Below are 70,506 nucleotides of genomic sequence, written 5' to 3' on the forward strand. Positions count from 1 at the left end.
AATCCCATTTTAATAGATCCCAGGCAGCGAGGGGGGGGAGATGTTCACATTTTGTTACCACCAGTTCGGCGCCACCTGCTTCGCACACACATGCACCACCTCCACACATGCACCAGGCCTTCTGCGCATCACTTTGCTCACACGTGCAACGTCCACGCATGTTGCTGGCCTCAAAAATGTGCCTAAACAGGACAGCATAGAAACGGGGCTGGTGGGTGGGTGGGCTGGCAATTTCTGCTACTGATTCAGGTGAACCGGCTGAACTGGCTGAATACCACCTCTGGTCCCAGGGCCCTGTGAATCTCTGTTCGTTTATGCCATTCAGTTTCAGTAGCATAGTTTTTCAGCTCGCTAATTTATTTAATACAATACAATAGCAAAGTTGGAAGGGACCTTGGAGGTCTTCTAGTCAAACCCCCTGCCTAGGCAGGAACCTCTATATCATTTCAGACAAATGGCTATCCAACATCTTCTTAAAGACTTCCAGTGTTGGGGCTTTCATAACTTCTGGAGGCAATTTCTGTTCCACTGATTAATTGTTCTAACTGTCAGGAAATTTCTCCTCAGTTCCAAGTTGCTTCTCTCCTTGATTAATTTCCACCCATTGCTTCTTGTTCTACACTCAGGTGCTTGGAGAATAGCTTGACTCCCTCTTCTTTGTGGCAACCCGTGAGATATTGGAACGCTGCTATCATGTCTCCCCTAGTCCTTCTTTCTATTAAACTAGACATACCCAGTTCCTGCAATCGTTCTCCATATGTTTATTTATTTATTACTTTAAAATAGCAAGCTAGATAAATTAACCTTGCCCTTTCAGCGAGGTCATTTAGCATCACCAATGCATCTACTGTTTGGTGGCCAACAAGGAGCCACCGCCAGAAAGATGGGCGATAGAAGTAAAGAAGCTCAAACAACAGTCTTGGACACCTGACATGGACTCTTGGCTAGCCGAATAAATTATGCAATAATGGACATTTGCATAATTTATGCAGGTGGTGCAATTGAACACACTCCTTCATAGAAACCTTGGCTTGCATATCTCCTCGCCAATACTGCAGGAGGTTATTTTTGCTTCCTTCTTTCTCTCACCCTCCAGAGTCCCTCCACTATCTTTTTAGATCCCTTTAAGGTAGCATCTTTCCACCCGTCAGCAATGTTGGCAGCCCCAAGTCCTTCAAGACAAGTCCAAAAACATTTTACGAAAGGAGAGGGGTATACACTGCCCCCTTCCATCGCTCCCCTCCTTCCCATTTTAGTGGATAACATCAGATCAAGTCTGTTTCACATTATGGTTTCTCTGGTTTGACGGCTAGTCCTTCCAAGCTGGCTTCTTCAATTCTAAAGAGTGAGTCTCTGCCTTTGTAGGATTACTTCTCACTCCCCACTCTCTTAAAAATAAAATACCTTTTTTTAAAGAAACGAAGCTTTGGCTGCTGTTCAGTGGAGGAAGTTAGAAGAGCGAGGCACCCATGGTGGCATTTCAGATATAATTGCTCCTTTTCTCTCCACCCCCTTCCCATCTTTACGAAGGAGGCGCAGAGGCACCCAAGATGAATATTATATTTGAAACAAAAGAAGAAAGAAAGAAAGAGGGAAATAATAGATAAATGTCTTCACTCTCCCCCCTCTACTCTGTGCTTTAGTCTTTCTATCAAGAACCTGTTTTGTTTATGTCTTGGCAACTTCCATTCCAATACTGTGACTTGGGGAGGCTCGCAAGGATTAAAAACATTATTGCAAACAATTCCAACAAGAATAAAAACGGTCCGTTGGGAGGGAGGTGAGGGATAAATTAAAACAACAAATTAACCCAGTCAAGTCAATATATTCTACTCAATACACAATCAGGGGCAGTGGTAAAATCCTGGCCCGGAGTCCGAGAAATGAGTCAGGTGTTGAAGGACAGCAGGATTGGGGCTCCCTGGATGAGAGTGTTGCTCCAGAAGGCAGGCGCAGGCTCCTGGGTCCCACTGGACTGCATTCTTTCATAGATGGGAATAACAGCCTGCCGAGCATGTTGGTTCCTGTGTGCCTTGTTGTATGGAATTCTCTAGATATTGCCTAGTTTCTGTGCATAACAATGTGAGGCAGAAAGTAGTTTGTTGTGGATACATTACAGAGGGGAGGGGGGAGGGAAGCCACCACCAACAGTCTGGCCAGAGAACCTCATCTCATAATTATGCCTGGGTTGTGATAGTCCAGGAGTCAGCAACCTTAAAGATTCAAAGAGCCACAAGAGTCCTAAGCAGAAGCCCTCTGTTCAATTCTGGAGCCGACCAGAAGTCCAGTTCCCCCACCATAGAGTCTCCTAGTGCGGCATCCTTTTTCCTCTACCTGTCCTAACTGAAAGCCCTATCAATTGTGGAGCCAACTGGTGACAGGAAGCCGCAGCAGAGGGATGCAGCTCCAGAGCCGTGGGTTGCTGACCCTTGTGATAGTTGAAAACAGGGTGTGTACAACCTTGTCAACTTTAAGATTTGTGGACTACCACTCTCAGAATTCCCCAGACAACATGGTTGACTGGGGAATTCTGGGAGTGGAAGTCAACGAGTCTTAAAGATACCAAGGTTGCACACTCCTGGTCTAAAATATAAAGTACATCCCTTATGCTCAAAAGTCTGCCATTTTTCTTCAATACTCAACCCACCCCACCCCACACAACCCTGGCATTTTAGGGACTTGGTGCAAAAGAGTCCCTCAGGGAATAGGGCGGCATATAAATAAAATAAACCTTCAAACCTTCAAATCTGTCCTTGCTTCTGTAATCTTGCCCATTTATCCTTTCTGGTTTAGCCAACAAAAGTGTGTATTTTGTTTTAACCAACAAAAGTGTGTATAGTCAAGGCTATGGTTTTCCCAGTTGCAATGGATGGCTGTGAAAGCTGGACCATAAGAAAGGCTGAGTGCCAAAGAACTGAGGCTTTTGAACTATGATGCTGGAGAAGACTCCTGTGAGTCCCTTGGACTGCAAAACAATCAAACCGGTCAGTCCTAGAGGAGATCAACCCTGACTGCTCTTTAGAAGGCCAGATCCTGTAGATGAAACTCAAATACTTTGGCCACCAAATGAGAAGGAAGGACTCACTGGAGAAGAGCTTAATGCTGGGAAAGATTGAGGGCAAAAGAAGGAGGAGATGACAGAGAATGAGGTGGCTGGATGGAGTCACCAAAGCAGTAGGTGTGAGCTTAAATGGACACCAGAGTATGGTAAAGGACAGGAAGGCCTGGAGGAATGTTATCCATGGGGTCGTGATGGGTCGGACATGACTTTGCAACTAACAACAAGAATCTCTGGTTTACAATATACGCACTCCCACCACATCCCTTTACTTCCCCTGCTTTTCCTGGAACAAATTTTTCCATCTCCAATTAGATTCAAAAATAATATGCAGAGCAAATGTTCTTAAAACGCAATTGTTTTATTTTGCCAGGGGAAAGCTTGACCTTTGGCGCGAATCTTCTGCCACCCTCCCACCCTGCACAGCAGTCTCTTTGCTCCGTTGATTAAAACCTTGAAATTGCCTCAGCAGGAAGTTCTCTTTTGCCAGGCTATTTGAAAGAGGTGGCCACCGAGCAAGGACGTGCGGTGGAGACCTTCCCCGTGTCACCCTAGTCACCAGCCTAAGGTGTATGAGCTGAGCTTACTCTTTGGCACCTGTCTCATCTCGGATTGGAGGATGTCGAGATGTATTTAGAATTAAGATGCCCCAAAAGAGAATTTTTAATTTTGTGTGGTGGGTTGTTGAGGGAAGAGATAAATCAGCAGATGTGCAAATGTGCCATATATGGTCAAATCTGGAAAGGGAACCCATGCTCGGGGGCTGTCTGTCTGTCTGTGTCGTGTGTGTGTGTGTGTGTGTGTGTGTGTGTGTGTGTGTAAGAGATATTTTAGTTGTCTGTCTGAGCTGTAGCTATTATGCTGTAAAAGCAGATAGAGTTTTATATAACCATGATAGCATACCCACTGTATACTCTGGACAATACAGCTAGCTAGAGAGGCAGAATTATATAAAACGCTCTTTCCTACCTTGCATATTTTGAAGAATCTCGGTTTTTGCAGAAGGACCTGTTTCTAATCTGCTTCTCGAGATAACAGAGAAATGGGGTGACCTAATGTAATAAGCTATAGTAACCCTTGCCCTTGGTTTTCCGAAAACGTTTCCTGCAGCCTAAAAATTAATGAACTGGAACCGAGAGCAACCACAGACAGAGATATTTTATATATCAAGTCAGATTATTGAGCTCTCTCTCCCAAGGTTGTCGTAGGCCTTTGTTGTCTAGGACAAGTTTCTAATCGATAGCCACAGGGGTTGAACTAGCAACTTTTCTGCAGAACAGTGTTGCTATGTCTGAGCTGCAGTTTGTTCTCTGAAATTCTAATAAACACAGAAGGTATACAATCTGAGTCCAGTTACGTTAGACTACGCGGCTCTAATTGTGAGAATTGGAGGGTAGGAGTGGGGAACGAACCCCAAGAAATGTGAAATAGGGAGCGAAAGAAGGAATGACACACCCAGTGTGTCATCCACCGCTGTTGCTGTCCTTTGTGTATCTGGCCTGACGGCTAGAATTGTGACTTCCAGATCAAGTTAGAGTTGAAAAGAAAATAAGCCTAATTTCGAGCCTTACCCATTTATCTACAGATGCTGATATGATTCGGATAGATTGCTTGATAGGGATATGGATTTAAATAAAGAGCATGCTATCTAAACACTATTAAGTCTAATTCATTAATTAGCAACTAATTGTCTCAGCTCTTCCAATTTCTTCCCCGATACACACAGACGTGTGCGCTCACACACAGAAACTGGGAATTGTAATTTGATGTTGGGGATCCTTATTATAGATTCCTAGCACCTCCCCTTAAAGCAGGGCTCCCCAGGGAGGGGGGTGACTATTAAACCCATTTGTTGAAATACGTCTATGAGGTTAAATCTACAGCATGAGTGCATGTCTTCTTCTGCCAGACGACTTAAAACAAATGTCATTTGAACAGCCACGTGCAGTGTTTTTCTTCTTGTTGTTTGAGAAGTTTCCTGCTCCAGATTTTGCAGCTTGTGACCGTGGCCAACAATCCATTGTTGGATTTAGAAGAAAACAAGTGGAAAGAGGCACGCAAATATCCTGCAAAAATGATTTGAATTGTCCATTGTAAGTCCAGAAATCTGGGCCACCAGTGATTGATGATTGTATTCACAACAGGACATTTGCGCATTGGTTGCCTTCCTGCATTAGATTGGAAACTAGGAGGTAGGGAATTCTAGCTATGCTTTAGGCAGGCTGAGTGACTTTGGGCCAGTCATACTCTTTCAGCCCAACCTACCTCACAGGGTCAACGTTGTGAAGAAAATAAAGAGAGAAAGATATGAGCTATATTTGCTAAAGGCAAAGGTTCCCTTTGCACATATGTGCTAGTCGTTTCCGACTCTAGGGGTCAGTGCTCATGTCTGTTTCAAAGCCGAAGAGCCAGCACTGTCTGAAGACGTCTGCGTGGTCATGTGGCCGGCATGACTAAATGTCGAAGGCGCACAGAACACTGTTATCAAAGGTGATTTCTATTTTTCTACTTGCATTTTTACATGGTTTCAAACTGCTAGGTTGGCAGAAGCTGGGACAATAACAGGAGCTCATTCTGTTACGTGGCACTAGGGATTCAAACCGCCGAATTGCCGACCTTTCTGATTGATAAGCTCAGCATCTTAGCACTTAAATATAATAAAGACTGATTTTTTAAAAAAAAAAATCTAAAAACAATCCAAATCTAGTCAATTTTCTGGATGTGTACAATAAACAGAACTATAGATGAACAGATTGAGGTGGGATTGCACAACATGTTTTGACACAGAAAATAAGGATTAACATTACCAAGCTTAATATTTACTGCTAAGCCACTCAATCTTTGAATGCATTTTGCAGGATCTGCAAACTAGCTATTTTATCAAGTCCTATGTATCCTTTCTCCTTTGCTTTAGCAAACATAAGCAAGGCTTTGTCTTAATATAAATTCATCACTATATCTTATTTCCACTTGAAATAAGCGGACCATTTTTGTTGGAATCTGTGAATATGATTTTAAAAAAAAATAGCAGAGACTTGTAGCACCTTATAAATTAACACATTTATTATGACAAGTTTCATGAACCACCCAGCATGTCAACTGTTAGGGACACCATGCATGGAACTACTCATTTTTCTGTTACGATCCTGCTAAGGGAGTAGTCGGTGGGAAATATTTTAATATTTTCTTATAGTCCACAAAAAATATAATTTTTTTCTCCTTTCTTTGGGAGATTTAATATGCAACACTTCCTCTTCGTCATAGAAAAAAGTTTTAAGGACAAAAAATAGTTTCATTCTTTTTATAGTAATTGGCCTGATTATTATTTGCTTGATTTGTTGGCATTTTGATCATAGGATTACCAGATCTGGATGGAAATATCCAAGCAATCATTAAATGGTAGCAAAGACTTAAAATGAGTTTTGCATAGATTTTGAGACGGGGGAATAGCAACTCCACTCAACTCTATCAAGAAATAACAGAATAACAGAGTTGGAAGGGACCTTGGATGTCTTCTAGTCTAATCCCCTGGTCAAGAAGGAAACCCTATACCATTTCAGACAATTGGTTGTACAATTTCTTCTTTAAAATGTCCAGTGTTCTGGAAGCAAGTTGTTTCCCTGAATTAATTATTCTAACTATCAGGAAACTGTCAGGAAATTTATCCTTAGTTCTAGCTTGGTTCTCTCATTGATTAGTGTCTATCCATTGCTTTATTGTCCTCCTCCTTTCAGGTGCCTTGGAGAATAGGTTGACTCCCTCTTCTTTGCGGCAGCCCCTGAGATATGGGAACACAGCTATCATGTCTCCCCTAGTCCTCCTTCTCATTACACTAAACATGCCCAATTCCTATAACCTTTTTTCAGGTTTTATCTCTATTAATCATTTTGTTGCTCTTCTCTGCAACCTTTCTAGAGCCTCAACATCTTTTTTATATCATGGCAACCAAAACTAGTTCCAATATTCCAAGTGTGGCCCTTACCAAAGGATTACAAAGTGGTATTAACACTTCACATGATCTTGATTCTATCCCTCTATTAATGCAGCCTAGGATTGCATTGGCTTTTTTGGCAGCTGCAGCATACTGCCAACTCAAATGTAAGTGATTATCCATTAGGACTCCAAAATCTCTCTCGCAATTACTGCTTTTGAGCCAGACTGCACCTATTTTATACTTGTGCATTTGATTTTTCTTGCAGGGTCCAATCTGGCCCAATCATGCTGGAGCCGAGTTAGAAAGATTGGAAGACAGAACCTCTGGTTCCAGTGATCGACCCAGATTGGATTCTTCAACATTATCCTGGGACACACATATTCACTTTCATTCTTGATTTTCCTTGCCTAAATGTAAAATCTTATTTCCATTCCATTCCATTCCCTATTCTATTCTATTCCATTCCATTCCATTCCATTGCATTCTATTTTTATAGCTGCCCAACTCAACCAAGTGTCTCTGGGTGTCTTAACCATTCTAAAATTGATTCAATAGCAAGGTCATTATTTATTGCCAGCATCTCTCTGTTTGGGTCTGTTTTCATGTTGCCTATTGTGCAGTTTCAAAGACTGAACCAATACATGATAATTGTGTAGAGGAAAGGATGATTTCAGGGCTAGGCTCTCTGCCTAACGTGTATGCGGTTAAGGTGGTGATGCCACCGTCCAACAGCCTTCTCCAACCAGTTGCTGCTGGAAGTCCATGTTGGGCTTCCGTGTCTATAATTTCAATTATGGCCATTAGAGAAGCTGAGTTTCAACACACCTGCAGTATAAGAAACAGGATGGTGAATGAACGCTCTCCTACACAATTGTTTGTTTTTCTACTACTTTGAATGACAGGATGCCTAGACTGGATTAGCAGAATCAGTACCCTTCTGTGTGTCTGGATAAATCAATGGATGGATGGTAAGGCTTTAGAAGAAGCCCCCATCAACATCCTTATAAAACCTTCTCCACATGCTATCTGGATGCTTTCTAGTAGGTTTGCTAAAACAATTCCTAAATGCTCAACTCCAGACCCACCTTACAAAGACTTTACCTTCGGCCTCAAACTGTTTGCAGCCTCCTGCTACAGTCAGGTGGGCTGTGAGTCATACGTTCCAGCGTGGCTTTTTCAACAGCATAATGGCCCATCAGTGACCATTACAGGTGACTAAGACTCAGCAAGGTTATAGAATTGTTCAGATGGTTTTTATTGTGTGTTTTGAGTCACCTAGCTCACCAATGTCTCACTGGAGTAGCAAGAGATCTCCCAGGTCCACTAGACATGTAGGTCTATCCCAGCCCTTGCTGTCCTTTTAACACAAGCGAGCACAGACCAAAAATTTGGAGTTTCTGAATGACGTCAGTTCCAAAAGGACAGTGGAATTCCAACATATTTTTAGCACATCCGTTTATCCTGAGCTTCAAATATTCTGAGCCGGTGGAAGGAAGGCATATAGTGCGAATGGAAATCAGTTAAAGCCTTCACATGCTCCAAATGGCAAAATGATAGTACTAAAGTCTGCCAATATGTTCAGACATGTTCCTCTATCCAGATGTCTCTTTAATTTGAAATCTGATTCTCTTCCTTTTTCTTCTGTCCACCAAATACCTCTTTAATAGCTCTTTGCTCTCCAGACATCCTTTGGTGGTAGCTTAAGTTCATATTCTCATATTTTTCTTTCGAGATAAAGTTTTTATTGGAAGGGAAAGTAGATAATTTGTATATAAATATATAGCTATAGACACATATATAGTATAGTATAGCTTTTTTTATATTTTTACAACCTTGTAATCCCTTGCTTTGTGATGGGGTCAGAGCAACTGAGTGGAGCTGACCATTTGCTGGCCAATGCCCTTCCTGATGCCTATGCAGAGTTCACAGCAGATATTTTCTTTTTGTGCTTTATAGATAAGCATCTGTCACTGCCTAGGATTCAACTCTCAACTTTCCAAGTGGGAGTCTTCACCTTTAAGCCACTACACCTCTCATAGTGGATATAGGTAAAAGTAAAAGTTCCCCTCACACACAAGTGCTAGTCCTTCCCAACGCTAGGGAGCGGTGCTCATCTCCGTTTCAAAGCCGAAGAGCCAGCGCTGTCCAAAGATGTCTCTGTGGTCATGTGGCCAGCATGACTAAATGCTGAAGGCGCATGGAATGCTGTTACCTTCCCACCAAAGTGGCCCTATTTTTCTACTTGCATTTTTATATGCTTTCAAACTGCTTGGGTGGCAGAAGCTGGGACAAGTAACGGGAGCTCACTCTGTTATGCGGCGCTAGGGTTTCAAACCACCAAACTGCCAGCCTTTCTGAGCAACAAACTCAGCATCTTAGCTACTGAGCCACTGCGTCCCTCATAGTGGATGTAGCTATAACTATAATTATAGAGAGATATAGATACTTTAAAATATTGGAACAGGCATTCTTCCCCCAATGGGCTTTCACAGAAAAATATGATGAGTAGAACTTTACCTTAAAGAAATGTAGGATTCCATTTTTCTATATGAAGTTTTATATAAAGATCTATTCTATACAAATCTTTTTGTGTATAGTAACATATGATGAGGATATTAATCCATTCAATCAAATCCGACTCTTGGCGATTATATGGGCCAGATCTCTCCACATCTTCCGATCTTGCACTATTTCTTTGAATTTTGCCATGCTCTGGGTAGTAACATATACTGTATTTACAATCATATTATATCTAAATTTTGTATGTATAATGTATAATAATTTTTCTGTGTAAATCTCAAGGATTCTGAGTTGCAATTGATTCAATTGGTAGATTATTTATCAGCTGAAGCTTCACTTGATCACAACTTACTCTCAATTCATTTGTCAATGGCAGCAAATTTTAATTGATCAACCTATGATTTAAGGGCATCAGCTCTTTAGAGTTTCTTAGCTGTAGAAAGGAATGCAGCTGTGAGCTGTGAAAACGGTATTTTTTCTCTTAACAAGTTGTAACTTTTGCCTAAGCTGGCAATAACATTGGTTATTGTGGTGATACAGGTTGGTGGCAATCTGCCGATTGGTTTCAATTTCTTCAAATTGGATTTATTTGTCAAAGTCATAATTGACACCACAGACATGATTTTTATTGAGCAATAGTGCGAATTGCAGGCTCCGGATTTATATAGGTGTGAGGTGCCTACTATTTTTGTTTATGCAAAACGAGGAGAATTAAACAATGCATATAACTAGACTTGTCAAATACCAATAGACAATTAGCTTTGTCTTTTTATCATCCTGCCCTAACTTGGCATTGTGCAGTTTTTATTGGAGGGGGAAAAAAACCAATCAAAGCCATGAGAAGTATTTTCATTTGCACTATCTGTCCCTTAAAGGAGTAAATATTCTTTTTGGCTGAAGTGCAAATAATAAATGTTTTAATTAAATATCCAAATAACCACCCACTTAGCTACCCACATAGAGTACAGCCCGCCTTCCTGTCTGTATACTAATAACAATCTCTTGTTCCTTCTGTATCTAAACAGCATCCTCCATTCAGCACACCTGGGGAGAAGCATCCCAAGATTTTTAAAAGTACATCAACTTGGGGGTGGTTGGGGTGGAGGGACCTTAACTTATCTGGGCCTCTGTTTCCCCCGCCTACAATCCATCTGTGTAATCCAGCTGTTGAGGACTGGCTGGGAAACCAGAAGGGTTTAGAGGTGTCACATTGGGACATTACAGAATGGGGGTGGAGTGTTTAAATTGATTATTTTATTCAAAGAGGAGAATATATTGAAGTACGTTTTTCATTTGGATATCACTTCTGGTTTCTGTGCTTGTGAAGGGGGAAAATGAAACTTTGACTTTGGTTTTGTCAATTAGATTTGTCATGATAGAAATGGCTATATACATACATACACACACACACACACATACACACATATATAGCTGTAGTTATATACTAATGTGTAAAAGCAAAAAGTTGAGGCTGGAGTGTTTTTATCTTGTACTGTGCTAGCCAAAGGAAGTCGTAAATCAATGCTTTTCCCCCCCCTTAGTACTTAAATTTGTCTGGGATGTGGTGGCTCAGTGGCTAAGATGCTGATCTTGTCAATCAGAAAGGTCGGCAGCTTAGCAGTTCGAATCCCTAGTGGCGCATAACGGAGTGAGCTCCCGTTACTTGTCCCAGCTTCTGCCAACCTAGCAGTTCAAAAGCAAGTAGAAATGCAAGTAGAAAAACAGGGACGGTAACAGCGTTCCATACGCCTTTGGTGTTTAGTCATGGCGGCCACATGACCACGGAGAACATCTTATGACAGCACTATCTCTTTGGCTTTGAAATGGAGATGAGCACTGCTCTCTAGAGTTGGGAACAACTAGCAGATATGTGAGAGGGGAACCACCATTGCCTTGCATTTTCCCCACTCTTTTTTTTTCTTCTCCTAATTTACCATTTCTATTTCTCTTTGTATTTTATGTATAGATAAAACAATAAATAAAATAAATAAATAAAATAAAAAAGAATGGGATGGAATGTTCTTTTCTGCAACATTTTGTTGCTGATACATCTGTGTATGCTTACTCAGAAGTTAAATTTACCATGTTCGGTTAAAGGCAGGGAGGTTTGCAGCCCCCAGACTCTTGTTCCTCCTGTTTTCTTTCCTTCCTTCTGCACGTCTTTTCCGTGTGGGTTGCTACTTGTTCCTTACACCTGTCTTTGGCACTAGCTACCTTCCGGCACTCTGATCAATATCTCTTGCTGAATCTTTCGCCATAAGTCCCCTCCTCATCCCCCAAACCTCCCCAGCTTTTATACATCCTCCGGGCTCTGTTTGAATTCTCCCCCACTCACCCCATTGTATCTGCATCAGAGGATTCTCATATTTTTGTTGGCTGCTTTCGCCAAAGAGCATCTCTTTCCCCCCCTCCCTTTCCCTCTTAGCCATGAGTTTGAGGTAATTATATTTGGGGTCCTTCTCAAGGTTTGAGGAGCCCATGTCTGCGTGGGGAGTCTTCCTTTTCTCAATATCTGCATTCCTTCCCCAAACAGCTGCAATGCAGGAAGCGGTTTTGAGTGGTAGAGAGAGACGTGGGCTTGCAATGTCTCTCCCTCTCTCTCTGTTTCAATTTCCAACAAAAGCTATAAGTCATGTCATCTCAAGTGGTTTATGGGCTGCAGGCAGGAGGGTTGGACTATGGTGGGGTGAGAGGTGACAGGACTCTGGCTGGCTGGCTGGCTGCCTTCAGAAGGCCAGATTTCTCCTGTGCAGATCTGAGGCTTAATTTAAACCAAGATGTATCTCCGTAGCCATTTCTCACTAGTTAGCCTCTGTCATGCAACACCAGAATTATCATTGGCAATAATTAATCATAATAGGATGTCATAATGTGCTTTTGCAAGCCTCCCTCTCTCTCTTTCCTGAACAGCTTTGTTTGGTGCTGGTGTGGAGTTATGCTGGAAAGAGATTATAATAAAGTATCTTGCAGTTTTCAAGGTAGTCCCTCTCCTGCCCCCAGTGCTGTTCCTCATCCAGGAAATGAGTTGAGGAAGCTTAAAGGTTCAAAGTCTCCCAGTGCTAGACCTTTAATTGATCCACATTCACAATGCTTGGGCATATGTTATTAATTTTATTGACCAAGGGACAGCACAACGGTGACTCTGGTAATTAAGCTGCAAGCAGGAAGGTGGGAAATGATCAGGTTTTTTCTCCACTCACTGCAGCCTACCTTTGTCTACTACGCGGGAGGCATTTTGCAAACCACCCCCACTTACTCAATGGTGGATATTCCCTAGCATCTGAATGCTCAATCCATGTGCAGGGTGTGTTCCTTTCAGACCAAAAATAGAAATCTGAAATCTATACATTCTGGGGAATTGATAAGAGTTTTAATGTATGTTCAAGTGGATTTCCTTTAAAAATAAAAAATGAAACAAACACTGTGGACACCCAAGTGTTCATCACCTTAATATTCCCCCTTGTTCCTTCTATGCGCTTCCCACAACCCTTGTTATGCAGTTGTTTTAAAACAAGGAAAAGTGCACAGGTTCTTTTATATAATGCACCATCTCTGGCCTTTCTAGACATAGCCCTGTTTAAAGGTAACGGTTCCCCTTGCACATATGTGCTAGTCATTCCTGACTCTAGGGGGCAGTGCTCATCTCCGTTTCAAAGCCGAAGAGCCAACACTGTCCGAAGACGTCTCCGTGGTCATGTGGCCGGCATGACTAAATGCCAAAGGGCCACGGAACGCTGCTACCTTCCCACCAAAGGTGGTTCCCTATTTTTCTATTTGCATTTTTTATGTGTTTTCGAACTGCTAGGTTGGTAGAAGCAAGGACAAGTAACAGGAGCTCACCCCATTACACGGCACTAGGGATTTGAACCGTCAAACTGCTGACCTTTCTGATTGACAAGCTCACCATCTTAGCCACTGAGCCACCGCGTCCCTATGCAGCCCTGTTTAGTGGAAGACATAAGAAGGAAAGCATTAACTTACCTTACCAGTGTGTCCCGTCCTCCAATTTGCAGTTTGTTGGATATCAAATCAGATTCCACACTCACAGAAAATAAAAATACTTCTTATTGTTATAGGCCAACATTTCATAACCTTTCTGGCTTTGCAGGTGGGGTGTGAGGGATGGTTCTATGTGAGCAGAGTGCACATATATGTGCGCTTGCCCGCTACTTGTGCAAATAGAACAGTGCTTGTGCATGCTCGCCAATAGGTGTGGGGGAAATGTTCAGTTCTAAGGGTGAAAAATGATCATATGTCATTTTTATTCAGTGCCTTTCTGTAAGTTGAGGACTACCTGTGCCAGTGATGGGTTGCAGGCGGTACACCCCAGTATGGGCATACCAGCGCTGCCTGGAGCACCAGGAACCGTTCCGGTATGGTGCTCTGGAGGACCCACCTGCCCGCCGGAGCTCCTTACCTGTACTTTAAGACTTTTACGCTTCCGCGCATGGCACATACGGTGCCTGTGCATTGCACCGCCAAACAGTTGGAGCATCACAGAGGCTTGCGGAAGCATCACAGGCAAGTACAATGCATGCGTGCACGGTGTGATTGTGCGCGCGTGCTAGGCACGTCCATGTGGGTGACGCCGGGGCCGTTCCAACCGTACCGTTTGGAACAGAATCCGGAGCCCACCACTGACCTGTGCCATATGCTTCCTAAGAATCTATTGTAGGATAATTAAAAATATCACATAGCACATACCCTGTTATGTGTAATGCAGTGTTTTGTAATTGACGAGTTGAGATTTTTATTATTGATATGATTTTTGGTGCAGTATCTTTTCTGATTATGTCTCTCCCCATTGCTGCTGTAATTGAGTCCGTCCTACCTACCTACCTACCTACCTACCTACCTACCTACCTACCTACCTACCTAATTTATAGGCTGCCCATTTCAACTCTTGCTGATGGCTATCCTTTCTCTTCCCGCCTGAAGAGATGGTAGAACATAGAACATCGAATAACATAGTTGGAAGAAGCCTTCTAGTCCCCCTGCTCATGCAGGAGACCCTATACCAGTGTTGACACACCTTTTCAGCACTGAGTGCTGAAACAGGAATGCATGCACAGGGTGGGGAGAGCACCAGAAACCGGAAGAGCAGCTCTCTGGTGCACACATGCAGGAGCGCTGGAAACCGGAAGACCAGTTGAGTTTCCGGTTTCCGATGTTCACATGCACGTCCTCCAGCTTCTGGGGCACATGGCTCCTCAGATATTGGAACACTGCTATCATGTCACCCCTAGTCCTTCTTTTCATTAGAGTGGGCATATCTAATTCCTGTAACTGTTCTTTGTAGATTTTAGCCTCCAGCCCTCCAATCATTCTTGTTGCTGTTCTCCACACTCTTTCCAAGGTCTACCCAGAGGTCAGTAATAAGAGAGGATGGCGCTGAATACATTGTAGGAAGAAAGTAGAGCTTTTTCTGGAAAGTTTGACCTTTTGGCCTGAGATCAGCTGGCTAGGAATATCTTGAAGAACATTCTGAGTCCATCATTTATCTTTGGCAGAGGAAGAACGCTTTCCTTCTGGCTTCCATTGCTGCTTTCACCCTTTCCCTCTTCAAGGGAATCTTTTGGCATCTTTTGGTTGGCAGACTCCTTGCCTGTGAGATTAGAAATAACAGGATGGGTTTGGGTCGCTGGGGATTTCAAGGATTCTTTTAGGGAGTGTTAGAAGAAATGTCCTTCTGGTTCAGTTCCAAGTGGAGAAAAAGATACTGGAAACATGGAAGCTGCTTGGAAAGATAGTTTAATGGTGGATAGGACCACATGATTTGAGGTCCTGAACAGAAAAAGGGGATCACATGCTTCCAGATGTTGGGTGAAGAAGAAAAGAGAGCGAGATGCTGAAAGTTCCTGGCTTTATACTCTCTTTTTGGCCCCACCTCTCTGTTTCCTGTTCCTGTGTAAGAAATGTATTCTGATTGGTTGTCAGACTCCCATGGAGCTATGCAGGGGCTGTGTTTTGAGTCCAAGTTTGGTTGAGCATTGCTTCTTCCCAGATGCCTTGTGGTGAGTTTCTGTGGAAGGCTAATCCTATCTGTGTTATGTATAGTAGACTAACTCAGGGCCCCTAATTGTCCACTGAGAAAGGTGGGGACTATTAAGAGTGAGTCTGTTTCCTAGCTAAAAACATGTTTCTCCATTTCTTTTCCAGGGAAATATAATATTCTGCCTTTTCAATATTTCCCAGGATATCTAATTTTTTCTATGAGAGCAGTGGGATTTAACTTCCTACAGGAAAATGCTTTGTAGGTTTAAGAACCGCCCTTTTGGTGCTCACCATTGTCCACGTGAGCAAAGTATGAGGAGAATCCTTGCAGTTGCATCCTGCAGGCAAAAAACAGCAGCTGTGAGCAAGCTCTTTTAAAAATTCAGGCTTGACAAATTTATTTATCTCCATATGGCCTAGGTTTAACACATTTAAGCAGGTTGATTAAAAACCAACCCGCTGATTTCTCTGATATGCTACGTTTGACTGCCTTTTTTTCTTTTGGGCTTTAGATCAGGGGTCTCCAAACTTAGAAACTTTAACTTCCACAATTTCTTAAGTCTTAAAGACTTAAGTTTGGAAATCCATTTGGGGTGTTGCCTAAAACTGGTTGTGGGTTAGTTTATGGTGCAATTTATGGTGCAAATGTAGAAAATAACCTATTTAAGTGTGTAATACAAGCCCAACCAAATAGATTAATTTTGTGCATTTTGTATGATATTTTATGAGGATCAACGTGGTTATTTTTATCTCCATTCATGCTCCTATTTTTAAAATATTCTTAAAAGAAACACAGGGAAAGATTATTATATACGTTCTCATTTAAAAACATTTTGTTTAAAAAGAGGTATAGATTGTCTAGGCCTCATTTGCTGAACCGAAGTCTCATCCACTTATTTATTTATTAATGTAGTCAATTTATAAAACTGCCCAACCGAAACAAGTTGACTCTGGGGGTAAAAACATTCTATAAATGTCAGAAAAACATACAATTTTTTAAGAAAAGCATTTGAAAACCACTGCAAATGAATAGCATGACTTTTTAGCCACATATTTGAAAGTGCATTCTGGCATCAAAAACAGCCATTTCTCCTTAGCGTTGCGATATTGAACCTGCATTTTATTTGCTTCAACCTTCCTGTTTGGGACAATGTTAAACACTGATAAATTGTCAGTTATTTAATTTAGTATTAGTTTACCAACTGCTAAGGGGCACCAGTTGCGTTTCCCACTTTCTGAAAGCACTTTAGCCTGCTCATTGTTCATTTTTGAGGATCTCGAAGTGATGATTTGATGAAAGGCAGCACTGCAGGGACTGAAGGTCTTGTAGTGGCCCACCAGTGGTCAGCAGAGCTGGCAAGCAGATTCAGACAGTGAGGAGGTTGGGGAGGAACATGGGCCAGTCCTGGAGTCTGGGGAAGGCTCTGATGAGGGCCCTGTGTCAGAGGCCAAGAGTGGGCCAGAGCTGTATGCCAGCTATCAGCTGCCTTCAGGGGCAGACAAAGGCAGCCAAAATATGGAGCCAATTCCCAGTGTGCACATGTACAGAGTTGCCAAATGAAGGTAACAGCTAAAGAACAGGAGTAGTCTTGGGAGTAAGGCCACAGGTGGACCATGAATGGCCCCTCCCAGAGGAAATAAAAGATGAGTGAAAGGGAAGTGGAGCTTGCAGGAGACAAATTTGCTTAATTGGTTTGTGACTCTCTGAGGCTCCTTGCCAGGTTTTGCAGATATCGGCCTGGCAGCTCTCCAAGCCAGATAAGGTCTGTGACTGTAAATCCTCCCTTGAAAGACTTTGCTGGATGTGAATGAACAGAATTCACAGTAAATTAATAAGAGGGTTTTTTGTCAGAACAAAGAGTTCTTCATGATCTTGGGAAACCTCGGTCAGAACAGTTCTGAGCTGATTTACCTTAAAGGGGTCAATGAAAGGTATCTCAACAGTTTTTCAGTCTCTGTAACTGTGTGGAGGGCACTGGCTGGGGAATTCTGGGAGTTAACATCCATACATCTTAAAATTGCCAAGGTTGAGAAATTCTACTCTAGAAGAGGTCACCAAGGTGCCTTTTCAAGAGGCAACTGGACTTTCTTGTTTTATTATTTGAAGGTGTTTCACTTCTTATCCAAGAAGCTTCTTCAGCTCTGACTGGATGGTGGGGAATGGAAGGATTTATACTCCTTGCAGACAAGCTGGTCACTTGCATCCTTTTGATGACCAGCTGTCTGCAAGGAGTATAACTCCTTCCATTTCCCATCATCCAGTCAGAACTGAAGAAGCCTCTTGGATGAGAAGCGAAACGTCTTCAGAGAAAAACCAGAAAGTCCAGTTGCCTCTTGAAAAAAAAAAAGCATCTTTACGACAACCATGACCTGGATGACTAAGAATCTCCATAGACATTTCCTCTAGATGTTCCAGAAATGGAAAATGAAACAGGTCCTGTGATAGGGAAGCAAACTCTTTTCAGTTTCTTCACAAGAGTGTAATTCCACTTTCCCATTTCTTTGCATTCGATTCTCATCCTACTTTTCTTCTTCCTGTTCTGCATTAGTTACCAAGATCGCACCATTGCCTCAATACCATGTCATTGGTTTAATGTGATTATTTTGCCTATTGGTTTCTAAGTATGTGTTGTATTTGCCTGGCAAGGGTGAAACATTGGCAGCTAGATGCCTCTTTGCTTCAACTTGTCATTACAGTAAAATGGGGTAGTGGGGTGGGGAGAGTGATGATTATGAATGGGTCAGTTGGAGAAACGAAACGTTTACAGTTCCACTGACGTTTGGGAGAGGCTGGAAACTTTCAAGGATGTCTTAAAAGGTGTGAAGAAGAAGGCAGATGGTTCCTATAACAAGGAGAAGGTGTTTACATGATCTGTGTGGAAGCCTGGGGACTGGGCTGGGGAATTCATTGTTTAATATTGTGGACAGAGGGATGCCTGAGAATGTCAGTATTACCTCATCATGGCCGCGCAATGCATTCAATAAACAGAAAGCTCTTCAGAACCGAAATGATCCTGGACTTTTATTTGGTATATTCAAGCAGGTTGTTGACATTGCCAACAAGGATCTAAATCAGACGTGGGAAATAGTTTTGACGGGACTGACTTCTTTTAGAGTATTCTACTGTTTACCACATCTGGGAAAGCCAAGTCCTACATTTCCCAGCTTCCATATATTTTGCAGACATCCGGTAGAGACGATCATGATTGTAAATGAGGAACCAGGTCAGGCAGGATGAGAGGTAAGCTCGGTCTTGCTTTTCATCTTCGGCAATCAGATGGGATTGTGAGAGTCCAATGAAGCTGGAGGGCCAGGGAGGCGATGGGAAGGAACTATGCATAAGCCATTAAAGCAACAGGCTCAGCATTTGAACGGCAGCATCTTTTTTTAGCCTGTTATTTTGTCACTGCCATACTGATTTTCCTCAGCTAGAGGAGAATAGAAGACGGGGAATACCGACTAACGGCGGTTGCCTGTAGTCTGTGCTGTCTGCCTGCCATGTGCAGAATTAACGCTAATTGTAATAATCTCTCCAGATTCCAATTCATCCATTGCTGCTGCACCTCTTAAGGAGGGAATCAAGATGCCTTTTTCTCCTTGTTGGCTTTCCCTGGGCTCAAGTCCCATTTCCTACGGCTTCAGCTAGGACCCCGGGGATCCTGGCATTGAGCCATTCCACCTCTTAAGAAAACCAGACCATATTTATATAAAGAAAGCATAGGAAGGCTGGCTGGCAGATTATCTCTTTCCTCTTAACCCTTTCTTCTCTCTTCTGAGAATTTGGGGTTGCAAGGCCCAGGACACACACACACACACACACACACACACACACACACACACACACACACGGTTCCTGAATCTGAATGCTGACTGTAGAACCCTCAAGTTTTTTGGTTTTTTTAAAGCTCTAATCATTCAGTTCCTCGCCAGACAGAATGTATTTTTAACTCAATATACCCCACACGTTCTGTTCTCTCTCTGTGACATTTTCTGTTCCAAGTTCATAACTTTGAGGTTTTAATAATTATGTGCCATTCCTGTTGATGCTGACTCTTGAGTGACCATATCAATAAGCATCCTCCAGAATAACTTCTGTTGGCAGCTTCATTTCCCCACCGTGAACTAGCTGGAGGGAGTAAAAGTTTTCCATTCTGAATTTCTTCCTTCCCTGCTCTTATTCAGACAGGAAGGAGAGGCACAAAAAAAATGGGCAACCATAAATTATATAATTACCCCCTCCCTCACCCACCCCACCCCATTTAGTCAGCATTGCTACCAATCCCGTACCCTACTTCTACTAGACTCTTCTTATTGGCTAGAAAACAGCTTAGTCACTCCGGATGGAGAGAACTGGATAGGCCAGATAGCCAGTCACTCTTGGAGGAATAAGGTGGTGTGAGGTTTTGAGTCATGCAAAGAAGGGAAATTGGAAGGAGTCAATCACATTGGAAGGGCAAACTGCAGGAGCATCCACGCATGGAAATAAGGCAGGGTGGACTTTTATTATGCGTGGAGAGTTTGCAAAGGATGTCTCTGGGGCCGAAGAGCGCTAATCAAATCTGCAAGGATGTCTCGGAGGAAAACTCCATTCCGTATTATCAGTTGTAGCCACATGCTTGTGTGTGCTTGTGCGTTCTTTCAGTAACCTAATTGACTCAGATCTATTCCCATCTATGTTTGAAACCATTCACATCCAGGGAAGCATTTTCCCCTAGACAATCGTTCCAGACGAGTGGGTCTTAGCCCCCTCTAGACTATCCGAAGGAACGCTTGAGTAGCCTGATGGGAAATGCTGCTGAGAAGTGAGATGCAATGAGGGACTCAAATCTATTTCTATTATCTGCAGTTAGCACCCAAAGCTGGATCCTTAAATGAAAGAGATACAGCTCCCTTCTCTGCATCATCAGCAAATTGTATCTCATCCTCAAGGGGAAGACTTCACGCCTATCCTTCCTGGCAGAAACACGTTTTGGTATATAATCAGATTCCGTTTGGTCATTCCGGTAGCTTTTCTCAGCAGCATTCCTTGAATCCTTGAAAACCGGAGAGAGATAGCATTGTGAGCAGAGTGTTCTCAAGCTCTTAGACTGCCAACATTCACTAACTGATTGACAGTAGATAGACTCATAAGTGCTCCCTCCCTCTGGCTGCTTCTGACGGCCACTGTCAGAGATGGATGGTCTGTTTGTCTGACCAGATAGGGTTACTCATATGTTCCATAAGATGACCTTGGCCTGTCTTGCCTTTCAGGCCATGATGCAAAGTAGCCAGCGAAGCAACCAATAACTTTCGAGAATAGAAAGATGTCAGGGATCCAGACTTAAAGGTAGCTTAATTACCGGAACCAGCCAAAAATAACATAAAGAGCGAATGCAAAGAGATTTGGAGAATAGCCATCGTGAATGAGACAGCCAATCATCCGGTTTGGCAGAAAAATAATTGGAGAAGCCAATAGGCTTGCAGTAGAATTCTCATATGCAAATGGAGGGGATCAAGAGTTGGGAATAATTGAGGGAGGCGGGGCTTGCTGGCATAGGATGCGGCAACCTTTGGCGTTGAAGGTGGCTTTCCTGGGTTTTACAAGATCACGCTGGGAGGCAGAATAAAGCAAATAAAAATAAAATAAGGCTAATAAAGCAAATAGTAAATGAAAGCCATTTGTCATATAGCAATATCTTGCTGCTGCCCATCGCAGTAAATTTCAAAGTTCCTTGTCAGTTATTTCACCCAAAGGACCTGTGACGATTCTAATATTTTTTAAGTGCCAAACACTGGTGGACAAGGAGAAAATGCTGACTAATGAAAAATGTGGCTATCACCTGAAGAGCTTTATTTTATTTTGGTCAGCTTCAGCCTATATATTTGCTGTGATTCAGACAGTTAGGAGGTTGGGAAGGAACATGGCCCAGTCCTGGAGTTTGGGGAAGGCTCTGATGAGGGCTCTATGTCGGAGGCAGAGCCAAGGCCGTCTGACAGTTATCAGCTGTCTTCGGATTTGGACGTCAGTGGGGCAGAAGAACATATGGAGCTTGTTCCCAATGTGCACATGCACAGAGTTGCCAGATGAAGGGAACTGCTAAAGAACAGGGGTTGACTTGGGAGTAAGGCCACAGGTAGACGATGAATGGCCCCTCCCAGAGGAAATAAAAGAGGAGTGAAAGGGGAGTGGAGTTTGCAGGAGACAATTAGTTTCCTTAATTGGTTCATGACTCTCCGAGACTCGCTCTCCAAGTCAGATAAGGTCTGTGACTGTAAATCTTTCCTTGAAAGACTTTGCTGGATGTGAATGAGCAGAACCCACAGTAAATTAATAAAAGGGTTTTTTGTCGGGACAAGGAGTTTGCTTCATGCCCTTGGGACGCCTAGGTTGGAACAATATTCTTGATTGGAAAGTAAATACAGGTAGTCCTCAGCTTAAGACTAAACTGGCTAAGCGAGACATTTGCTAAGTGAGTTTTGTCCCCTTTTATTACCTTTTTTGCCATAGTTGTTTAATGAATCACTGCAGTTGTTTAGTAACATGGCTGTTAGGTTAATCTGGATTTCCCCATTGACTTTGCTTGTCAGAAGGTCACAAAAGGGGATCACGTGACCCTAAGACACTGCAACGGTCATACATATGAATCAGTTGTCAACCGTCTGAATTTTGATCACGTGACCATGAGGATGCTGCAATGGTTATAAGTGTGGAAAATGTCATAAGCCACTTTTTTCAGTACCGTTGTAACTTTGAATGGTCACTAAACAAGCTATGGAGGACCAAGGACTATCTGTAGATGCTGAATAATCCTTTTCACCCACTTTCTTCCTCCAGTATTAAAGAGTGACAGCTGCTCTGCCGGTTGCCACTCTATAAAATCCAGAGGGTTGTGTGAATTTCCATCTCTGGTGGCTATATCTGGAAACAAACCTTTCAAAGTGAATTTCTTCAACCCAGCAGCTTTATGATATTTTAGGATTAAACATTTTAGGATTCCTAGACAGAGTTCTTAATATTATAATCCCGACAGATGGGCACAAGGGAAGAAATGGGTCTTTAATCACATCGTTTTGGCACCATCTTGACCCCCCCCCCTCAACTTACCTGTTATACTGAAATTTATCTAATAAAATTATTCTCTAATCACCACTGTGCAGTAATATTTCTCTCATTTTAAACTTATTAAAATGTCAATCAGTGAACAGCTTTTGGTGATCTCTAAGTGAAGGGGAACCTCTGGCTTATGGCCTTCCTTTGCACACCTCTGCTCCCCAAACTGGTGGTGGATTTGTCATGTCTATGAATTCAATCCCAGGCTGGAAAAATGGAGGCAGCCAGGAGGATTCTTAAGTGGCTTTTCCCCAACCCTTTCCTAGAAGAGAAATGAAGCTTTGAAGGTTAGAAGATTAGGACAAGGGAAAGGAAGAAGCATGGATTCTGTGTTTTACTCATTTACAGAACGAAGGAAGGATGATTTTTAGGAGCTGAGATACAAATTTTGTGCTCCTTGCAACTCCCATCCCCTCTATGGACAGGTCTGCTAATTCTTCCTCTTAAGGCTTCAGAGGAGATTTAATTTTCTAGAACATAAATTACCTAGGGTTAGTGGTGTGTCTGTGTCTGTGTGTGTGTGTTTGTAGGAAATGAAGGATTTAATGCATAAGCTCAAATATCTAAAGTTTTGCACATGCTCAGTTACTGCCTTGTACTGATGATTGCTGTCGAAGATCAGGCAGTGTTGGGGAGTTAAGCATCACATCAGCTTAGAATTGTTGCGTTCCCACAAGTGCTCCAAGTTCGACCCTCCCAGAATTCCATTGACCTTTATCTGGTGCCAATTTAGCTTCAAACTTTTGTTGACCAGATTCATATGTATAAAAGGTAAAGGTTCCCCTCGCACATATGTGCTAGTCGTTCCCAACTATAGGGGGCAGTGCTCATCTCCATTTCAAAGCTGAAGAGCCAGCGCTGTCTGAAGATGTCTCTGTGGTCATGTGGCCGGTATGACTAAATGGCAAAGGTGCACAAGACGTTGTTACCTTCCCACCAAAGGGGGTCCCTATTTTTTTACTTGCATTTTTTACATGTTTTCGATCAGCTAGATTGGCAGAAACTAGGACAAGTAACAGGAGCTCATTCTGTTATGCAAACTGCTGAACTGTCAAGCTTCTGATCGACAACCTCAGCATCTTAGCACTGAGCCACCACATCCCTGTTTATGTATAGGCTTGAGTAAATCTTCTATGCTGTAACCTAATCAATGGTCATGATTCTTGCACATGGCAGTTATTGTATTTATTCTTCTGATGGCAAATGACTGTGGCTGCTCTGGAAACAGAAGGCAGGTCAAACTTTATGAGGACCTGGATGGGAGACCACTGGGAGATCCCAGGGATGCAGGCTAGACTGGGGAGTTCAGAAGCATTCTCTCAGAAAGCGATAGCCAACTTTTTCAGCGTCAACTTTCTCCAATTTGAGCTCAACATGACAGAGAATTTATTATTATGCTTAATATTATGCTACATGTTGTCATTAAAAGGAAGGCATAAATAAGCTGTGACTAATATGCACCCAAAACATCAAATAATAACAACCTCTTCTCCCTGCTTTTTGAATGTTTTAGTATGAGTGAATTTCTACCCTGTTTTGTAAATATGACTAGCTTGCCTCCAGAGCTTCTATCTTTCTCATTGCAAAGTTTGTCTGGAAAAATATTTTTATTGGATATATAGTACATTCCCATCTGCCTTTGTAGTTGGATGTGTTTTGATTTCCTGGCTGTTTTCCTAGGTTTCCCTCTGCCAATCATATTAATGCATCCAACTGGAGTCTGGATTGTCTTGGATTTATGCTATTAAAATGTGGCAGATTTCATGTTACAAGCTTTTGTTAAGAAGCATGAAAATGCTTGTTTTCAGAAATTAGGTCTTTCGGTTGGGTGCCTTAGCTATGTGGGGGCAAAAGCTAATTATAATAATATTTTCAGGTCACAAACACTTTAGTGTGATTTCACATGATGTGTGGGCACTATCATTTTCTTGAAAGAATTAAAAAAAAACTATGCCCCAAATTTCATGAGATTTATGCAACAGTGGAAAAATCTTAAAACAACCCATTATCTCACAATATTTATCCTTACATGGCATCATTACTTTTATTGTTTGGGGTGGGTGGGTGGGAGGGGATCATTCTTTTTGTATATGCAAAGAATCATAAAGTCACCCTGAAGATGTTGGTAAATTTAGAAAAATCAGCAGATTCCTGAAGCGGTGTTTATAGGTACAGTGAACATTTGAAATACATTAAAGAAAAGGGAAGAAGAAAATTGGAAATAATAGCCAAAAATTATTCACACATAAGGGCACTAAAATTTAATTCCTTTCAGGAAACATAGTGAAAACAACTGAAATCTGCCAATTGCTGTAAACATCGTTAAGCCAGAAAGAACAATATTCTAATTTGATCCAAAGTTTTAAACATTCTTCTTCTGTGTTTTCTGTCTAGAAAAAATGGGATTTTACTTGTTACTCCCAAGAAGTGGCATTTCATTCTCTCACATTTACACTACTGCTATATTTATTACTATAAATATTACTATTTTATTAAACAGGCAAGAGAGCAAGGATCAGTGTTGCTGATTATGATCTAATCTGTATCAATTTTGTTTTTTTGGATAGGCCAAAGACAGTGATGATGAGGAAGAGGTGGTACATGTGGATCGAGACCATTTCATGGATGAATTCTTTGAACAGGTAAGATAAAATATAGCTTTTAAGGTTTTTGCAAAAAAAAAAAAAGATAAGGAATTCAGATTGTAAGAACTGAGTCAAGATATTCACGTTTGACATTCTTATGTACTTTGTTTATATTTAACAATTTGTCAGAAATGCTCTTTTCTAACAATAATTAATATTTCAGGAAAAAAATCCATTTGTCTGTCTCTCTCTTTGTCTCTGTCTGTCTGTCTGTCTGTCTGTCTGTCTGTCTCTCTACCTACCTACCTACCTACCTACCTACCTACCTACCTACCTACCTACCTACCTATCTATCTATTTATCTTTTATAATTACTAATTCACTGCTCATTCAGTCTTATAAAAAAAAAAACCAATTCATTTTAGAGTCATAAATGTATTTTAGATTCATATCTTAAGAAAGCAATAGACAAAAGAAAACATTTGATCAGAATGGGATTTTAAGTTTTAGTAGATGAAATTTCCCTGTTCGGATACAGTTTATTTTCAAACATAGACGAAGGTAGGCTGTTCTGGAAGCCTCCCAAACGAAGGCTACTAGCTGGCCACTGTTACGGATAGCTTGGTTCCAGGCTACCAAGATTTTAGTTGAATGTTGCAGATCTCCTTTGATCTTCCCAGGCTGATAATTTATTATTTATTTGGTTGCATCAGAGACTGAAGTGGATATGACAAGTTCCACTTGTGGCTTCTGAAATGAAACCTGGGTTTGGTCATATATTATTCAACCTATCTGCATAAAGGTAGTCCTCAACTTCTGACCAGTCACTTAATGGCCAGTCAAAGTTACAACACACATCCACAGAGCTACTTATGATGTGTTTTGAAGTTACAATTTCTGTACCCAGTCACATGATCCTATTTGGGGCACTTGGCAACTGGCCCACCTTCAAAGAGATTTTAGCATCTCATGGTCATATAACCATAATTCGTAATGGTTTTTTTAATGGTTTCCAGTGTTTGTTTCCAGTTTTTTGCCCAGAAAGGGCAAAAAACGCCCTTTCGGGAAAATCCATTTGCTTAAGGACCATGGCATTTGCTTAACAACCACCAAAAAAAGTTCAAAAATGTCATGCCTCAATTTATGACCATAATACCGCCATAATTCCAGACTCACAAGGTAAAGAAACTGGCCTCATGGGAAGTGGAAGCCACAGCTGTCAGAATCCATTACTTTTGACTCCAGACACCAAATTTGGTATTTGTAGCTTGTGACAGCAAAGAAGTGAAATAAATATTATTCTGTTAACTGGGTGCTGGCAGTGCAATGCATTGCAGAGACCTGGCAGGTCCAAATCCATATTTGGTTCAGTTTCTAGAGAACATTCCAGAGAATGAAGCCTTCCTGATTCTAGAAGCAGAGGACTCTTCTTCTTAGGTTCACAAGTTAATCAGGATGCAGCTGGAAGAGTATTCCTTTTTTATACCAGGAATGGTTCAGTCTTCAGACTGGAAAACTAGGAAATACATTTTCCACCATGTTTGTTGGATGGAAGCAAGCTATCTCTTTAAATCCATATCAACAAATGCCCAGGTGGCATTTTTTAAAATTAAAAATAACTGCTGTGCTGATGAAGACTCAATTTTAAAGATGGGGAAATAAATGGGGGAATTATGGGTGAGAGAATCTGAATCCTGCCTGCATTTCTTTCATTTCTCTTACCTCCATTAAGCCAATCTGTCCTCAAATGGCAGGTATTTAATATGCAAGAACATCTTTTAATGTTACTAGGCAGTCTCCATAATGTACAGGTGCTGGGGTTGGAGAAATGCAGGGATAGGAATTGTGAAATTGATGATTGCATGTCTGGTCCTGTTCCCAAAGGACATCAGTGATTATGTTCTGGAGTCTTTCAGTCTGGAGAAATTTTGCTCTTTTAAATTACATCATAGGAGCAGTGGGTTGCTGACCTGGATTTAGGCAAACAGTCTCATACATTGCTCATGTTAGACTAAGGTGTCAAATGCTGATTGGATCCACTAAAGTATTATCAAATGCACCATGGAAGGAAGCCCCCGTTGGTGCTGATGTAATGATTCAGTTGAAAGGTATGGGTAAAACAATGCTGTGAGGTCTACGAGCAGAGGCTGAATATTTCAGGACTTTGGACAGGGCTTCCTAGAATCAGCTCACAAACATGGTTCAAGTCCCTTTGCATCACACTACCCTCTAGTGATGAGTTAAGTTACTGCTGCTCTCTAACAGCATAAACCAGTGATGGCGAACCTTTTAGACACCGAATGCCCAAACTGCGCACATGCCCAAACTGAAAGGTGTGTGCGTGCATGGGGACATTCATGGACATGTGCATGCATGGATATGCATGGACATGTGCATGTATGGACATGTGCGAGCATGCACATGCACAGACATACATGCACACATGCACAGACATGCATACAGACCCAAAGATCAGCTGGCCAGCAGAAGATGGGGCATCCCAACCCCGGCAGCTTGGCAAGAAGTAAGATATTTTTCTTCCGTGAGCTTTTGTTTTGTTGCTTGCAGGGAAACAGAAGCTCATGAAAGAAACGCCAGAGAGATCTGACCTGGAGAAATGGCACATATTCCAACAGAGAGGGCTGTGCATGCCACCTCTGGCACACATGCCATAAGTTTGCCATCACGGGCATAAACCATGTTGAACTTTTCAATAATTTCAAGGTCCCAAAGGTGCTTTTTCAAAAGGCAATTAGACTTTATTTTTCTTTGGAGATGTTTTACTTCTCATCCAAGAAGCTTCTTCAGTTCTGACTAATGGTGGAGGATGGAAGGATTTATATTCCTTGCAGTAAATTCTTCACAATCCCCCACCATTCAGTCACAACTGAAGAAGTTTCTTGGATGAGAAGCGAAATGTCTTCAAGGAGAAACAAAATCCAGTTTCCTTTTGAAAAACCACCTTTGGGACAACCATCACGTGGATGACTGAGAATCTCCATAGACAATAATTTGAAGGGAATCTATAAACATAATGGACATGTGCAAACTATTGACAGGTGCAAACCACTCCTTCTCTCTCTCTTTTGCATTTATGCTTGTCTTCCTTACAGATGTGTCTATGGAGATTGTCAATCCATGTCATCGTTGTGCTTTTTCCAAAAGGCAGCTGGACTTCCTTGGTTTTTTTTTTTCTTTTGAAAATATTCTGCTTCTCATTCAAGAAGCTTCTGAACTGAAGAAACTTCTTGGATGAGAAGCAAAAGGGAAAAAAACAAAGTCCGTTAGCCTTTTGGAAAAAGCACCTTTGAGTTTACAGCTTCTAGTTTTCTTTCTGGGTTTCTGTAAGTATGAAGAGAATTGTATGGCTGAAAGGGCGGACTGTGATAAATGGGAAGGGGAAAGTTAATAATGGATATGGATCCATCTCACAAGAATATTACTTGCAAGGGAATGCAACCTTCACAATAACCCCTTTCCCAGTTCAATAGTCTCCTTTCTTTCCAAATGGAATTGAAAGAGAAATACAGGTAATCCTTGAGTTACAACCACAATTGAGCCCAAAATTTCTGTTGCTAAGCGAGACATTTGTTAAGTGAATTTTACAACCTTTTACAACCTTTCTTGCCACAGTGGATGAGTGCATCACTGCAGTTGTTAAGTTAGTAACACGGTTGTTAAGTGAATCTAGCTTCCCCATTGACTTTGCTTGTCAGAGGGTTGTAAAAGGTGAGCACATGACCCCGGGAAACTGCAACTGTCATAAATATGAGTCAGTTGTCAATCATCTGAACTTGGATTGCCTGACCCTGGAGATGCCACAATGGTTGTATGGGTGAAAAATGTCCATAAGTTCCTTTTTTCAGTGCCGTTGTATAACTTTGAACGGTCACTAAACGAACTGTTGTAAGTCGAGGACTCCTGTGCTTAACAAAACCCAGATATTTTGTTCATATCTTTCCACAGAGATGCTCAGGAACATAACCCACTCTTGGAAAAGTTCTCTTCTTAGTCTGATCTTGATGTGGAAGAATGGAAAACACTGCTTCCACCCCCCCCCCCTCCATTTTACTGGTTTTAAAACCTGTCAGGGCTCCTGATAAAAGCCCCCCATTGAACTGGAGCTCACATCCTTGGGGCACCCACAGTGAGCATCTTTCACCAATAAACTTTTCTCCCAGTATGTATTTATGATCACGCTGAGAATAAGAGCCATGTCCTAGAATCTACTTTTAATAATCCCAATTCTAAATGTATATCTGCCTCCATCCACTGGATGTCGCCCTTTGATGACATCAGCAGCCAGCTTGCTTCAGCCTTCCTGTTTTTGGTTTCCCCAGGGTCCTGCTGCCCACTGTTCTAAGGCAGATAGCTCACTAAGCTTAAGGAAAGCTCCTTAAATAGTAAAAGGGCCGGAGGTGGCATTCAGCCGGTTTGGATCGGTTCGGCTGACCCGTTAGTGGAAATCACAAGTGGGGCCACCCCAGCTCTATGCTGTCCTATTTAGGCACGTTTTCAAGCCAAAGCGCGTGTGCAGAGTGTATGCATGAGTGCTCACATTTGCAAATCGGCAGGGAAAGTAAGTAAATACCACCCCTGATTCCCAGCCTGCACTACACACTCCTTCATTCTCATCTCTTCCACTAAGCCAAGGAAGAGTTTGTCTATGTGTGTTTCTACAAATGATCCGAACAGCCTCCACAACTATAGACAGTCCTCGACTTCACAACCCCAACTGAGCCCAACATTTCTAGCCTTAAGCGAAACAGTTGTTATGAATTTTGCCCTATTTTATGACCTTTCTTGCCACAGTGGCTAATGGAATCATTGCAGTTGCTAAATTAATAACGCGGTTGTAAAGTGAATCTGGCTTCCCCATGGACTTTGCTTGTCGGAAGGTCGCAATAGGGAATCACATGAGCTCAGGACACTCATAAATACGTGGCAGTCGCCAAGTGTCCAAATTTTGATCAAGTAACCATGGGTTTAGGTTTATGTTTATTGGACTTATATGCTGCCCTTCTCCCAAAGGACTCAGGGTAGCGTACAATATAAAAACACATATTACAAAAGTTAAAAGAGAGATTAAATAGAATATCCCAAAAACCCAATAGACCTCTACAATAAGATTTAGAAATTAAATTAAAAATAACAATTAAAATTAATAATTTATTCTATTCAGGCCAGGCCGGCTTGCTGGAAAAGCCAACCTTTTAGGGCACGCCGGAAGGACCAGAGGTCGGGAATTATGCGAAGCTCTGGGGGCAGCTCATTCCAAAGGGAAGGCGCTCCCATAGAGAAGGGTCTCCCCCTGGGGGTCGCCAGTCGACACTGCCTGGCTGACGGCACCCTGAGGAGGCCAACTCTGTGGGATCGTACTGGACGATGGGAGGCTACTGGTGGCAGTAGGTGGTCTCGCAAGTACCCTGAGCCTAAGCCATGGAGCGCTTTAAAGATCATAATTAACACCTGAATCACACCCAAAAAACAACCGGCAACCAGCGCCTAAAAGGGGTGTAACATGGGAGCACCTCAGTATCTCCATGACAACCGGCTACAGGGCAGGAAATCGCAGCTCAAAGGTACTCCCCGAGGTCCCAGGAAGTTCCCATAGCTAGACCTGGAACCGACGATGGGATAGGGTACCTCCTGCATACCCCGAGAAGGAAAATCATCTCCCCGAAGCTCTCCTCAAACGTGACAGGACACCATCTTGGGCATGCGCAGAACTAGCACCTGGGGAGGTTACAATAGTCATAACTATGAAAAGTGGTCATAAGTCATTGCTAAAGATCTATGGAGATTCTCGGTCATCCAGGTCATGGCAGTCCCAAAGGGGCTTTTTAAAGAGACAACTGGACTTTCTGGTTTTTCTTTGAAGACTTCTCTGAGAGAGCTGAAGAAGCTTCCTGGATGAGAAGTGAAATGTCTTCAAAGGAAAGCAAGAAAGTCCTGTGCCTCTTGGAAAAAGCACCTTTGGGATGGTCATAAGTCACTTTCTCCCATGTTGGTGTAACTTCAAACAGTCACCTAATGAACTGTTGTAAAACAAGGACTAACTGTGATTTCTTTGTCAGGACATTGAAATGTCCTCTGTGGACAAAAATGACTTCTGAGCAACTAATTTTAAATAATTGCCTATAAAAGAAATATCTCCCGGTTGTGTTTCTTGTGTGAGTGCTTTTGAGCAGCAAAACAGCACTTTTCTGCAATTTTGTTCTTTCTTACCTATCGGAGGAGATCATGAAATTTTGTTCTTGGTGGGCTACCACCTGAAGGATGCAGGGAGTTAACTTACAATAGTATAAGTAGAGGAGGGGAGACAATAAATCACCTCAACCTAACACTTTGTAAAGCGGGGGTGCCCCCCTCCTATGGGCCATGCACCGACACCTATCCACAGCATGCCAGAAACTGGGTTTGGCAAACAAACAAAGCCCATCCATCTGCAAGCTGCACATGAAACCAGGCCCCTCTGGGCCGTGGAGAAACCTCTCTCTATGGAACCAGTTCCTGGTGCCCAAAATGTTGGGGGCTGCTGTTTTAAAGGTACCAGGACCACAGTTTTTAAAATTCCTAGCCAATATGACCAAACTAGGGTTGAGAAGGTTTCAATAAAGAATGCCAATGAAAGCTGCAGTTGGATGGACTGGGCCTGTCTTAGTCTTTTCATTTCCTGACTCTGTAGTCATCCTCAAAGGTCTCTTCTTGTCTTAGATGACACTGGCTGGATTCACACCCTACTTTATGCCATAATTCTCAAGTTAACATTCAAATAGAATAGGAATAGGAATAAGAATAGGAATAGGAATAGGAATAGAATAGGAATAGAATAGGAATAGAATAGGAATAGAATAGGAATAGAATAGGAATAGAGCTGGAAGGGACCTTGGTGAGCCAAGGTGGCGCAGTGGTTAAATGCAGCACTGCAGGCTACTTCAGCTGACTGCAGTTCTGCAGTTCGGCTGTTCAAATCTCACCGGCTCAGGGTTGACTCAGCCTTCCATCCTTCTGAGGTGGGTAAAATGAGGACCCGGATTGTTGTTGGGGGCAATATGCTGACTCTGTAAACCGCTTAGAGAGGGCTGAAAGCCCTATGAAGCGGTATATAAGTCTAACTGCTATTGCTAACTGCTATTGGTGGTCTTCTAGTCTAGCCCCCTGCTCTGGCAGGAGAACCTACCATTTCAGATAAGTGGCTGTCAAGTCTCTTCTTAAATTCTCCAGTGATGAAGCGCCCACAATTTCTGAAGGCAAGCTATTCCACTGGTTAATTGTCCTCACTGTTAGGAAATTTCTCCTTAATTTTAGGTTGCTTCTCTCCTTGGTTAATTCCCATCCATTGCTTCTTGTCCTGTCTTCAGATGCTTTGGAGAATAATTTGACCCCCTCCTCTTTGTGGCAGCCCCTCAAGTATTGGAATACTGCTATCATGTCACCCCTAATTCTTCTTTCCTCTAGACTAGCCAAACCCAAATCCTGCAATGTCACAAGGGCACTGAAAAAAGTGACTTATGACCGGTCTTCATATGTAAGACCTTTACAGCATCCGCATGGTCATGTGATTAAAAGTCAGGTATTTGGCAATCAACATATACTTGCAAGACTTTCAGCATCCTGAAGGCAATGGACATTTATGACCTTCCTAGTTATCTTCTGAAAAGCAAAGTCATTGGTGAAAGCAGAATTTGCTTAACAGCCGTGTGATTCACTTAACAACGATGCAAAAAAGAGTCTAAAATTGGGCATGTCTCACTTAACCACTGCCTGGTTTCCCAATGGAATTTCTTCTGGTCCTACAGTGGTGGTCATAAGTCAAGGACTTCCTATAGTCTATTCGGTTTTATCTTATGGTATTTTGTAGACGCAGCTATCATGACTCTCATTACTTCTGTCTTTGGCTCCTGTGTGAACCCGAGCTAATGTTTATTGAACCAGCCATTGCTGAATAGTATGAACCCTGGCTCTGATTCTTAAAAACCCCAGGGGAACTGGTCATTTACAACTCTGGTGGCAACTCTGAAAACCTCCGCCTACCCTAATTCCTGAGGTTTAAAGCAAGCCACATGAACGAGAATTGATGCGTGCTTCTGTGTTTTTCGTCCAGGTGGAGGAAATCCGTGGCTGCATTGAAAAGCTCTCAGAGGACGTGGAGCTGGTGAAGAAACAGCACAGTGCCATCTTGGCTGCCCCCAACCCAGATGAGAGTGAGTGAAAGCCTCTTTACGGCCCTGCATATGCATCCTCAGCCACTCATATATACACACTGGAGATGCCCAGTGCTCTCTCACCTGATCCTGTGGGAGGTTGGAGGTAGGGACTGCATGTGTAAGGCCATCATTTCAACCACCTCTCCAAATTGCTGGAAATGTGACCACAAAGAGAGTCGGTGGAGTTAGAGAGCTAGAACAGCTTCTGTTCAAGAAAAGACAGCAGTGTTCAGAACATAAGTGGCGGATAAGGTGAGACATGATGGAGAAGTATCACATCATGCAGAATATGAGAGGGGGGGATCCTTTTCTCCACTTCTCACAAGGCTAACAATGGTGTCACTCACTGAAGCTTCAGACTGGACATTTAGCCAAGGACTAGCTATGCTTAAACTGCGGTTCTCTGCCATCAAGAATAACAATGGTCACCAATGTAGGTGCTTTTAAAAAGAGACTATTTTAGAGGGTACTTGTCTTAATGCCTGCTTATTACCTCCAGCTTAGCGTACCTTAAACACCAAGTTTGGGGAATGTCAAGGAACGAGGAGATACCTCTCTCTATCAGGTTTATGAGTTGAATGTACCTGATTGACCACTGTGGGATGCAGAATGCTGGATTAGATGTCTTCTTGACCTGACCCAGCATAGTTTCTTTTTGTTTTTAAGCTTCAGCATCCTCTTATTGTTATTCATCTTGCAGAAACTAAGCAGGAATTGGAGGACCTCACAGCTGACATCAAGAAGACGGCCAACAAGGTGCGCTCCAAGTTAAAAGGTAAGCGCTGAAGTTGCAGCTTTATATCTTGTTTCCTTTTTGTTAACAAAATGTATCTTTATTGGGCTTTCAATGAAGTGCCTGACTTAAGAGCATCATTTTGATTCTTAAAACCGCCTTTTAAAGTTGGCCACTTTTACTTTTCTTTTTTTTTTAAGAATATTTTTATTTTTCAATAAACACAGACAAACAAAAGACAAAAAACACCACAAAAACATCTTCCATTACAAATTGTAGAAAGTGTGTCAATTGGTTACAAAAATCTTTCGTGAATCCCTTCCACAGTCATCACCTACAATTCATATCAAGTTATATATTTTAAATCAAAAATATTTATATATATTACTATCATCATACCTCAACCTTCATTTGACTATAATTGTTTTTACGTCCTTTTATATAAAATATTCCCAATTAAAAAAAACACCACATAATGGCATTCTGTTAACTGTTTCCATTATCATCTGGTAATAACATCTTTATGACATGTTGTAAATAAAAATTGATTATATTTAATAATAAAGTTTCTAGACCTCCTTTCTTAATCACTGTTTACAATTTATATCCAATTTCCTTTTATCAAACCAGTACATATATATACATACATTATTTTTAATTAAATTTGACTTAATTTTTTATTATAAGCTTTCATACATAACAGAATTTCTAAACTTCCTTTCATAGTCACCATTTGCAATTTAGATCAAATTTGCTCTTATCAGACCAATGCATATGTATATATTGTTATCATTATCAATTATTTATCTAACTATATCCATTATCACTTCATTTTTTACAAAATGCTCTAAATTTAACTAAATTTGACTAATTCTTTATTATAAGCTTTCATATATCAACCTGTGTCTTTCCAGTAATAGTGCAGTCTTGTGTCTTTTGCCATTTGTGGGATTAGTCTTCTGGTTGTTTCCTTAATAAGATTTGTATGGACTTCTCTTCGCAACTTGTTGCTTGTTGCATATCTTACATAATCTCAAAACCCTCCATCTGCTTCTTTAATCAGCTTATCTTTGGTTATCAATAGTGCTTCTGACAAAATTTCTCTCCTTAGATCCATCAATTCTTCTCTTTTTTCTTCTTCTATACCTTGAAATCTGGGGTAGAGCTCCTATCCATCTATTTCCCCTTTCCATAGTCCACTCTTTCCATTTCCAACCATGCTCAGTTCACTGTTGGTATCAACAATTATCTTCTTTGTTCATTCTTCCCTTCAGTTTTTAGAACCTCCACTTTTTCCATTTGATGAACGTATTCAATTTTTCCATCAAATTTTACTGTTTTACAAACTATGTTTTCCAATCTCTTCTCAATTTTCTCTTACTGCTAATAATTTTTGAATTTCAAACATAATCTTTTGCAATGTTAAGGTTTCTTTTTGATGTTGTGCCATTCTTCCAACTGGTAAACACTGCCACTCTAGCATTCAAAACTTTTTATTAGATTTGACGCAAGTTCATTTATAATATTTCAAAACAAGGCTTTGCTTTCACTTCTCTCCATCTGCCAATGAAGCTCCCAAAAAACACCTGTATAAACAACCCATGCTCTTCTCCTTATCACTCTCTATAAACAAGCTGAAGAACCTTGAAGTGCAAAGTCAAAATGATCAAAGCGAAAAAAGAAAGGGCAATGTTTCCAGGACTCAAGCCTCCAGCCTCCAAGTGACAGTGTTACTTCCTTTCCTTCTAATATTACAACCCTCTTTGTATTCCTTTTATATCTTCTTTATATTCCAGGCTTAAAAGAAACAAAATTCTTAAGTGAAGCAAAATAGGAAAAAAAACCATCCAAGCCAGTATTATAATAATAAAGAAAAATATTTTAATCCATAGGTTAAAAAAAAGAAGTAGAAGAAGAAAAACTAATCCATTCACTTTAAAAAATAGGAAATATTTGCAAAAATTCCATCCATAAAAGAATTTTTTTAAAAAAAGATAACACACTGTCCAATGCAGCTTAATTTCGCTGCTTATTTTCTTCTGTTTTCAAATTTAATTTAGCTTTAATTTGGGGGGGGCAGTTTCTTTTATAACAATAAGATTTCCTCACCAGATGGACATACTTTCTCTTTCAGCTTTTCTCCCATTCTGGAGCTGTTCCAACTTCAGCAGCTTTTGGCTGCGCTTCTGTCGCCGACAAGAAGAGATTCTCTTGGATCAATCAGGGACTTTGCGGTGTCCCTGAGATCAGCAAGACACTCTTCCCTGTCACCGTCTCTTCAGGATGGTTTAGGTCCAAAAGGACCATGCAGGGTCAAAAGTATCGACTGCAATCTCGAAGCTCCGAGATTGCATGTCATGCCGTTGCGACGTCAGCTCCTGTCTCCACTTTTACTTTTATCTTTACAATTATACTGATCTGTTAGTAAAGTTACAAGGACTGGTATTCAACCTTCTCATACTCACCCACCTGTGCTCCACAGGGCTTCCCTGAAGCACCTGCATATCTGCCCACAGCACCATGTACCCAACTGCACTCCACAGCATCTGCCTGTGGCACCTGCAGCAGCCACTCACCCACCTGTGCCCCATAGCACCTGCCGGCAGCATTTGCACACCTGCCCAGAGCACCTATCCATGTTACTCCATGCTCACCTATAATTTTCTGCCAGACTGCTTGTCTGAGACACCTACCTTTTCCCATGTCATGCTCTCAGGAAGTCCTTGATTAATTACTTACGCAGTCCTGGGGTTATGACAGCAACTGGCCTGTTGGGATTGGAGTCGCTAAGTGAAGTGGGCATGTGATGTGTTTTACAATCGCTTCACTTAGCGATGGAAATTCCAGTCCCAATTGCCATTGTAACCAAAGTACTACCTGTACACATTTCACTTTCTCTCACACACATAATTGTCCAGTTAATTGGTTCATTGGGTTTCTATTTTGCTTTTCCTCCAAGAGCTCAGGATAACATATGACATACTCCCCCCCCTCTGATTTTTATTCCCAAACAATTGTGGAAGGTTGTTCTGAAAGGTGATGACAGGTCCAGTCAGCTCAAAGCTTATTTTGATTTGAATGTGGATTTTTGTGGGTCCAGCATCTTTCATCCAGGCCTTTGGCAAGAGAGAGTAAGACTCTGCACTTCATCATGCTTGGCATCTTTTATCTTTACATTTTATGTTTTAATGATTTGGTTGTAATTTCTTTGATGATTGAGAGCATCATTGAGATAAGTTTAATAACAAAGTTGAAGGCAAATTTAATAGCAAGTTTAATCAATTATTTAATAAATTTTAATTAGTTAATCATAATTGCTACAATACACTGACCCTTGAGTTACCAACTTAAGATGGTTTGCAAAGCTTCAGTTATATTATCACAGCAAAAGATGATTGATCCTCAGGTAAAGTAGGAGAAGAAGAGGCTAAGGTGGAGTCAAGAGAGGACATAGCCTAGAATTCTTATGTATCCACACATACTTCAAGTCTAGCTGCCGCCCTTGAATTCCATTGATTCTTATCCAATGCTAATTTAGTGCTAACCATTGACTAGATTCTTGAGCAATAAATTTTCTTAACTGGAACTTAACTATGATTCTGATTCTTTATGCCTGTCTTGACCTAGACATTTTCATGGCTCTGTTCATGAAGGGATCAGATAAGTGGAAATTCTCTCAACAGTAGGAGGGTGCTCTGGTGTGCATAGTAAGGAAGATGATCTTGACAGAGATATGCACACTCTATTGCCTAAGCAAAGCAGGCTAAAGCCTTTTTACATTTAGAACACCCAGCTAACATTCAGAAGTAACTCAGGCAAGACACTCTAATTCAATGAACTATAAAAAGGAGGGGCAATACAATCAAACTTGCAAAGTTCTGTTATTTTAATCAATCTCAATAAAAGTAGTTTTAGACATGGAGTTGATTTCATGGTGTACTGCTAGGTGGAAAAGACATTGGGAAACAGGGGAAGAAGAGGCTGTCTAGCAAATGGTCAAGAGACAATATAGCTTGTAGCTGCAAAATAGGTAGGACAAAAGAAGAAACCTTCCCTAATTATTCAGGCTGTAAAGGAGACCATGGGAGAATTGTACTTTCAGACTTGCTAATTGATGTCAACCTTACCAAGTAGATCAGACAGAAAACAACCAGATAAACTAATTTTACTGTATTGTAAAATTTCCTTACCAAAATCTGTCCATTTTTTTCTATACAATCTATGTTATTTGACTATTTTCTTGGTAGCATCTCTTCCCACTGTTTCACAAGGTTTTCCCCACATGCTATTGCAGCCTCTGTCTATTAGTGGCGCTGAAACCTAACTTGAGAGACTTCATCTGTAACTCACCAGCTTACCATTAAGGGCAACAGTTCAGATTATTGCACTAATTCACTGGTTTTTCATTTCTATACTACTGCTTTGATTCTTCATCTATTTTCTTTCTCTAGCGATTGAGCAGGGAATTGAGCAGGAAGAAGTGCAGAACCGATCCTCTGCTGACTTGAGAATCCGGAAAACACAGGTACTCTGTCTTGGATCTCCTCCAATAGCTACTTCTTCCCTTTGTATTGTTTTCTTCATTTTCCATTAATCTTTTGCTTTTCCCATAATCTTGCTTGGGCTAGTTTCTTAATTGTAATTTAGCAATTATGTACGCTCTTATTTTTCTTTTGAAACAACTTCCAAATTGGACAGATTTTTAAAAAAAAAAATTGAAATGAGGTAGTTCTGATTGCAGAATAGAGGCAATGGAGGTATAGTATAAAGCAGAGATATCCATCCTTGGTAACCTTAAGATCTGTGGACTTCAACTCCCAGAATTCCTCAGCTGGCCATGCTGGCTTGGGAATTTTGAGGTTAAAATCCACAAGGATACCCGTACTATAAAAAGAGTGTCCCTAATCCTTTACAATACTTAAATCGGGACCAAATGCAGAGCTAGCTTTCTCTTTATGCTCTTGACATACTGGGTAAAGGCAAGTGTGGTCCTCAAGCCAACATAAGTTGGGTATCCTATGTTAGAAAGGATACGGTCTATATTGCAGGTGTGACACTCCTTTGCCATCTCTTTTTCTTATTCAACTAATGACCTCAATTACAGCTGCCATCTAATAAACAGCCAAAATTAAGTCTTGGAGGTGATGATAGAGGAGAAGAGCAAGCTGAGTTGGAAGGTGGAGTTAAACCTGTCATTAGTTTGGAGTCATTGTGTTGCCTGAAGAGACAGGTGCCTATGAATTCTAGTGCCAATTTAATTTTGACCTTTAGTTCACCAGATTCTTGTGTATAGGGAACACTAATAACCTCTTCTGCTGATTGAACTCAATAAATACTTCCGATTATTTGTTCCTGACAAATAACTTTTCTCAATCAAGCTTTATATATTTTTCCATCTGATTATTTTACTATTCTAAATTTCCTTGATTTTGAAAAATGCTCCCAGGGCATATTCTTCAAAGGTACACAGTGCTGTTCCACACTTAAGAGAATGTCTTATCTAAAACAGCAGCTGCCTATGAAAAAGAAAGCAATGTTTTTTTATTTTTTTCAGCAACATACATGCGAATCCCAAGTTACGATGCAGTTTATCAGCTGCATTATTAATAATTAAAAACTGCAGTCATGTTGTGAAGATCCTCAGCAACAACAGCTCCTAATCAGCTGTTCTAGCCAATCTCTTTATGTCAGGGAATTTACACAGCTGGCATCCAAATGAAGTCAGAGACGCTGACACAAACTTGTAGTTTTATATAAATACATAGATTTAACACCTATATTTGCAGTAGACAAGATAGTGAGGTACAGACTAAGATCGTGAGGTAAATCATGAACAGCAAGCAGAGCACACCAAAGAAAAAAGGCGGGAAAAAGGGAAACTCCCCTTTCTCACCCAACAACCAATCATAACATAGATTGCCTCATGCAGGAGCCTGCACTCTCCATCAATCAACTATAACTGTGTGTTGTGGCCCATTGCAGAATACACTTTATTGTTCCAGCAATTAAATTAAATATCTTAATACTTTAACATAGAAACTGTAATCCCACATATGTGGGATTTCTCCTCTTTCTCCCCATCCCCAACTTTCTGGACGTTTTTTTTTCCCCCCTAGTAAAAATCTCTTTCTTCTCCCTTAACTCTACTAAATCTATATGTGGGTTTTGTTTTGATTTATTTGGGTTGTTTTTGTAGTCACTTCCTTTGCTTAGCTAAGACCAATTTCCATGCCCTATCCCCTTTCCTCCCTTAAACACTATAGATGCAAAAGGTTTTCAAATTAAGAGGTGTGTGTGTGTGTGTGTGTGTGTGTGTGTGTGTGTGTGTGTAAAAATCTGAAACAAAGTTGATCACAGGGTGATCAGATAGATAGACATCCATCCATCCATCCATCCATCCATCCATCATATCATCTGTCTGTCTGTCTGTCTGTCTGTCTGTCTATCTATCTATCTATCTATCTATCTATCTATCTATCTATCTATCTATCTATCTATCTATCTATCTATCTATCTATCTATCTATCTATCTATCCTTTGCCTCTGTAACTATCTCATTTTCTTCCCTAGCATTCCACTCTATCTCGCAAGTTTGTGGAGGTGATGACAGAATACAACACAACTCAGTCTAAATATCGAGATCGATGCAAAGATCGTATCCAGAGACAGCTGGAGATAAGTATGTCTGTTTACTTTTCTCAATGTTTGGCTAAAAAATAAGGGTGGTGGTGGTGTTTCCTGATGCAGTGCCTTTAAAAAAAAACACACACACATCCCTCATTTTCTTCTTAAATGGTAAATATTAAATGCTTTCCCCCAGAAGAGATGGATAATGCAGGTTGGAAGGGGAGTGGGAAATCTTTGTGACATTAGTTGTAAGAAAGATGAGAGCAGCACATGAATGTCTCTGCTTCTGACACAAACAAACAAACAAACAAACATACAAACAAGCACATAAATAACTGCAGACTGGAATTTACAGAAGAGAATATTAGTAGTTCAGAGTTGAACGGTCCTTGGTCCTATCTGAGCTTGGTTGTTTTTTTGCACACGTTTCATTACCCAACTATGTAACATCATCAGTGTGAGTGAGTATAAAAGTGAGTGAGGTCCTCTTTGAGGGAAATGGACAGTTTAGAAACATGAAATAAAAATACATAAAAATAAACATAATCAGGAATCAAACTCTACACTGACTAGCACTGATGATGTTACCTTTTCAGGTTTGCAGTGTTGATGGTCTTTTGAAACCCAGCAGATTAGATACCATCTAGAGATCAGAAGGAATGCTGCTCCAAAGAAGGTGGACGGCATTTGAAAATGCCTCCTCCCAAGCCCTGCAGTTGGTGGAATCTAAGTGAAGGGATTTAAAGTGAGCCCCTCCTGCTAAATCTTCTAAGTGAGGCAGAACAATTTAGGAGAAGGTGGTACAAATGAGATCTAGTTCCTGTGTCAATTTATACCAGCATAGTTTTCCCATGTAATACTGGTAGCCATTGATGGGAAGCTCCCTTTTAGGATGAGGATTTTAAGATTTAGAAGCAAGCAGAATGAAAGACAAATTCAGGTGTTTCCTCCTTAACCAGAGAGGGAGGCAAGGCAGTTAGGGAATCAGCTCAGAAACAAGCTGGATCCTATGAGACAGTGCTATATCACACCATGCAGTTGTTCCTCATGGCTGTGTTTTTCCTTCTTGCAGCTGGCAGGACAACAACCAATGAAGAGTTAGAAGACATGCTAGAGAGTGGAAAGTTGGCGATTTTCACTGACGATGTATGTATCCGGGGCCTCAGTTGACTGGGGTTAGTAGAACAGGTAGAATGCAGCCTGGAAAGCATGTGGAGTTGCTGAGCATTTCAAAGATGGATCTCCCATGGTTGAAAGGTGGCTGCAATAGCAAGCTCTCAAAGAATTTGTAGACACTATGAATAAGGATGTAAGAATAGCTTTGCTGGATCAGGTTAAGGCCATCATAGTCCAGTATTTTGTTTCTTCTGTTAGACAATCACAGGTCCTTACAATCAGGAGATAGAGACATGTCCTCTCCCATTCTCCTCCTCCTGCAATTTGGAGCCATTTTGTCCTTAATCCAGGGCTAGTGTTAAAACTCCAAGACCAACAGCACTTGACTGACCTTTTTCCCATGAGCTTACCAGTCTTCTTTGAAAGCCTCCAAAATTTGTGACCTTCACCACATCTTGTGGTAATGACTCCCACAGGCAAATTGCATGCTGTGCAAGAAGTGCTTTCTCTTGTCAGTTTTGTCCACTCATTCTCCTTGGATGGTCCCTGGTTTTAGTATTTGAGGGATGGAAAGAAACCTTTTCTTTGACCACGTTCTCCAACTGATTTGGTAGTTAGAATCCAATTGCCAGAATCCAAGGAAGCGAGGGAGATCTGGAATGGGGTAGGAGGGGGAAGAGAGTAGGACAGAAATATCCCACCATCTGCCTTCCTCCTCTCCCTCCTCCCTCCCTCCTCTTCCTCCATACTGGTGTCCATGTCAGTTTTCATTGTTCCAAATTACTAACCAAAGGAATGGCAGATAGAGAGGATAGAAAGGTAAAGGTAAAGGTTCCCCTGCACATGCGTGCTAGTTGTTTCCGGCTCTAGGGGGTGGTGCTCATCTTCGTTTCAAAGCCGAAGAGCCAGCGCTGTCTGAAGACATCTCCGTGGTCATGTGGCCAGCAAGACTCAACACCAAAGGCACACAGAGCGCTGTTACCTTCCTACCAAAGTGGTCCCTATTTTTCTACTTGCATTTTTATGTGCTTTCAAACTGCTAGGTTGGCAGAACTGGGACACGTAACAGGAGCTCACTCCATTATGTGGTGCTAGAGATTCAAATCGCCGAACTGCCGACCTTTCTGCTTGACAAGCTCAGCGTCTTAGCCACTGTATCCCTACAGAGTGGATAGTAGGCAGGAGCAAATGTTGGATTGATACTCATTTCTGTCCTGTTTTCTAATCATGCCCCACATGGTATGGTGTTTTTTTTTCCAGATCAAAATGGACTCACAGATGACGAAGCAGGCCCTGAACGAGATTGAAACCCGGCATAATGAGATCATCAAACTGGAAACGAGCATTCGAGAGCTCCATGACATGTTTGTGGACATGGCTATGTTGGTCGAGAGTCAGGTATGGAAGGCAAAGATAGAAATAGATGGATGGCAATGTCAGGTTATCTTTCAAGATCACCTGGACTTCTTAGTTTTTTCAAAGACTGGTGAAAATGGGGGAAAGAGAGGGCAGAACAAGAGATAACCAAATAATTTCAGAAACACTGCAAGAATTATTTGTTCACCAGATGTGTCCTAATGACAGGCTATTCCTTTAAAATCCTACATGATATTGTAGCCTCACTGCATTGCTGTAGCATTGCACTGAGATCTGTTTCTAAGGCTAATGCCCTTTCTTGGAAGTCAGGTGTTGGCAAATGGTGGATCACTTTTTATCATTAGTGGGACCCACCAGTGACTTTTGTTTACCCCCAGGCCAAAAGCCAAAATGATAATCTTTACATTTTTATGTAAAGAGCCAAGGTTCTTTACCTTTACATAATGATAACTTTAAAAATTAGTTTGTGTTAACGTGCTCCTTTGGTATTACATCTTAAAAATCATTTTAATGTTTTTAAAATATTGTTCTTGTTGATTTGGATTTTTTCTTCTCTTTTGCTATTACTTTATTTAATTTTGCCTCTTTGTAATCTAATTCATTCTCATATTTTAAATGGTATGTTTTTGCTAAGCTGTTGCAGGAGTGTAGGATACATACAGGTAGTCCTCGACTAATAACTGCAATTGAGTCCAAAATTCTTGTTGCTAAGCAAGGCCATTGTTGTGTGGGGTGTACCTCATTTTATGACATTTTTGCCACAGTTGTCAAAACCACTGCATAGTTTGTTTGTTTTTAAATGCAATCTTCAAGCAAATCTGGCGTCTCTCATTGACTTTAATTGTCTGAAGCTGATGGGAAGATTATAAATGGCGATTATAAGACCCAGGGACAGTGCCAGTGTCATAAATATATGCCAATTGCCAAGCACACTAATTTTGATCACGTGACCACGGGGATGCAACAACAGTTGTAAATGTGAGAAATAGTTGTAAATCACTTTTTTCAGTGCTGTTATAATTTTGAATAGTCGCTAAATAAGTGGTAAGTCAAGGACTGCCTGTATTTCAAATCTATACATGAGGGATTGATATACTGACCACCCATTCTTCTCTGGAAACTTCTAAGTGGGGGCAGTTTACAAGAATTCTGATCCTTTTGTGTACAAAATTTTATTATCTATATGCAAGGGATGTTATTAGTAGGTTTGGAAAATATTCATTAATTTGTAGAACTCTTAAGAACATTAATTTGTAAATTAATTTGTAGAACATTGATTTGTAAAAACACACTGTGAGCTTTGTGAGGAGTAAGCATTATAGATGAGTACAGAATAAGCTGCCTCTGGTGGGCAGAGTGACAGGAAATAGATTGGAAGATTATGAAGAAATATGCAGAGCAACAGTCATTGGCACTCCACGCACACGTGATGAGACAAAGAACGAAAATGGAGTCACTGGGGACTGCAGTCATCCCTCCACCTCCACCCCTGTCAGCTAAAACTGGTACAGAAAATTTTCACTCTGGGATTGCGGTTTGGAGTCTTAATCATCAACATCACTTCCCAGAATTCAACCCTTCCTGGAAGCAGTGTTCCTCTTTTCCCCCACGACATTCACACAAGCTCTTCCATCAATTATCTGATGAGTGGGGAGGTCAGCAACTAGTCAGTGCTGAGAAGAAAAAGAGAGAGAGAGAAAAAACAGAGAGAAGAGAGAGAGAAGAGAGCGGGGGAGATGTTTGAGTTCTATTGGGCTTCATGAATTAAAATGTCTATGGAGATTCTCAATCATCCAGATCATGATAGTCCCAAAGGTGGCAGAACTGAAAAAGCTTCTTGGATGAGAAGGAAACATTTTCAAAGAAAAAAACAAGAAAGCCCAATTGCCTTTTGGAAAAAGCATCTTTGGAACATCCTTGAACTGCAGTGAACCACAAATTACATTTATTTATTTAGTGAATAAATAAGAATAAATAAAACCTTACTGAAAGGATTGGCCTTCCATAGATTCATATTCTCAGTTGGCTGTCAAACTGAGGGATGATTTGCATGCTGGTTTTTAGATTTAGTGTCCTTCAACTATTGCTAGGTTGTTGAGAATATCGACTCACCCAAACTTGAGCATACAACTGATCCTCCCTTGACTCCTTTCACCCTTGTTTCAGGGTGAAATGATTGACCGCATCGAGTACAATGTTGAGCACTCTGTGGATTATGTGGAAAGAGCTGTCTCTGATACCAAGAAAGCTGTAAAATACCAGAGCAAGGCTCGAAGGGTGAGTATATGGGGGCTGGTTATTGGAAAAGCAAGGAATTTGGGAATATTGGTAGCCGGAAAGGGGGATGGTACTTTTACTTACTTATGAAGGTATGATCTGGAGATAAGACCAATGGGGAAGGCCAAAGAGTTAAGGAAAGAGCAGGAGATCAAAGAAGGACAAGGAAATGGGGAAAAAGGAATAATATAAAAAAAGAGGCTAGGGTGGTAATCCAGTGGACCTTGGCATGAAATGCATATAGGGATAAATATTTACTTTTTATATTTTGGGAATAAAGACCACCAGATCACTAAGCAAAGCAAGGTGAGGAGAAGGTGAATGACTTGTTTGCTTACTGAGCCATTTTTAAATCACAGATTGTAGTTGATAAAATACAAGGCAGGAATCTGCTCAAACGAAAGTGTTTTTTTTCCTATGGTTTACCAGATTACTTTTATGTGCCAACCTCTAGGTTTCAAATGGTGATTTTGTCATAGTAGCATGATGGAACACCTTTTGGTGGTCAATCTTCATAGATTTTATCCGAAGCATTACTAATACTTCTTTGTCTTTTCCCCCCCTTGTCTCTCTGTCTCTGTCTCTGTCTCTGTCTCTTTCTCTCTCTTCTCTTCTCTTTCTCTGTCTTGCTCCATGGATTTTCTTGGGTAATGTAGAAGAAAATAATGATTATAATTTGTTGTGTGGTTCTTGGTATAGTACTGGCCTCCTCCATCGGGGGCACTCTTGGGTTGTAAATTAAAGCAAAAAAATATTAATAATAATATAATAATAATTTAAAAATTGTACATGCAGTGGATATAACAGCACATGTTCCAGCTACCTATAGATAAAAACAACTTTATTGGGTCAGCAAATCTAAGTTTGTTGTTCGGCATCCATCTCTTCATCCATTTTTACTCATTTGCTGGGCACCAGGGTACCACCCAGAATATTCAGGTATTCTGGGCCTCATCCATGGGCCTTGTTGTCACGCTGTCCTTCCCACGGCACCATAGTCCAAACTGTGTGATTCCTGCCTGCCCCACAGACTTTTCTCCCCTTTCATCTCAGCAGTTAATCCCGTGGGAAGGAATGGCTTATGGTCTTCTTTTCCTACGTGGCATGGGAGAGAGCATAGCCATGAATCAAGCATTCATCTTTGTCAGGCCATCATTTACAATACAGAGAGGTAGGAGAAAAATGCAAAATACTTTAGTACTCAAGCTGGTATATCAAGTACTAGTTTAGGGCCACAACCTAGTACATTTCCTCCCCCCCCCCCCCCGCCAGTCATTTAAATGTCACATAGCAGTAGCAAATTGCTCAGATCACCAGTTCTTGCTGAGGGAAAAGAAAGAGTAATCCATACCATCAACCAATGCTGATCTTTCTCTTTCCATAAATGAAATGGGAAAAGCTGTGTGCTGGCATTCCTTAGGGCAACATAGCACATGATTTCCAAGAAGAGGTGTTTTGTTTTGTTTTTTAAATTGAGACTTTTCAGAAATGTCAATGTTTTCATTCGTAGGTACCTGGAAAAAAATTGAATCAGTTCTCAGGGCACGATCTATTCACCTACTGCACCCTCCTCCATATGCAGATTTTGCTGCCCTAGCCTAGTATTACCAGCCTCATCTCCTTCCCTTGACAGAAATCTGCATTAGCTCCTGCATAAGCCTGAAGTCAGATCAAAGGGACCAACTCTGCTGCTCAGATATCAAGGGGTGCTATCATCCTTGAGAACTCTTGTGACTCAATTTCCCAGGCGTTCTCAGTGATGGCTCCCATGATACACAAGGTGGAATCCAACTCTGGGAGACATCGGGTACACTGACACAGTCCCTTTTCCCCCAAAGAGCATGCTTGAGCACCATTTACAAGATTTAGCAGATAGATGACTATGGTGTCTGTCTTGACATGGTACTGTTAAACAATACTGCAGCCATCTGGTTTATTGTGATGGAAGGATTGGAAATTTCAGCAGTTTAGCACCGAGTCCTCAGAATAGTGAATGCATCACTTACAAACCTATCCAGAAATCTAAAGACTCATATATTTAAGTGTTAAGAAATAGTGATCATGGCACCCAATCAAACCATGAACATATTAGTATAAATTCTTAATTTTTCTAGTTCAGAATAGTGTTGCAAGGCCATATTGTCCTTTTTTCCAGTCTTTGTACCTAGGGGCCAAGGAATAATTTGTTTTACTGCTATCTGACAATGCAAGAAATTAAACAAAAATTAAATCCGAACCCAGCCTTCAATATAGATCCAAGCCAGATGTGATGTTACTCAATTAAGTTGGCCTGGTGTGCATGTTTTTTTAACACCAATAGAAGGGTGGGGTGAACTAGGTCAGATTAAGACTGGGAGGAGAGTGATGGAATTGACATTTAGGGTATCTGAGATTGTTAGAGTGTCAGAAGGAATTACGACCTGGGCTTCCTATTGCTTTAGGAAGAAAGGATATCCCATTTCAAACACCAAGTGTGAGGATTCTTATGAACCTCACAGGACGTTTGGGTATCTTCTGCCCTCTCGAATAGACCCAATTTAGTTCACACTGCCCCCTCTGCCTTTAATATATATTTTTAAAAAATGTATATGCCAGGGTCAACTACAGGACTAACTTCAGATCCAGTTTGGTTTCTCGAGGACCAAAAGAAGTAACTTCGGGCTATGATACACCTTCAGAAATATGACAGGTGCAGGAACAACTTACAACTTTACATTTTGGGTTTTTCTAATTTTTTTAAAAACAAAATTCTTTGTACATTAAGTATAGGTTTTGCCTTCAGCTAATTTGCTCCTAGTTGGAGCAATTCATTCTCTAGAGGCCCTACATCGTGTGATATTTCCGAGGCTACCATTAATTCCAGATTAACTGAGAAATAGGTCAGGCCTCTTGGGGTTCCAATGCCAGAAATCAATGAACAGTTTAGGAAAATTCTTTGTTTTCTGATAACTCACTAAACTTGACAGTGTATGATTGCTATGTGTTCTTTCATAAACTGAGAGACAGAGGAAGGCCTGTCTCCTCGGTTGTTTTCACAGCAAAATATGAGGGCCACAAAAGTAGAGGAATGATCCATTGATTCCACTACTTGTAGATAGATCCTAATAGATCATCTGGAAGGTGCTGCTTCATACATTATGACAACTACTTGGCACCATTAGGAACCTTTCCTGATAGCCTGAGTGCTGGTAAGACACCATTTTTCTTTTATTTTTACTGTGTGCCTCTGTGTGTGTGCGCGCGCACGTGTGCGCGTGCCTTGATAGTCTTTACATCCCACCAAATGAAGTAAACTACTTCCACTTTCCAAGATAGAAAAGAAGGAATGCATTTTTGCAGGCAGAGGGAGGAAGGAAGGAAGGAAGGAAGGAAGGAAGGAAGGAAGGAAGGAAGGAAGGAAGGAAGGGAAAGTAGGAAGGGAGGGAGGGGGAAAGAAAGAAAAAGATAGAAAGAAAAAGAAAGAAGGGAATCTGTTTTTTTCAAGGTAGTTACCCACCCCCCTGTCCCCATATGCTAGTTTTCTGTGGAATTTTTCTTCTTCATTCCACTATCTCCCACTTCCTTTCCAAATTGGTACAGTCCATAAGTGTTTTGCCCTTTGAATCAACCAAATGCCAAAGTTGGCTTTTAATTCCAAATCCATGTGCTTATCAGCACAGGTTTAAATCTGTTGTACCCATTTCACCACCCATCCCCACCCATGTAGCCTTCCCTCCATGTTCCTTTTTCATGCATAGAGAATCATTAGCTCCACAGAGCAGCTCTTCTATGCAAGCAACCTGTTGGGGCAGCCTTCTCCTGATCTGAGGCCACCGGTTTGGGAGTGGACTGTGCCATGGGATTTCGCTGCCTGTGGAAAACGTGAGCACTTGCTTGTTTTTTCCTTCATGAAAACAAGAACCGTTCTGATTTCTGGCTAGAAAAAGGGGGTCTTAGACCACCTTCTTGTGCTCCTACAAAATGTATCTGGTGCAGGAACAGACCCAAAGCCCATACACATCCAATTGCAAGTCCATATGCACCTCAAATGCATATGCACCTCAAAGCACCTTGCACAATACAAACACACAAATTAACTCAACTGTTCCTACTTATGCTATGGCATTGGGCTTCACACACACACACACCAAAAAAAAACCAAAAATGAGAGTCAGGTATGTTTATCCAAAGGAACCTCTGTGCTTTAACACACTGCCCCACGAGAAACCTTCCTCTGTTACTAGAACAGGGGTCTCAAACCTTGGCAAGTTTATAAGACTAGTGGACTTCAACTCCCAGAATTCCCCACCCAGCCATGCTGAAGTCCACAAGTATTAAAGTTGCCCAGTTTGGAGACTGTGTAGTTGAGTATCCTAAGGTGACCCTCCCACACATGGTGCTCTCAAAACACACTTTTAATTCCCAGAATATCTAAGTTTGGACTACACTGCATGGGGTTATGAAATGCTGAAGTTCAATATAGCTTGAAGACTGCATGTTGAGTTAGACTGTGTAGAGTGAATGTACTATGAAAGAAGGAAGCAATCAAAGGGAACAAGACTGACCCTTGCTGAGTAGTCTGCAATGGTCGGAAATGAAGCCCCTTCCCACTGGCCAAAGGCATTACTGCAGTAATTTATTGTATCCCTTTGTGACATTAGTGAAAAGAGATATTTGTCACATCAAGATGATACAAGGCGTGATGCAGATCTGCCAGCAACCTTAACATCGGTATAACTATGCAGTTATTTCATGAAGCATGCTCTTTGTAAACACCGAGAGTCATTCTTAAATTGTTTAGTGATGGCTTCAATATCAGTAATTTTCAGATTGAAATGTCAGGAGTGTCTGTATTTTCAATGCAATATGTCCATGGTCACCACCAGCTATTGTTTAATATAAGCAGTGGATGTGTTGCGGAATTGTCTTTTTGAAATTTCTATGTAGCAACAAACAATCATGCTAGCACAATCATAGCACTTGGAGATGTGTTTATACAGAATATTCCATTTCTTTAGGATCTTGTAGGGCAATTCCAATGCCTGCTGTTTTCTTACTATAAAGTTTTCTTGGAGTGTAGCTAAGAATGAAGAAGACCTAGCATGAAATGTCAAGCATGAATTAATGTTCTGGACAAAACTTCTTGGTGGGTAGGTAATTCTATACAGCTTCAGTGTTGGCAGTCTAAATAAACTCAGTGCAGAAATGAGACAAAAATTACTTATTTTTAGTAGAAGGTTGATTAGTTAGAGAAAAACTGAGAATATTAAAATAAACAGAGACCCCGTGAACAACTACTTTGAAGCTTGGTAACAGAGTGCCCATTAAGTAATTTCTAACAGCACATTAAGATGTTCCTAGTTCAGAATGTACTTTGTTTGAGGAATTTGTGAACAGTAATCAAAAACATAACCCAGTCAAGTCAAAAGAGATTCCATCTTCATTGGATATCTTTCATTTTGCATAGTCTCTTTCTTGGGGAAGCTTGTGCTGTTTTCATGAGTCAGTTGGCTCTTCTCAACACGACCCTCAAATTGACACACAGAGCCCAGTAAAAGGTGGGTTCCCTTATCTTTTTATAACCACTTCAGTCAAGACACAGCATTTCCTATAGACAATGACAGAGCATTTCTATCTAATAGACATCTCTCAAACATTTCCTAGCTAGCTAGAAGACTAATGCTACTGGCCCCCAAAACGTTAGCTGTGGATACTACAGGATTCCATTCATTAGTATGAAAACAAAAAACAAAGGAAAATGAAGGCCTTCAAGTCCAAAATCAGAGTTGGTGATGTACTAGCAAGGAAGACCTGCAGAAAACCTGCTTGGGTATGGAAGGCCACCTGTAGCAAGCTGTGGTTCCAGACTAGTTAAGAGAGCAGAATGAAGTCTTAGAGCAGGGGTCTCCAAACATGGCAACTTTAAGGTTTATGGAATTCAACTCCCAGAATTCCCCCGTCAGCATTTAGAAGTTGAAATCCACAAGTCTTAAAGTTGCCAAATTTGGAGAACCCTGTCTTTAGAGGGACTTTGGCCAGTTGTTCCATATAAATTCTCTTTCTCCAATTCTATTGATTGAACTTTGCTCTTCCCATCCTAAAATAGATCCTTGAAATGTGTCCGTTCCAAATTTGTTCCAAAAGTTTCCCAATGTTGATGCCCTAAGCATGACCCTGCTTACATAAGTCACCCTTTTCTCTCGTGATGGTGCCTGACAGTTTCTTTTACTCCCAAACTCTCCATTTGCTATTTCTGCTCCCATCTTTAATTCTGACGTTGCAAAACCAGTGAAGGCGCGTGTATGTGTGCCTGCTTGCATGTTCTACATATGTGATAAGGAATATATGTAGGCTACATATATTCAGTGTGGGTGTGTATCAGTGCTCATACATAAATGAACTGGTGGTGATGTAGGTATAAATACATAAACACATAGGTCAAGTTACTTTCAAGCGATAGGCAAGTATGTAAGTCTTTTCTGTCTCTGCTGATGGCTTTGTGCATGGCATGGTGGCAAATTCATTTTGCCCCCCTCATCCTACAGCAAAGTCAATTTACTGCAGTTGGGATTGCAGAAAAGCTATCCCCTAATTTTGGTTTGGAAGACCCCCAAATCATTTACATTATCCTTGTTAATTATCCTTCCCTGTATAGGAAGAGCTTTTTAAAAAGCCACTGAAACAGTTTCTCTGCAGACATCCTTTCATAAACTGCAGATCTCATTTGGTGCCAGGCTTTCCCTTTGGACATGGGCCCAATCCTTAGATCTGAATGAATTTGCCGCAAAAGGATCAGCAAAGCTGTATCTTCCAAAAAGTGTTTGAAATGCTGTTGAGGATCATGTGTAATTGGCAATGAAACTTATTGAAAACAAGCCAGAAATAAAGTGCATAGGTGTGAAAATAAGGGGACTTTACATAAACATGTTTTGAAGAAGAAAGAGGGGGGGGGTTCACCCCCTCTCTATCCTGTTTTAAACTACCCAGCGGGTGATTAGAAAATGCTAAAATGTAATAAATACACTCTAAGACACCTGGATATCATGCACTTGTAATATTAACCATTGTGTTGAAAACAGATTTTAGAAGGAAAGCTGTTTATATTCTGGACTGGATCACCATTATGAAGAAATGTGGCAGTTAAATCTTCTACCATATACTACCATGCTCAGAATTTTTTTACAAGTGTTGAATTATTTCACTTAATGGAAAGTCAGATTAAGATGGCCCTCCACAGAGCCAAATCCCTCTTTGAACGATTCATGTGCCATATCTCTCATTGAATTATGCTGCTTTAGATTAGAGGCAGGGGATTAGACTTCAGAACCAGGAATCCTGTTTTGCAGAATTCACTCACATTAATAGTATGTGTGAACAGAACACCTCCTGGAAGATAACACTATATGCAAGCATTATTCAGTCAGCTCTCCCTTTGCAACCGAAGTGGCACATTGCCACTCCTCATGAGTCCAGTGTTTTTCAAACTTGGGCACTTTAAGAAGTGTGGACTTCAACTCTGGGAGTGAAAAACACTGGTTTATAAAATCAGTCTGATATCGAATAAAGTTATCCATCAAATTCATAATAAAGTTTAAAATGTGAATCCCTGTAAACCCTGGGGAAATAGGACCAGAGTACACTGTGTGGCAAATGTCTGTTCTGTGTTGTTGGCATGAGTCAGTATGCCTACTCGCATATGTGGTCCCGTTGATGCCTATGTGTAGCTTTTAATGTGCCTAAATATTATGCAATCTAACTCAGTGTCTTTGTATGCATGTGTGACTAGCTCGTTGGTTCTCAGAGTGTGAGACAGGTCTAAATGAATGGTTGCTGGGACAGATGGACTGGGGTGCCTCTCACTCTTTTTTCCAATTGGGTTGGAAGATCTAAAGACCTGCCCACTTTTCTGGTTTTTCCTTTGGAAAAATTCCCATTGCTTTCCTGCTTTACTGAATCCGCAGTTGGACAACCGGTTTCTGGTATCAATGGATAGACCTATATTTATCTGTTATATCTTGGAGAACTGCAAGATAACGCTTATTTATATACTGGTATATGCACGAGTTTGATCTGCAGCAGACTAGTAAAATGCAATGGGCATTTAGGGGCCCCTTTAAGGGCCACAATTACGAGTAGAAGGCGAGATTTGAACACTTAATACAGCAATGGTCTCCAAAGTGATTTAGTTATAAATTATAAAAACTTAATTTTAAAGTTGGTCTGTTTTAGAAATAAATCAGTCTGTTGGGACACATATACACTATTGTAAATTCAGAACCTACACTATATCAGTATATTAATGTGTAGGTAGTGGTGTATATATTGAACACACAAGAGTGCCCTATTAAGGTGAGTAATATGCCATTCATCTTTATTTGATCATATGTGTCTGTGTTTGCATTCAAACACACACACGTAGATATAATTGAAACACACAAACACACACACACACACACACACAGGGATATAATTTAACTCATGTATATATTCTTAAAATGTGACCTGTAATTACCCTCAACCAAGAGAAATACATAGTTTAAGGGGTAGGCTCATTCATGTCTGGCTGGACAGCAAGAACCTAGCCGAGATAGGACTTCTTCTCAAAGGCTACCATTTGTGAATTGACTGTTTTTCCACGTTGTTTTGGAAAGCGTTATTTTTAAATGATGCCTTAGACACTTTCAGGAGATATCTGTAGGTTCAGATCCATCTTTCCATTTCCCATGAAGTGTTTTTGTTTTATTAATTGTTTTGTATTAACCTTAAGGATGTCTTGGAGGGGGTAACTGCAGCAATGACTTCAGAACCATTCAGCTTCGTGATTTGCTTTTCTTTTCTTTTTTGTGTGTGTATATATGTACATACTTTTCTTATTTTTCTTTTTTATAAAGTCTTCATTCCGTCATCTCTGGATAAGAGATCAAACTCCAGAAAAGAAAGAACAAAAAAAAACTTAGATTTTTTGATCTTTTTTACAAACGTATCCAATATCACACACAAACCAACAAAAGCAACTGTTCTGGAAAAAAAAAGTTAACTGCATCGCAAAGACGAAAGACAAATCCTACAAACATGTTGAAATCCCCTCGACTCTCCATTTTGGGTATTGATCTGTGTATTGTTTCAATGTAGGCGGTTTATTGTAGTCTGTGACGTATTTGCTAAAACAACAACTTTTCACAAAATTTCCTTTATAAAAAAAAGCATTCTTTTTTTTAAATTGACATATCTTTCTTTTCCTTTACTTTTCCATTTCCCTTCAGTTATTATTATTTTCTTTGCTCAAGTTTACAATATTAAGATGAAAAAAACCAAACAAAACGGGGTAACAAACTCAAGCATATTTTTTCCATCTTATCATATAACCTATTTTATGGATAGAATAAGATTCACTTTCTTGTTCCCCCTTATCTAAAAATCATTTCAAAGTAACTTTACCCCTGGCCAGAGGTGGGTTGCTGCTTGTTTGGCCTGGATTGGGCGAACTGGTAGTAGCGATGGCGGGAGGCCTCACCCTCCCGCCCGGATTCTTCTGCGCATGCACAGAACCATTGCATGCACACAGGAGCACGCCCAAACCATTAATAGAAAAATTGGCAGCCCACCTCTGCCCTTAGCCTCTGTTTTGCACATGTCAAAAATTAGAAGGACACTTTCTGTAGATGAAGCCACTCTGCATCTCCTTCTCTGGAGATTTTCTTCTCTGGAGGCACCCCCCCCCCTCTTTAAATGGTGAATCTGGTTTAGTTCTGGAATGAACTATCTGGAGCGTTAAAGTCACATGTAGCTCCAATTGCATTCTTAAGTTCCTCTGAAATTATTGCTGAAAATGTTTAGTGCAATTTCCTATCTTTATTTAATAGAAAATGCATAGAAACCCTACTGTAATCCTGTTAGGCTTAACAGAGTTGGAAAAACCAAGATAGTTCCCAAACTGACAAAAAACTTTGCTAATTGCCCTGCACATTCCAGTTCCTAAGCACCTCAAAAATATTAAATGTAGCCCTGGGGCCTGAGAAAAATCCACACTCCCTGATTTAATGAGATCTAGTGATCTTGACAATAGGAACTGATTCACCAACTAGGAGCAGGGTGTTCCACAGGAAGCAGTCCATATTTATGCTGACGTTCTATAAAATGGTCAAGAGAGTGGCTCTAAATTTTTTAAACCGAGATGCTTATAGCAGCCTCTGATGGAGTAAGCACTGGCTGACTTTCTTTCTGAAATCAACAGTAGGATGGACTTTGGACTTCGAAGTCCAGCCTTATTGAAGCATGCCCTTGGAGATGCTCAGCATTGGTACACATCATCACATGGCATTCCTAATATGGCACCTCAGTCCTTCATGAATTGTCCCATCAATATGAGGAAAAACCTTATCAAGCTTTATTGCACGGAGCTAAGGCTGTGACTTTCCAGGAGACAGTGAAAAGAAAACAGCTGTGATACTTAAGCTGGAATGAAGCTACCAGAACATGGTTTCTCTTGCATAACTGCAGATGTGTAACAGAATTATATTGGTCTGACGTGATTGGTGTCCTTTTCCTCTCCCTCATTAGCAACTTTGAGGTTCTCTGACAAAACTTTGAAAAGACGCTAAAAAAGTGATGGGTACCCTGGTAAATACCATCTGTCTAAAATTATTACAGGAGTTTCTTATGTCCACTCTAAAGATAAACCTTCATGATTCCAATATGTTGGAGTAAGACAATATGTTCCTCTGGTAATTATGTGGCCTACATACTCTTTTATTAATGTTTCTATTTGCCAGTCCTGCCTGGGAGCATTTGTTTGAAGTCTCCCTTTTGTAAAGATACCCAATTATGTCTCCAGCATGCAAGAATTCCCCCTGTGAAGCATGGTCCCAGAGTTACTCTTGATCATTCTGTCTTGCACCTACTGGAGATGGCTGTCTAGACATCTCAGATGGTGGCTTTTTGAAGAGGTCAGCCCTTACTCCTTTTGTAGAACTAGGGTAAAATTGTCACTCTCTGACGCAAGCCACGATTTAGCCTTAAGTTTGGAACACCCTTCTCCTAGCCAAGAAAGGTGGATAACATCACACAGAAAAGCTTCATCTACAGAAGAATTAACCCAGATAAACCAGGTAAAGCAATATTTCTCAAGCTGGGTAACCTCTAAGAGATGTGGATGTCAACTCCCAGAATTTCCCAGCCAGCTTTGCTTTAAGTCCACATGTCTTAAAGTGGCCTAGGTTGAGAAACACTGGGATAATGGATATAACGTAAGATATAATATGTAATTTATTAATCCATTAAAAACATTGTGGTCAACTAAAATAGTGCCCCAAATGCAGAGACAGCAGCTTTAAAATCTCCCCCCCCCATTTAATGTAAATATTTATGGACAACATAATCCAATGCGGTATAAAACTCATACACTTAACAGAGATGAAAACCCTAATATGAATCTCTTGTAACATGTGAATAGATAATTGCACCCTTGATTTAGGAATGATTAAATCAACTCGAAAGTGGGCAGTTGTGGTCATAGAGCACCTTTCCCAATAAGGAGTTGTAGTGAAATTTCAGCTGTCTCTGAAATATATTTTAAAACACAGGGTTGGAACTGATTAAAAACTAAAATCTTAAAATAGTTCCATTGACCGTAGTCTAAATATGATTCACTCTAGACCAGAAAAGAAATATCAGTTTTTGCCTTCTTGCCTTCTTTTTCTTTTTCTTTTTTTACATCCAGAAGATCTCCCTCGATCCAAAGAAAAGGGGGATTTTATTTTTATTTTTTAAAAGAGAAATATATATTCATCTCCTGGTTAAAATATGTTTACTCCCCTCCTCTCTCTTTTCCTCTCATGTGATGCTTTCAAGAAACAGAAGGGCTTGAGGCCCTCGAGTGCACAGAGATTTGTGGGGATATTTAACTTGAAAGAGGGAATCTGGGTTTAATACTCTTGGCAAGACCCTTTGCAAAAGCGCTTGGCCAAAGTCAGCCTTGTTTAGAAACCAGTTTAGCCACAGGATTCCAGAGAAAGCGAGGGACAGAAATGTTGGTTGTTTAGCCTGGATCTCATTGATATGTATGTAGGCAGCATAAGAACATAAAGAGTTTTTGGACAATGCATGTGCCAATCCATCTAGCAATGGATATACTCAAAAAACTCTACCCCGCATTTATGCAAAAAGTAGGCTTGTAGTACACAAATAAAGTCAACAAATAAATAACAAATGACATAAATTATCCCACTATTATGTGAGGAGTGTATCAATATATCCTGGACAGACAGATCTATTCCCAAACTATTTCAGAGTCTCCCAGTCTGAACCAGAAGAAAGATCTGCCCCATTTCCACAAACAGCTTTATATTTTTAAATGAAAAAAGAGCAGGGGGATAATCTGAGCATCTTGAGTTTTAAAAGACTTCTTTAAAACATTAACTGTCTCTTGTAATCCATGAATCTTTCAAGGACAGAATCCTCTGGGCATTTCAAGATGGCTAGATCTTTAGTTTGCCCCATTTTCTAGATAGAAGTTTTTTTTCACGTTTTGCTTAGCTCCTTGCTTTCTGTGCAAAGCATCCTGGGGAATGTAGGCTGATGCAGCACAGATCATGCTGAAAACTCCCCATTAGAGAATCCGGCTCCAGATTTTGCAAGGTTAAAGTCTGAAAAATGTCTGTAGTTGGAAGGAACAGCCTTCCATTTGCAGTGTACATCTGAGGCAGAAAGAAAGAAAAGCCAAGCTTTTAAACAGGGCTGACCTAGCTTTAAAGGGTAAGTGTTTTTGCAATAAACAGAAGAACATCCATGCTCAAAACACAGGATTTTTAGAGATCTAATCAGGTATATGTGTGCTGGTGCCAGAGAACGTCAACCACGTGGTAGTGGTACTACTCAATGTGGGCAGAGAACTTGTCTATGTCCAACCTACCCTTGCCTGGGTCATAAGTGAAGTTGGCATGTGGCAGAAGGATCAGTGCTGAATTTAATCCAAGTTAGATTGCCGTATGAATCTTAGCAGCATTCGGGACCCAAATATGTAAAGGAAACATTTCCTCACCTCATATCTTTAGTTTCTCCTCTTCCTCCTCCTTCTCTTTTTCAAGTTTCCCTCCCCCCTTTCACTCTTTAGTTCCTTCCCTTCCTCCGTGTGTAAATACCAGCTGCTGTGTGTAACGGGTGATTTCTTCCTTCTTCTTTCTCCTCCTTCCCCCTGTTTTTTGTGGAAACAAAAAAAAAACCTTGTGTTTGTTTTGTTCTGAATGCGCTTTAACTGGCTGACTTCGGAAGGTCTGAGTGTTTTTCCCCCGCCTGGGGAAATTTTCTTTCTGAATTTGTTTGTATAGCAATTTATTAATTTTCTCATTTAAAAAAAGTATTTATTATTATTATTATTTCTTAACAAAAGGTCTGTTCCATTTTTTCCTTTCCGAAAGGTAACTCTTCGTTTCTGGGTTTATTTTTCAATGTCTGTCCAAATGTGCTTAGTTAAAGCCAGTGACTAAATGCTAAATCTTTCCAAATGCTCGATGGCTTGCACGCTCTCTCGCCAACGCAAGTTGGTCTAATAAAAAGGTATCACCTTTTGTCTCTGTGTGTGTGTGTTGAACCAACCATCTCTGTATTTTTCTCTCCCTTCCCTTTTTCTTGCGCGTATCCTTCTTCTCTTCTTTCTGGGGGTTGTAACATAATTTAATGTTTAATGCTGAAGTTTGAATATCTCACTTGAAATCTGGGAAAACAGGAAGAGGCAGGAGAATTTCTCATTCTCATCTCCTTCCCCTTCACAGTGGGGTAAATTAACAACGTTTTCACCCTTAATGTGTTCCATGATCTTTATAAGGAACGGAGCCAGCTATTCCTTTCCCCATAGGGCCATTTAAATAGCAGGGTCAGGAATTTCTCAGCCCCTAAAGGAAACTTTAGTTTTACTTTACTTTTCTTTTTTCTTGTCATTTTTTTTTATTTCTTCCAAAGAATTCAAAGCAATACACCTTTAATTTCTCCCTTCTTGGAGCAAGATAAATGGACCTGAATGCTAACTGCTTCCCTAAATCTTCCTTGCAGGCTTGTGCAAAATCTTTCCAAATAACCCGGTTTTGGGTTCAGCGCCATTTGTGTGAGCTTCTCCAGGCTGTTTCCATCAGTTTGAAAGTCGTCTGAGCTTCAAACTATCACAAATTGAGGGGAACAGGTCCTGCTGAGGTTGTGAAGGAATGAAAGGAAATAGCTCAAGCAAGTCTATCAAACTAACAAGCCCCTTAAACTCAAGTAAGATCTTGCTTAGGCATTTGCAAATGCTGGCCCATAAGGTATCTTTGAAATCAGCAAAGGTATAGTGTATTTAGATGGAAACCAGAACATAACTAACCACAAAAACTGATCTGTATTGACCTCCACCTTATTATTCTCCTTATCTCTTCATAAACAAAAAAAATCTAATCCCTGTAATGATGGTTATTTGGCATCATTATTGGCCAGCATTTATTATATGAATATATAAAAGATGATTTGTGCCCACCTTTGGTGGACTTCCCTTAGCACTGCTTGAATAAACTTAAGCAGATTGTGGGGTCTCCACGTGTAAATTGGGTCTAGGGTTTTTTTTCACCTTCCTTTGAAACCATCCCCAAATGACAGAGACGTCTCATTTTGAAAGTGAATTGTTGGAACTCAAACAGGGTGTTCCAAGTTTGAAACAGTTCGATTTTAAAAAAAGAAAGAAAAAATGTGTGAAAATTAAACACAGTAAGCCTGATTTCAACCCTTCAGCTCCCAGCCCAAGTGAAGCGACCTCCAGATGTTTTGGTTTTATCTGACAAAGTCCAACACATCTGGAGGGCACCAAGTTGAAAAAAAGCACACCATATTGGGCTGGTTTTGCAAGTGTCTTACAGTTTTCTCTTACAGGCATGATGATATTTTGCTTTTGCTATTTTCCATAAAGAAAACCTTGGATATAATTAATTGCATGAAAGAGTCAGGCAAATAGCACACTTATGTAATTTAACTGGAGTTTTAACAACAATAAAAAAGGAACATAAAGGCAAGGACTCCCGAGCCAAAGCAGACCGTGGGATAGAATTGGTTAAGGTTTGCACTGGGCAGTTCGGTGATGCAAAGAAGCATTTTGGATGCTTCAACTTAGAGGGAGCTTCTCAGGACCATGTGCAGTGAAGAGAAGAAAGAACATCAGGATGGAGGAAGAAAGATTGGAATACATACAAATGGATCCTGGAAAGTCGGTGAGGTACCTGATATCCTTTTCAAATGCTATGGAAAACATTGACGTGAAAAAGTAGAACAACATAATGGTTTGACCTTAGCCAGAAAGGAAATTATCCCTTGTCCCAGGAAGCAGTCACTGAGGAATCTCATAGAGGCTTCTTTTGAAGAAAAGCTATTAGAGTCAGCTCCGAGGCCTTCTCCAGAAAAAAAAATTCTCCAGTCCAATATTCAAATAACAGTAAATCCTCCAGAGTAGGTCTTCACATGATGGCTATTTTCATTACGATGTCTGGCTAGAAGTAAGAGTTACTTCTAGAGTACAGTTTGTCCACATTATTGACTGTTACTGTTCAAAGTTATGATGGGGCTCCCAAGAGTTACTTATGAACTGTTTTAGATGTTCCTATGGATGCACATACATCCTTGTGGTCAAGTGATTAACATTTTGTGTGCTTAGCAATCAGCTTACATTTATAGTGTGTTCAGTGTTCTGCAGTCATATGAACTGATTTTCGATGTGTTTTACCCATTTCTACTGTTTATTTCCAGTTTCCAGCAAAATGCCCATTGATGAAAATAGGCTCATTTAATGACTGCAGAGTTTATTCAACAACCATGGCATTTGCTTAACAACTGCTGCAAAATAAGTTGTAAAATTAGATGAAGTCAAGTGGTGACCTGCTTAATGACTGTCACGCTTTATTCAGAGCTCAATTGTGGTCATAAATCAAGAACTGTCTGCAACTCACACTGGTTCTCCCATTACAAGTGTATGTGCATGTGCGTGTGTTTGTGTTTGATACCATAGCTAAACAACACCCCTTTTTCCTACCAATTTTTACTTCCACTTTTCCTTTTCATCTCTTCTTTCTCATTCACTGGCTTTCTACTTCACAGAATGGAAACTGAATTTCTAAGAATTTGACAGGTGCTCAAATTCAGCCATGGCTTCATTTCATTATTAAAATACCCCCTTTTTACCAATACATTTGATGGGGTTAAAAAAGTGATTTGATCCTCTAGTTCACTTTGCTGACTTTAAAATTTCCTTACTTGATCTTGAAAAATAAACCTGGGTTGAATCTATTTAACACTTGGATGGCAGATCCTAGATCCCATAGTCGTAAACTAGTCTGGGATTAAAAAGGCACTCCAGGAGAGCAAACACCTCTATAATGTTCAAAGAAGAAACAGACTCATAGGGGTGGAGGTCTTCTTCTCCAACCCCCTTCCCAAGACGGGCGAATTTACACCATCCCAGACAAATGATACTTGTTCAATACTTTCTTGAAAATTTCCGGTAATGGAGCAACCACAACTCTGGGAAGCAAGCTGTTTCATTGATTAATTGTTCTAACTGTCAGGAAATTTTGCCTTCATTCTGAATTGGATCTCTATTTAAGGAACTTCTACCCATTGCTTCTTATCCTACCCTCAGATGCCCCCTCTTCTCTGTGGCAGCCCCTCAAGTCCTGAAATACAGCTATCACGTCCCCCTAATCCCTCTCTTTGTTAGGCTAGACATATCTGGCTGGTTCCCTTAACCATTCAGCCTAGTTTATAGTCTTTGTCATCTTAATTGCCTTTTATGATAGTATTGTAATATTATATGGTTGGTGTCGAGATTGACTCAATGGAGAGTCTACTTTTAATCTGACCAAAAGTTTTCTCTCTTTTTAAAAAAAACCTCATCTTTGTTACATATCAGTTATGGATCACAACTAGCAAATTCTTAAACAATAGCTAAGGATTAATTGCCCCAAGGAGAGTGGGCCTTAAATACACACCATTCTGAATACCTCTATAATTCTGTTTTCTGCCGTTCCTAGTCCCTAAATTTTGCTATGCAAATACAATATTCTCCACTGGTTGCTGTCCATGGTACTGATTTCATAAGGAATTCCAAGTCTTTAGAGTTCCATGTTTTCTATATGATAATTAACATGTTACAATACTGGTAATAGCAATAGAGCTTAGACTTATATACTGCTTCACAGTACTTTACAGCCCATTCTAAGTGGTTTACAGAGTCAGCATCCACTGCTAAGCAAAGTGGTTGTTTAAATGACTCATACCTGATTTTATGGTCTTTTTTGCCATGGTTGTTGAGCGAATCATTGCAGATCTTAAGTGAATTGCATGGCTGTTAAGTGAATCTGGCTTCCCAAATTCAGAAGCTGGCTGGGAAAGTTGCAAATGACTGCATCCATCATAAATACATGCCAGCTGCCAAGCTCCTGAATATTGATCACATGGTGGGGATGCAGCAATGGTCGTAAGTGAACAACAACTTATAAGTCACTTTTTTCATTGCCCTTGTAACAGTGAATGGCGTCTTTAAAAATGGATGTAAGTATCTAGACAACCCTTGCAGGATCTTGGCCACTTAACCATTTAGGCGTATTATACTCATTAAAGCACAGAGTCCAAACTGGTTTTATGAGAGGAGTATATTTAGGAAGGAATTGTAACTTAAATGCTCACAGAAGGCAACCTTTATGAATATTTGAAGAGCTCATTCTATCCACAAATCATCCTCCTCACAAGTATTTCAGGGTTTAGTCCCAGATTAACCATGAGATGTATTTTCTGCTTTTATTTCTTAATATGTTGGGGATGTGGGAGGAGAATGTGTGCATATGTCAATTAAAATAAAATAAAAAACTTAAAAACATCTATGTGTGTTGGTGGATATGGGCAGAGTAACAGATTGTTAACTTTCCTTCTTTGCCACAGGAAAACAAACAAAAATAGCAAATCTAAAGGAGCTAAAACATTTCTGAAATGGAACGTCCGTCCTTGTGCCTGAGAATGGTTGGATTCTTAATTGTTTCCTTGCTTTAGTGACCTTCCATTTCCTGATTCTGGCATTCACACATTCTCCCCTAATCCAACCATTCTCAGGCACAAGAACCTTATTCCTCCTTGAATTGCAATGGCAGCTCTTTCTTGACATCCACACCACACAAAATGCAGCTTCCATTCATTTCAGACAAGGGGGAAGCCCATGTGATGAGAGATCTATCCTTGCACCTGGAATGCAACCATGACTTGATGCAAACCCAGTTACTTTCTGGCTAATATGTCACAGATAGCACAATTCAGTGAATTCCCATTAGAGCCCTCCTATAGCAGAATTGCCAGTAGTTGGCAGACCAGGCTTGACCGATTAGGGATCTAATCGGATTGTCCACTAATCGGGTGGGGCGGATAATCCTGGATTGATAATGGGAAATCTTGTTATTCTGATCTCATTTCAAATGTTCATAACAGCTGGATGTGGCCTAGGCAATGCCTTGCCAGGGATGCAGGGGATTTGAACATTGACCTTTATCTTCTTAGTTGCTTGATGACCTGTTCTGTTGCCTTTATGCTTGCAAAGCCGCCAATTTCATTTCTCCCTTTAATATTCCTCGAGCATGGTTTTTGGGCCTCAAAGAGATACATAATACACTTAAATCTGAAACGCCACACTTTTACATCGTAAATAAATGCAGTAATCCACAATTTTCCACAATTACATTTTTAGCTGGCATACATGGCAAAGGGGTCGTGCTGAGAGAGAAGGCAAGGAGGGAGTCAAATCCCTTTGCCAGGATCCGGCTTCTTACATTTCCAATTCTTTACTTTACAGACAGTCCCAGTTGTCACTCGCTTTGTTGCTATGACTTCTGTTTAATATAATTCAGAAATTATTTCCATGTGGCTTCTCCTATGAACTAGAATTCATGCCCAGTTTTACAGACATTCCTGCCTCATCCCCATCCCCCTGTGCATTTCCAGAATCGGTTTTCTCAAATACTTAATTTTGAGGGCATTCTCTTTGCAGTAAATAGCTGTATTTTTGTACATCGTTTCCTGACTTCCTTTTTTTTTAAAAAAAATAGAAGAACTGGATTGTATTTCAGCAGCAAACCACTTGGAAATGGTTTATAGTGAGCTGGAAGGGAAAGCATTAGAAAAAAAAATGGTAAATTAAACATATTTAAGGGTTGGTTTGACTGAAAGATTTTTTTAAGTAGACTTCAATTAAATTACAGAAAGACTTTGGAATCCAACCGTTTTTACTTCCATGTTTTTAGATGCCTTCATTGATGATTTTTACAGCTTTCTTTCTAGGATGTGTTTCACTGAATCATTTAATGTCAGTGACGTGCGGTCAGCTTTAGCCCTGGTGAGGCACTTTTTAGACTTGTGGACTTCAACTCCCAGAATTCCACAGCCAGGCATGCTCAGTTCCGATTTAAAGCAACAGCATTTTTCCCCCTTGCAAAATAAGTTTTCCCATTCTTTTTCTTCTCCCTCCCCCTCCTTCCTCCCTCTCTCCCTCCCCCCTCCTCTCTCAAACAGACACATGCACACAGAGAACTTCGATCCCTCTCTCATTCACTCACTCTCAAACACAAACACAGAAGTTGGATTGGATATATTTTCCAAAGGCTTGAAAGCAGCTCCTCTGTCATACCCCCCCCACTTCCCCTGCTGCCTTCTGATCAAACTTTTTGAATTCCTCCCCCCTCCCCACACGCACCTTTTCCAGCTGTTTCAGAGATGATTTCAACTCTGCTTCTCCCTGCCCTGCCCTGCCCTCCCCTCTTGAAAAGCCAGAGCTCTGTCAGACTGAGCTAGTTGCTCCCAGAGAACTCTAAAACGCCTCTAAAAATGCCCTTTACAGGAGGCGAGAGAATACGTGCCTCATTTGCATAAGGAATTCTTTGCTTGTTAACCCTTGCTTAACTCTTAAAAGGCGAAAAATTCCTTATGCAAAAGAGACCCCTAGTTCTCTGGCCTCCTCCTAGTTAATACTGAGAGCAGACACCAAGCCACTGTGACTTGAAATCTGGTAGCAACTACCCTGGCTTTAATTATTTTAAGAAAATTATTTAAAATCCTTTCCTTTCCCTGAGGAGACTGGTGAGGCCCTGCCTCCCTTGCCTCTAGTGACTGCACGTCCCTGTTTAATGTATAAGTGGGAACTTCAACAAGTAGAAAATTGATTCAGCTAACCCATAAAGAATTAGATTTAGGCCTAAATAGCCCCAATTGTACATAGGGTTAAAACTAACTACATTGGCCAGCTGTGGAGACATGAGGTTAACCTAGATGGAGATGAAGTCCAAGAGAGACCTATCTAGGCACTGCATCTCCATGGTTGCTTGGGCTTTCTATCTCTCCCCTGCACCCCACCCCCATAACTGCAAGGCCTAGGTTTTCATGCTGTGAAAAAAATATATATATCTGGCAATGTGTGCCTTCTGCTCAAGGCTCAGAAAGAAGACAGACAAACAGAGATAATAGACAGATGATAGAAAGAGATTATATATGTGTATGTGTGTATGTATGTGTGTGTGTGTGTGTGTGTATATATATATATATATATATATATGTTTTTTTATTTGTGCTGATAAATAAATATATATATATATATATATATATATATATATATATATATATATATATATATATATATATATATATATATATATATATAATGTATGTATGTATAGAGATAGATAGATAGATAGATAGATAGATATGAAAGAGAGAGAGAGAGAAATGTCCCTTCAGTCCTCCACTCCGTTGAATGTTAGAGTCTGTAATACCATCCTCTGCATTTCTAACCATCTTTTTTTTTAAAAAAAATCATCTAAATAGCACATTTTCTCAGCAGATAAAAACATCAATAGTGATTTCTTTGTACCAACAGCCTTGCTTTGATTCTTCACTTTTTCCTTCTGGGTTGAAATCCACCTAAACCCAAATGAAAATGGAGATAAGGCAGGTAGGTTATCAGTGAGAACATTTTTCCCAAGCAGGCCACCTTGTGGGCAGTTCTTTAAAGACTTACATCACACACACAAATACACAAACACACGCAGGCCTGGACATTCTGACCTGTCAGCTCTCCATCATAAGCAGGCGGTGCTCTGTCCGTTCTCATCTATTTTGACTTAAATCTGGTTTAAAAATATTCTTCCTTCCCCCTTCCTTGCAGACTCTGTTTTATTTTTAGGCTCCAAGGTCTGGAAAGCTGGTTTTGTTTGGATTTTTTCTCCCCCCCCCCCCCCCCCCCATTTTGCAATGCAGTGATTCAGTGCTATTTTACTGCCCTCCGCTGGTCAGGAGCAGTCAATTAAATACAGTATGCAAAAATCATGTTTTTGTGCATTCGTCTCTCTCTCTCTGGGGATGGGTGAGCAGAAGGAACCATCCTCAAAATAAGCCCTGCATTTTTAATCTTTTACTTACGTAAATTACTGGGGCAGCTTTGAAAAGGAGAATTAGCAGCATTCTAGGGGAAAGCACCAAGACGAAGTAACTCTTGCATATGTTCAGGTCCATCACTTACATTATTTGCAGACCTCATTACAGGTAGTGCTCGACTTACAACAGTTCATTTAGTGACCGTTCAATGTTACAACAGCACCAAAAATGTGACCTCTGACCATTTTTCATACTTATGACCGCTGCCGCATTTCCATGGTAACGTGATCACAATTTGGATGTTTGGCAACTGATTCATATTTACGACCTGTGCAGCGTCCCAGGATCATATGATCCCCTTTTGCGACCTTCTGACAAGCAGAGTCAATGGGGAAACCAGACTCGCTTAACAACTGGGTTATTAACTTACCAACTGCAACGTGGCAAGAAAAGTCGTAAAAAGGGAGAAAACTCACTTAACAAATTTCTTGCTTAGCAACCTAAATTCTGGGCTCAGTTGTGGATGTAAGTAAAAGTATTACAATGGACAACCAGTAAGAAATCCCAAACCTGAACTTACTCTACTAGTTTCAAAAGTTGAAAAAAGTTGGAAACAGGAAGCGTATCCCACTTTTGGCCAGTATATTTCAGGTTCCTCCTAAAGCCGTGATGGCGAATCTATGGCATGCATGCCACAGGTGGCATGTGGAGTCATATTTGCCAGCATGCCAGCCATCAGCTCCAGTGTGCATGCACGTGTTGGCCAGTTCATTTTTGGCCTTCCGGAGGGCTGGGGGAGGCCATTTTCGCCTTCCCTGGGGTTCAGGAAAGTCTCCGAAGCCTGGAAAAGGTGAAAACTCCCCCCCCCTATGTGCGCGCAGGGGTCATGTGTGCATGTGCGGGGGGGGATGCACAGGTGGGGGGGTGCATTCCATTGTGGGTCTAGGCATCGTGTTTTGGCATGCCTTTACAAAAAGATTTGCCATCACTGTCCTAGAGTAATAGGATAAAAGCACCAACAGAGAGAACCAGTTTGGTGTGATGCTTAAGGCTCCATGCTAGAAAGCAGAAGGCCATGAGTTCTAGTCCTGCCTTAGCCATGAGAGCCAGCTGGGTGACTTTGGGCCAGTCACTCTCTGTCAACCTTATCCACCTCGCAGAGTTGTTGTTGTGGGGAAAATAGGAGGAAGAAGGTATGTTGCACATGTTTCCTGCCTTGAGTTATTTGTAAAGATAATAAACATGGGATAGAAATAATTAAGATAATAATATTGACTCACAAAATAGTCTCTAAAATAGACGTCCTGGTTTGCATAGAAAAACATTTGTGTGCTTGGGATAAACATGAACTGGTGATGCTTATAAGATACTAGCCAGCTTACGTCACAATTGGCAACCATTGTATTTTTAAATTAGCAGGAGAGATTTCACAAGGCACGGCTGTAATTAGGATTTATCTATGTCCCTGTAGTCCTTGACTTACAACAGCTCGTATAGTGATTGTTCAAGTCACAAGTGACTTATGACCGTTTTTCAGTTATGACCTTTGCAGCATTCCCATGATCACGTGGACAAAATTCAGACGGTTGGCAGCTGGTTCATACTTATGATGATTGCTGTGTCCCAAGGTCATGTGATCGCCTTTTGTGGCTTTCTGACAAGCAAAGTCAAGGGAGAAGCCAGATTCACTTAACAACTGAATTGCTAACTTATCCTCTGCAGTGATTCACTTAATCACCACATCAAGAAAAGTCATAAAATGAAACAAAACTCATTTAACAAATACCTGACAACAGAAATAAAAAGAAATTTTGAGGTCAATTGTGGTTGTAAGTTGAGGACTGCCTGTACACTACAGTGACGTGCGGTGAAGCTTATGGCTGGTGAGGCAAAAAGAAAAAAGTGGCTTGACAGCAGGCAAAAAGAGATTTAAATGAGGAGAAGCTACCGGGAGGGGGAGGGCCGGTGTGGGGAGAAGGACCAGTAGACGATGCGGCGCTGCACAGGCTCTGGGATAAGCTCGAACTGCTCCTCCACCCGCTGGAAGGGCCACTTCTCTGCCAAACGCCGCACCATGATGTCCAGCAGGGACTCCGGGCTCTGCGTCTTGCCCAAGGGCAGCACTCCGAACGTGGCATAAGCCGCGGCCAGGGCAGAGGGGAAAGCGGTGGCAGCAGAGGAAGCGACAGCGGCGGCCGATGAAATTCCTGTGACGCAAAGTGCCATGCCGCCGCCAATGCCGCCACCTGCCCACTGCCCCGGCCTGCAGCCAGCCCAGCACGGTGCTGGGCTGGCTGCAGGCCGGGGCAACAGGCGGGCGGCGGCATCAGCGGTGTTGTGAATGTCGGCCTCGGCGGTGGCGGGGCACTTTGCATTTATGTTGAGAGAGAATTGACAGGGAGAAGTGAATTTTTCGACCCTCTTTATAATGCCCTTGCCAGAAAGATGTGTGAGATTTGCTTACTTCCTTGTGGTGTCCTCCTGCACGAGCAAATCCATGTGCATGCATGCATATTACACACAAGTACAGGCAAGAAAGAGATCTTCTTTCCCCCATCCTTCCTTCTTCTTGGGTTCCCCACCCTAGTAGCTACCATCAGGTCTCCTGTCGCTCCACCATTTTCCCAGTGGTAGATTATTTCCCCCCCCCCTCCATGGGACCAATTGAATGAGAAAAAAAGAGGGGGGGAGGGAGGGGAGAGAGAGAGAGCGCGCTATTTCATAAATGGACTGATTTTTTAAAAAAAGAGCAAAATATAAAACATTGACTGTTTCATTAGTCCTATAGTCTTAGACCAGTGTTTTTCAACCAATGTGCCGCGACACACTAGTGTGCTGTGACATAGTGTAAGGTGTGCCGTGGGAGAATTACTTTATATATAGTCAATATAGGCACAGAGTTAAAAATTTTTAACATTTTCTAATGGTGGTGTGCCTCGTGATTTTTTTCATGAAAAAAGTGTGCCTTTGCACAAAAAAGGTTGAAAAACACTGTCTTAGACAAACATAGTGTACAACTAACAAATGTAAGTTGAGGATTAGTGTACCAGGGACGTGCAGTTACTAGAGGCAGGGGAGGTGTGGCCTCACCGGTCATGAGGAAAAGAAAAGAATTTTAAAGATTTTTTAAAAAATAATTAAAAAGGCCAAGGTAGTTGGCAGTGACTTTGTTCACAGTGACTTTGAGTCTGCTTAGTGTTAACTGTAGGGGAAGGCTAGAGAACTATGGGCCTCCTTTGCATAAGGAATTTTTTGCCTTTTAAGAGTTAAGCAAGGGTTAAAAAGCAAAAAAAATTGTATGCAAAGGGGGCACGTGATTCTCCTGCCTCCTGATCTGGGAGCAGCGAATCATGCCTTGCAGTTGAGCAACTGCGCAATCTAGCAGCAGGAGCCTTGCTTGTAAAATGCGCCTGTGTTGGAAAAGTTCAATCTCCAAGCAAGTTCAACTCTCCACTTTCCACATTTGTAAGTTGTACACTATGTTTGTCCCAGGCTATAGGACTAGTGAAACAGTCAATGTTTTATATTTTGCTCTTTTTTTAAAAAATCAGTCCATTTATGAAATAGCGCTCTCTCTCTCTCTCCCCTCCCTCCC

The 70,506-nt window shown here is 41.0% G+C and overlaps 1 protein-coding gene across 2 annotated transcripts; it reads left to right on the forward strand.

Moving 5' to 3' along the window:
- The first annotated feature begins 25,169 nt into the window (after window positions 1–25,169).
- STX1B (syntaxin 1B) lies at window positions 25,170–53,054 on the forward strand. 2 transcript variants are annotated; one of them, XM_032237519.1, is made up of 10 exons: window positions 25,218–25,238; window positions 33,289–33,388; window positions 34,092–34,166; window positions 38,576–38,649; window positions 40,695–40,803; window positions 41,824–41,897; window positions 43,128–43,265; window positions 45,411–45,521; window positions 46,178–46,214; window positions 53,050–53,054. In XM_032237519.1, exons 1-10 carry the CDS (start codon window positions 25,218–25,220, stop codon window positions 53,052–53,054), a joined length of 744 nt encoding a protein of 247 aa, XP_032093410.1. The 2 variants fall into 2 exon arrangements, with proteins under 2 accessions (XP_032093412.1, XP_032093410.1); XM_032237521.1 differs by lacking the exon at window positions 53,050–53,054 and having other exon boundaries at window positions 25,170–25,238; window positions 46,178–46,258.
- Window positions 53,055–70,506: the final 17,452 nt, after the last annotated feature.

This window comes from Thamnophis elegans, chromosome Z, assembly GCF_009769535.1.
Source record: "Thamnophis elegans isolate rThaEle1 chromosome Z, rThaEle1.pri, whole genome shotgun sequence".
Taxonomy (NCBI): domain Eukaryota; kingdom Metazoa; phylum Chordata; class Lepidosauria; order Squamata; family Colubridae; genus Thamnophis; species Thamnophis elegans.

Excerpts from the sequence above, each read along its gene's own strand:
- STX1B (XM_032237521.1), top strand. The coding sequence starts at position 25,218 with ATGGATGAATTCTTTGAACAG. Across the intron at positions 33,389-34,091 it reads TGCCCCCAACCCAGATGAGA|AAACTAAGCAGGAATTGGAG; the intron begins GTGAGTGAAAGC and ends TTCATCTTGCAG. Across the intron at positions 43,266-45,410 it reads CTATGTTGGTCGAGAGTCAG|GGTGAAATGATTGACCGCAT; the intron begins GTATGGAAGGCA and ends CCCTTGTTTCAG.